At 31.0% G+C, this 60,948-nt stretch overlaps 5 protein-coding genes across 12 annotated transcripts; 3 read left to right on the top strand and 2 right to left on the bottom strand.

Moving 5' to 3' along the window:
- Positions 1-10,858: 10,858 nt before the first annotated feature.
- On the top strand, positions 10,859-13,018 carry LOC137829289 (xyloglucan endotransglucosylase/hydrolase protein 31-like). Its single transcript, XM_068636095.1, has 4 exons — positions 10,859-11,361; positions 11,515-11,615; positions 11,717-11,934; positions 12,399-13,018. The coding sequence occupies exons 1-4, from the start codon at positions 11,133-11,135 to the stop codon at positions 12,757-12,759; spliced, it is 909 nt and encodes a 302-aa protein (XP_068492196.1). The 5' UTR covers positions 10,859-11,132; the 3' UTR covers positions 12,760-13,018.
- A 4,892-nt stretch (positions 13,019-17,910) lies between these two features.
- Positions 17,911-20,667, bottom strand: LOC137820438 (probable glucuronoxylan glucuronosyltransferase IRX7). The gene is made up of 4 exons (XM_068624541.1): positions 19,914-20,667; positions 19,416-19,783; positions 19,079-19,329; positions 17,911-18,797 (listed from the first exon to the last, which is right to left on the bottom strand). The coding sequence occupies exons 1-4, from the start codon at positions 20,191-20,193 to the stop codon at positions 18,317-18,319; spliced, it is 1,380 nt and encodes a 459-aa protein (XP_068480642.1). The 5' UTR covers positions 20,194-20,667; the 3' UTR covers positions 17,911-18,316.
- Positions 20,668-33,416: 12,749 nt separating this feature from the next.
- On the bottom strand, positions 33,417-38,915 carry LOC137818292 (pentatricopeptide repeat-containing protein At3g42630-like). 5 transcript variants are annotated; one of them, XM_068621630.1, is made up of 4 exons: positions 38,768-38,915; positions 38,111-38,238; positions 36,638-36,790; positions 33,417-34,793 (listed from the first exon to the last, which is right to left on the bottom strand). In XM_068621630.1, exons 3-4 carry the CDS (start codon positions 36,713-36,715, stop codon positions 33,636-33,638), a joined length of 1,236 nt encoding a protein of 411 aa, XP_068477731.1. In that variant the 5' UTR covers positions 36,716-36,790; positions 38,111-38,238; positions 38,768-38,915; the 3' UTR covers positions 33,417-33,635. The 5 variants fall into 5 exon arrangements, with proteins under 5 accessions (XP_068477731.1, XP_068477747.1, XP_068477722.1 ...); XM_068621646.1 differs by having other exon boundaries at positions 37,846-38,281; positions 38,768-38,900; XM_068621621.1 differs by having other exon boundaries at positions 38,111-38,281; positions 38,768-38,899.
- A 102-nt stretch (positions 38,916-39,017) lies between these two features.
- On the top strand, positions 39,018-44,678 carry LOC137818280 (uncharacterized). 2 transcript variants are annotated; one of them, XM_068621602.1, is made up of 13 exons: positions 39,018-39,193; positions 39,397-39,574; positions 39,665-39,727; positions 39,840-39,945; positions 40,154-40,258; positions 40,338-40,414; positions 40,534-40,651; positions 40,835-40,907; positions 41,095-41,286; positions 42,675-42,792; positions 43,478-43,702; positions 43,784-43,841; positions 44,160-44,678. In XM_068621602.1, exons 1-12 carry the CDS (start codon positions 39,120-39,122, stop codon positions 43,829-43,831), a joined length of 1,377 nt encoding a protein of 458 aa, XP_068477703.1. In that variant the 5' UTR covers positions 39,018-39,119; the 3' UTR covers positions 43,832-43,841; positions 44,160-44,678. The 2 variants fall into 2 exon arrangements, with proteins under 2 accessions (XP_068477703.1, XP_068477711.1); XM_068621610.1 differs by having other exon boundaries at positions 44,241-44,678.
- Positions 44,679-49,503: 4,825 nt separating this feature from the next.
- LOC137831029 (shugoshin-1) lies at positions 49,504-52,351 on the top strand. Of its 3 annotated transcripts, XM_068638528.1 has the most exons (10): positions 49,509-49,646; positions 49,744-49,915; positions 49,999-50,036; positions 50,129-50,237; positions 50,322-50,345; positions 50,467-50,535; positions 51,349-51,402; positions 51,513-51,603; positions 51,689-51,746; positions 51,946-52,351. In XM_068638528.1, the coding sequence occupies exons 2-10, from the start codon at positions 49,766-49,768 to the stop codon at positions 52,214-52,216; spliced, it is 864 nt and encodes a 287-aa protein (XP_068494629.1). In that variant the 5' UTR covers positions 49,509-49,646; positions 49,744-49,765; the 3' UTR covers positions 52,217-52,351. The 3 variants fall into 3 exon arrangements, with proteins under 3 accessions (XP_068494620.1, XP_068494638.1, XP_068494629.1); XM_068638519.1 differs by having other exon boundaries at positions 49,504-49,915; XM_068638537.1 differs by having other exon boundaries at positions 49,504-49,915; positions 51,689-51,721.
- Positions 52,352-60,948: the final 8,597 nt, after the last annotated feature.

Raw genomic sequence — 60,948 nt, forward strand, 5'->3', positions numbered from 1 at the left:
CCAGGTAACATTTCATTAAGCTTAACTGGTTATTCTGATTCAGATTTTGCAGGTTGCAAAATTGACAGGAAGAGCACAAGTGGAACCTGTCATTTGCTTGGATCAAGCTTGATCTCATGGCAATGCAAAAAACAGGCTTGTGTAGCTCTTTCCACTGCTGAAGCAGAATATATTGCAACAGGGAGTTGCTGTGCTCAAACTATATGGCTAAGACAACAATTGAATGATTTTGGTATCTTACTTAACCATATACCTCTGTTGTGTGATAATACAAGTGCAATCAACTTAACCAAAAATCCTGTCATGCATTCAAGAACCAAACACATTGAAATAAGGCATCATTTTCTAAGAGAACACATATCTAATGGAACATGTGATATTAAGTTCATTGGTACTGATTTACAACTTGCTGATTTGTTCACAAAACCATTAGCCAAAGATAGGTTTAATTTTCTGCTTAATGAATTGGGTATTATAAATGTCAATTGTACCTAGCAGTGAAAAATTAAATCTGTTTATTCGCAATTAAATGTGTTTATTTTCTGCACTGATATGCATTGATGACTAGGAAAGAGAATTTCTGATCTTTGACTGCTTGACTGATTTAGTGGGCATTAACCTCTGTACCTTTGACGGTTTTGGTCATGGTTATCTAACCGATTTGATGGTTTGGGTGCTCAATAAGAATTTGAGTGTATGCATCGTGACCCTAAAGATTTGGTGCATATTTTCAAAGATTCTCTGCACAAATTCAGAAGCATAAAATCTTCATGCATATCCACTCATAACTGCCATATCAATCCATTTATTCTGCTATAAATCTGTGTGAATACTTGCTACCCACATTGGCCATTCTCTTTCTATTCTCACCATTTGAAATCAAGAAAAGAATTCAGATTACCATGGCTTCGTCTTCAAGACAAAAACAGAAAGGCAAGGGAAAGCAAACCACTTCTCAAGGTGTGTTAGAAGGATGGTTCGCTGGAAATGAAGAAGGCATCAATGCCTACATTCATGAAACAAGCAGGAAGCAGATCAACATACCCAAGGTGCTGGAGTTCAACTGGCTGAAATCTGAAAAACTGGTAGAAACAAGGACTGTGTTGAAGCACCAAAAACTGAAAAAGATGCTGGAATTAACGGGTAATGTTTATCCTGACTTGGTTAAGGTGTTTTATACTAACCTCACATTGGATGGGAAGAATATTGTCTCTTATGTGAAAGGGACAAAGATGAAGATCACAAGTGAGGTGTGGAACTCTGTGGCTGGAATAAAATATGCTGGACTGAAAGTAGGGAAAGGAAATACCAGTGGAATTTCAGAATTCAACAAGCTGCAATATTACAAAAGTTGCATGAGGAATCCTACAGAAAGCATAAACAGGTTCCATGCAGGGCATTTGAACCTCACTCCACGTCTAGTTGCCTACATTATAGCTTGGCAACTGATTCCAAGAGGAACAAACCATGCTGTCCTACATGAAGAGGATCTCATTCTCCTATATTGCATCATGAACCAGATTAAGGTAAACTGGGTGTTCATTGTCAATGAACACATGCTCAAGTCAAAAAGGTTGGCTGATTACAGATTTCCCTATGCTATTCTTGTTTCCAAATTAATTGATTACTTTGGTATTGATGTTACAAATGAGAGAAATGACCCTATCAAAGCTGTAAGTGAGATTGATACTTCAACTCTCACCAAAATGGGTTTTCACAAAATTGAAAACAAGTGGGTGGTTCTCAAGGAGAAGGACACTCAAGCAGAACATGAGGATGAGGGTGAAGCTATCCCTATGGATGATGACTCACCTGCTGCCCAATCTGAACATGAGGAAGCTGCTGCAAATGCCATAGTTGCCTATCAAAGTCCAGAATACCATGAAGAACCAATGTCTATGTTTGAGAGGCAAGTGCTGTACCGTCTTGATGTCATGTCTGCAGAACAAAGGGCACACTTTGAGGCTACTCATGCAAGGTTCCAACACCTTGATAATCAGATTGAAGGAGTTCAGGCACAGCTTGCAGAGCTTTACTACAAGGATAAGTAGTTTTCTGTTTTTAATGCTTTCATTATCAGTTTTCAAGTTTCTGTAATGCTGAACAATTTGGTTTTATGTTTCTGAACTATTATGATTGTGGTTTCTGCTTTATATCCCTTTATTCCCTATGCTTATATGTTGTTTGATGAATCCAAAGGGGGAGAAAAATAGCTCACCATGCTAGGTGATGCTAGCTGAAACAGGGAGTTGATTCTGCACCTTTAAACAAATTCTGCATGTTATGCAATATTGCTGTTTTCTGGTTTAAAGTCTGGTGCAGTGCAGGTACTTAAAGCAACAATGCTATGAGGTTAGCTATGGGGATTTGTCTCCATCAAACAGGGGGAGATTGTTGAAGATGGTTGCTGCCCCTTCAAGATTGTGTTTGATGAAGACTTGTATGTAGTGTTTGATGAAGACTTTTATGTCCTTTCCATGTATTTGTGCTTTGCTTTAAGTATGTCTTAGTTAGTGCTTAGAGGTTGTCTAAGAGTTGCTTTTTGCTGAGTAACTCACCTTATAACCACTGACCATGTGATAAGAACAAGCATAAGTTTTCCTAAACTGATTTTCACATGTTTTACAAAAAACACGTTTACTGCAGAAAAATAAATCTGTTCTTTTCTAAATAAACAGATTCATTTTTACACTGATGCCTTGGCTAAAGTCTTGTAAAAATTGGATTTTGTGCATCAGGTATTTTGACTAAGTCTTCTTCTTTTCAAAACGACTGAGTTTCAAATAGTTAAACTTTCTCTGTTTTCGTTTTGAAAAATAAATCTGTTCATCTGTAAATGAATAGATTCTTTTTTGCCTCTGGTGCCATGTCATGCTTAAACGTTTTTCAATTTTATCTCAGCACCAGAATGGTTGACTAAGTCTCCTCACTTAACAGATTCTCTAACTGCTTTTGAAAATAAATCAGTTTATTTTATTTTCAATCTGTTCATTTTATAACAGCTTTAACTGTTTTTTCAAAATTCTGTTATAAGCTGGCTTTCTATAAAATGCAAACTTGTTTTCTGAGTTTAATAACGATTCAAACAGTTTATACATTTGCAAAAACAAGTTTTGACAGCAGAGAGTTAAGTGTTTTCAAGGATTAGCATTTGTTCTTCAAAGATTTCAAAAATCACAAAGTGCTTGTTCTTGGTTTGGTTCCAAAAGCTTGGTGTGAGGTGCAGCTACTGTTCTAGCAATCTTGCCTACTGGTTTAAGGCTGATCTTTGTTACCTCAATCAAGTGTAGTCGTTTCACTTCTTATTACTTGTAATAGTTTGGTTGAATCCTCTTCTTGATAGGTGTTCTTGGAGAGTGGATGTGTGTGTGTGAGTGCTGAAATAGGTTTTTTCAGCAAGAGTACCTAAGTTCTTGTAGGTTTCAAGAACAGTGGGAAGTGTACTTGATTGTACTGTGTTTTAGTGATTTCCACCTGTTGTTGGTGAAGACTGGATGTAGCTCAGGTTGAGTGAACCAGTATAACTGCTTGTGTTCATTCTCTCTCACTCTCTGCAATTTCGTTTCTGCATAATTGATAAAACAGCAAAGAAATAAATCTGTTCAATTGAAAATAAATCGGTTCTTTCTGGGCACTGTGCATACTGTTCTTGATTTCTGAAAAAGCTGTTTTAATCTGATAAGAACATATAAAATCTGCTAAAAGCCACTGGAACAGATTGACTGTGATAGGCTGCTCAAGAAACTGTAAATGCTATTAATTGAACCTTAAACAAATTGCTTAAAGTTGAAGCTTGCTGTTCTGTGATTCATTGTTCTTAATTTCTGGAAAATTGCTTGACATCAAGAAGAACACTCATAGTCTGTTAAAAGCCACTGGAACAGCTTGTTTGCAAAGGTCACTCAATTAATTAGCATGCTATCAATTGAACCTTAATCACTTGCTTGAAATTGAGGCTTGCTGTTTTGTGTTCCACTGTTTTACAAATCTGATAATTGTGTGTGTGCTGCTGGAAATTCTCACTGCATAATCTTGTGATTAATCTTGTTGAATTAAAAGCGTTTCAAACAAAAACAGTGCTGAAATAAATCTGTTCATTTTCACATAAATCGATTTATTTTCTGTAAAACTGTGTTAAACACTGTTTCTGCGAGAAAGTTTTAAAAGGTCAATTCACCCCCCCTCTTGAACTTTGGCACTATTAAACCCAACAATCTCATGGTGCTAGCATTCCGGATACAATCTCTTAGTTTTGGACAAGTTGTGATTGGAATATTCCCATATCTTTACATCATATGCCTCATTTTTTAATCATATCATGGTTAGGGAGGAACATGATATTCCTAATTGGATTCTATACGAGTATGGTCGTTTCTCTCTTAAATCGGCTAGGATTTTTTTCTTGGAACCAGGAGTTCCCTGTAGTTGGGATAAATTCATTTGGTCTTCATCTATTTCTCCTTCATAAACTCTAGTACTCTGGAAAGTTTTTCATGGGCGGCTTCCTACAGATCAACATATTAAGAATAAATGTTTGCATATGTGTACGCTTTGTGAAAAGCATGAGGAATCTATTTAGCATTTATTTTTTTAATGTTATAATGATTTGCATATTTAGAGTTGGGTTCGACAAATTTTTCTTACTTCTCATTTATCTAATAAGGATGATCTTCTTTCTTTTATTAAAAGTGATTGTAGTCCTTTGGTTAGATTGATTAAACTTGTTGTGATAACCTTTTCTATTTGGATGATACGGCGTATGAGGAATTATGCTAGATTTTAAGATAAGATTGAGGTTTTTAGGGTTATTTCGTTAATTAAAGATTTAACTTGTCTAGTGGGAATTTCCTCTAAAGCTTCAATGAAGAATGATATGTTGGATTTCAACGTGATTAAGTTTTTTGGTATTAATACTCGTAGTGCTAAAGTTCTTCGTCCTCTTCTTTTTAGATGTGAGTTTCTTTCACCAGACTGGGTTAAAATTAACACTAATGGGAGAATTTATTAGTGTTTTTTTTTCTGCGTTTCTTGAAGTTCAGACTGCTATGGTTGCTGAGTTTTATGAAGTTACACATGTTATGGAAGAAACTCAAAAGGTAGGGCTTACTAATGCCTGACTTGAATGTGATTTTGTTTTGGTTTGTGTTGCGTTTACTGTTATGACTAATGTTTCGTGGATGTTTCGTAATGGAATACTTGTCTTAATTACTATGCGAAAATAAAGTTTAGGGTTTCTCGTATTTTTCGTGAAGGAAATGCGTGTGCTAATAAGTTGACTAATTTAAGACTTATTCATAGATAATCATTTCATTGGTATAATAGGCTTTATGAATAAGTATAATATACCTATGTATCGTTTTTGTTAACATATGAGTTTTGGTCTAGTCCTCCATATTTGTGTATTTTCTTTCTTTTTTTTCTTTTTTTAATAATACTTTTTTCATGACAAATGTTTGTTGTTACTCGATGTGTCAATCTAGCTGAGATGTCAAGTTGCATAATGATGCATAACATGAAAATTTTGATAAAAAAATTATTTAAAAAATATTGTAAATAATCTTAAGGGGAAGAGAAATTATTAAATTAATAAGCGTTATTTTTTTTAAAGATAAAATTGAAAAAAAGTTATTAACTAATATATTAAACTAAAATTGAAAAAGAATTGTGTACACGGAATATGAATATTTATATATTGATATATACATGTCATAAAATTCATTCTCATATAAGCATATCTCAGTCTTATTCACTCCCAATTGAAAAGTACTTACATTTCTTAAGCATCCTATGAGAATGACAAAACTAGCCAAACCCAGTTTATTTTGGCTGGACCCATTGTTAAACAACCTGTGACATAAAAATATTTTTCAAAAAATAAAATATCTAATTAAAAAAAACTAACTTAATTGTTACACATGTAACTAGGTAACTAGGTGTTTTGTTAGTGATATGTGACTGGAATTTAAATATGTTATTTAGAATAACAAAAACATTTGGTTAATTAAAGTTTGGTTTGATAAAGATATGCGATTGTTATACAAAATTATTTATTATAATAAAAACATACTCAAAGTTTCTAAGCAAATTTTCAAAAAATTGTTACAATACAATTTTATCGAACTTTCCATTTGAGTTTGTTTAGATTGATTGGAAAGTCTAAAAGATAATGTTATTTTATATATTACAAAGAAATTGCAAAAAAAAAAAAAAAAAAAAATAAAGACTTTGTATATATGAGTTGACAAAAGAAAGTTTAATTTACTAAAGTTAAGTCAAAAGTAATGGCTCATCTGAGTAACTGAGCTGAATTCCACTTTATTAGGTGATTGAAAAATGCAAGGAGAATTCAATAAACTTTAAAATTAAGAAATCATATTTTGACAAAGAAATCAAAATTTTCCAATTGCAAGGGGTAAGGTGATAACATAAACTATAAACTATAAGAATTAAAATATTTATAATAGAGTATTGGATCATTTACAATATACCTTCAACCCACCTTAAGTATACTAGCTCATGATGAAAAAAAATGTCATGAATATTTTCTCACTTTGTTAGAATCATGTTTGACTTACACATTAAAATGTTTGTACTTGAAAGGAAAACCATTGTGAAAAATATATAAAAGCTTAGTCAAAATCACCACTCATTATTAATTTAATGCAGAAATACAATAAAGTGTAATGATATAAACACTGAATACCTATTTGATAAGTCAATTGTTAACAAGTACTTTTATTTTTCTATCATTTTATATTTTTTTTCTAGTGCTGTAAGAATTCCATATGTTTTCCACATCAAGTGCACATAAAAACTCATGGTTTTTGTGAATTTTAGGAAAACAAATTAGATATTGAATTATTAAGATAATTTGTTTTGAAAGTTATTTTCTCTGTTATATGTTCTTATATTTTTCAACTATCTTGAAACAATTTTTTCTTCAATATCTATTGACAATTATTGTCTTTAAAATAATCTAATAAGTAACCCAATTTATTTTGTTTTTGAGATTAAGAAGAATTTTCATAAAAATATATGGCTGATAAAAATATAAATTTTAAGAATAAATTAATGAAGGTTCTTATCAATACATTAATTTGGTGATTATTATTTTTAATGTTAAGTATTTAAAATAATTTTTAATATCTTTTATAAAAGAATAGTTTTTATCATAGGATTTATCGTTTTAAAAAATTGTATAAATTTTAATACTAATATATATTTATTAAAATTCGGACCCAACCGATATATCATGGTTGCGTGTGTGATGCAACTAATATACATATATAACTATATTTCATAAATATATAATTAAGAGTTTGATTTCAAAATCTTTTTATTTTTAAAATTATATTTGAAAACCTACTCACACCTGCCCAATAAAGTATATGACAAATTGGTTGCAAGCTAGAAATTTCTTTTTTCTGATATGCATGGATATTTAAAAAATAAGAATAAAAAAAAACTGATTTTTAAATTTTGATCTAAAAATAATAAATAAACCCATAGAATAAATATGCATGAAAATTCTATTTTTGGTTCAATTCCTTAGCAAATTGTGAAGGTAACTCAAAATCAGAATCGCATCAGCGTAATTTAAGCATGTTTCCCATTCTTTCTTTACTTCTGTCTTCAAAACATATGATAACAGACAAAAGAAAGATCTTTGCAGATACAACCTTCTTATCCTGTCACCTCTTCATATCATCTTTTGATCAAACAAGGAAAAATAAACACTAAATTGTTATTATAGTATTATAATTTCAACATACTAAACAACTAATAAACAGGTTTTGCTTTTGTCCACCTTTTTTAGACGTGTAAGTGAGTGCAAAAGAAAGTAACACATCTTTGTTTCATAAATTTCAGTTGCAAGAAAACTGAATTCACATTGGTTAGTACTTAACACTGTATTCCATATTCAACATATATAACAGTAGAATTTCCAATTGCTGCATATCTTGATTGTTGTTACTGATTATCAATCACTGAATTCAAAATAAAGTATTTATAAGAGACAAGACTTCACCAAAGAGTTGTGGTGCTGAAAGCTTTCAGAGTGAGTTCTTTATTCACAATGGGAGGACGTTGATGGATGTAGACATGTTTAATTATTTGGGTCCCTGTGTCTTTGAATTTTAGCAGGTAATAGACAAACATTGTTACTATTTTATTTCTGTTACGGAAGATTAAGACATAAATTAACAGAAAGTACTTCTCTTTTATGATGATTAACTAAACTATATCTAGAAAGTGCATGAATGAGTCCATGCTAAATTCTACTTAATGTCATTAATTTGTACTAGGTAGTTCTTCTTTCAGTTTGGATTTTGACTAACCAGTTCAGTCGAGTGAAAAATGTAAACCCCTTCTAATGTTTAACATCATTTTGACATGAGATCAACACAAAAACCAAAGCATTAATCAATAGATTTTGTCATAAGCATTGGCTCATACCTTTATCCTTGATACATTCACAATTTCATGTTATTTACTACCACATCTATCAGAGTACTTTCTACTAAGAATTCTAAACCAACTATGATCAAGTATATGCCCTACTTTTGATAAGAAAGATTACTTTGTCAAACTCTTCTAATTGAGATTTGAAAAGCATGGCGTGGTCCTTATAATTATTTACAGATATTCTATAAGTATAAATGCTTCCACATGCCTTGTAGAGTAGTCTATTTGGTTTTGTTTATGACAGATAGAACGTGGTAGGAAAATATTTGCAGAGTTTTGCTTGTTTTATGACCATAAGGATTGGTCTCTAAATTCAAAACCAGCACGCCACAGGCTCCCAGCAATGATCCAACACATTTGTTTATCTAATCTTTTTAGCAGAGTCTGCAAAAAAAAAATTCATTGATTATCTACCCTTAAGTACATGCAACCTAATGAAAACAAAAGATAAAATAAAATACAAGTAAAAGTAGTTCATTTCAAAAATATATTCCTATAAGTCATTTGCCTGCAAATTACAATCTGAATTATGTAATAAAATAAGAATTAGTATTTGAGTTAGTTGAACCATAAAATTAGCTTTATCTAAAACTAGATAGAACATCTTCATATTAGAGTGACAAGTCTTTTCATTACTGGTTTACATGCAGGGGAAGGATTGACAATTATTTTGCACCTTAACCATAAATCATGGAAACATTGCAGCGAAATACATGGCAGACGCATTTACTAGTAGATGATAATGTGGACCAGAACTTGCCTAGTTGAATTGTTTCTTTTATCTTCTTCAAAATAAAAAAGAACTATGTCATATGTGCGTCAATAAACTCTTTGCTATAGGTTAATACCCAATCTAAGAACTTGGATTTAAGACTCTAGAGTGTCCTAAAAGCTAAAAGACTTCAGACCCAATTGTGTATATAGTCATCTCATTATGTGCTATTCTTTAGCTTTGTCAACAATTATATTTGTTCCTTCAAATTATGTACTTGAAATTGTACCAACAAATTATGTACCTTAAATTAAGTACGTGCTTCCTATGAAACAACAATTTTCCTCAATTTATGAGCTAACTAAGAATTGGTGGAAAATTTTCAGCCTTGAGAATTTGCCGACAGACTAAGATTAAAAAATGGCATTGTGTGCTAGTTTGTCAACGCACTTCAGCTTTACACTACACTACACTGGTCATCATCAATTATGTATTTACATAACCCCTATATTTTGATGGAAAATGATATTTTGATAACCACTTTGAGGTAGGTTTTCTTTGAAGTAACGACCGCAACCACAACTTTTGCTAAATCTAGTTGTTGAGATTTCCTTGTTTCTTTTTTAGATCAGCAGAAGACCAAGAACAGATGAAAAAAAATGTACAAAATTTAATAAAGCATGGTTGCTACATGCATATTTCTAGGGTCGCTGATATTGCTGAAACTAAAATGAAGTTGTTGAATTAAAATGTGATTATGATATTGAATATGCATCAGCTTGATATTCTCAAGCTCAAAATAGTCAAAACATGCAAAGTGGAAAAACGGTTTTGGTGGTTCTGAGTTCCACTCAAGTTGCTAAATGTTGACCCGTTAATTATAATCCCCCTTTATTGCATGTGAACAATTCAAGTCATGCAAAAATAATCAGTTTCTAAAATCCAAATGCTTTCTTTACCTTGCAGATTGGGCATCTTTAAAGTGTTGTAATATTCAATTACTGCCACTGATTGATAATTAATTGTGGCACTCTGGCATATGACAAATTCAACGTTGACCCGTTTAGATTATAAATCCTCTGTAGCATAACATGACAAGTTCAAGTCATGCAAGAAGAATCAGTTTCCAAATTCTAGATGTTTTACTTTGTTATTATGAGGTATCTTGTGATTAAATTACTATCTCTTGCCGCTAATTGTGGCACTAAGCTGCACAGGGAGCATGTCAAACTATTTCTACAACTTTGATTGTATCAAAATTGTATCTTAATTTTGTATCACACTAAATTACTTATAACATCACTATAATAACTAGTTAACAACTTTGATTGAATACTTTCAAGAAGAAATTGTACGCAACAGTGAGAAAGTACCATAAGAAAGTTATCATTCATTGAGAAGTTGTCCTTTCCCATCACATTTCCCAAAGAGAACACATAATGAGACATTTGTTGCCCATGTTTCTGAATGCAATTTATACCTTGTCCAAATGTTCAATGGTGATGTTTTGTAATTCGGTGTGGTGAACCATACATATGTAAAGCTATCCATGCCCACTATGTGACCTTGTCAAGGGTAACCAAATCAGTGTCATCAAGTAAACTAAAACAGTGTCATTCCTCCTCCCTGTTATTCCATTCAAGTGGTACATTATAATTTGCAAGTTTATACCAAACAGGTATTCACTTGAAAAGGAAGTTCCCTCCCTTGAAGAAATTGCACGGAAAAGCCCATATCTTAACTTCAACATATTCCCTTATGGTTACTACAAATGTGATAAGTTTTTGTCATCATGTGTAACTCCCCAATCAACTAACTTATCACCTTTTTGGAACAGTAGGGCCTTGAACCCCTTTATATACCAAACTCTGTAGCCATAATCTTTCATAAGTATCAACTAACCTAAAACCTTCAGCCCCACCCTGCATTTTAGCAGAGTCATTCTGTTCCTACAATGCCATCATCACTATCCCCTTTCCTCCATATGATTCATGTTCTCTCCCTTCTTGTACTCTCATGTATGATTTATTCTGGTTGTGCTCAGGGACCACCTTCACCTGGCTACTACCCCAGTTCCAAAATTAGTCCTGTTAGCTTTAATCAAGGGTTTAAAAACCTTTGGGGACCTCAGCATCAGAGAATAGACCAAGGCTCATTGACAATATGGCTAGACACTAGCTCAGGTATGGAAATTTGTCTCACTCTCACATCTGACTCCTAATTTCCCTTAAATTCACAACCCAAGGTTTTTGGTCATTTGGTAACACACCATTAGTCCATTCTTCACTGTTACTAACTTAGACCATACTCTTACTAAGACATTTTTTGTAACACAGGGAGTGGATTCAAGTCACTTCACTCTTATAAGTCTGGATACTTTGGTGCTGCAATTAAGCTTCAACCTGGTTACACTGCAGGAGTCATTACATCTCTCTACGTGAGAATTACTCTACAACTTCAGCTAATGTTGAAAAAAATAAAGCTCTTCTTTTCAGTGCAAATTTTAATCTCTTTCTCTTAACTCTTTAAAAATTGCAGCTTTCAAACAACCAAGACCACCCCGGAAACCACGATGAAATTGACATAGAGTTCCTTGGTACGACGCCAGATAAGCCATATGTCTTGCAGACAAATGTATACATCAGAGGAAGTGGAGATGTGAATATTGTAGGAAGAGAGATGAGGTTTCATCTCTGGTTTGACCCAACACAGGATTTTCACAACTATGGCATTCTATGGAAACCCACTGAGTTAATGTAATATTTCATGCATTCTCATGCCACCAATTTTCAACTTCCTTAATTATGAATTTATATGTCCACATCTTCATCAATTTACAATATTAATTTTTATTACTTTTAAAACAACTATTACAAAAATCATTAAATTTATGATGCATGACTATTTATAAGGAGGTAACTGTAAAACCTTAGCCTCATTTCAAAATTTGTCTCAATTATGCTTTTTTGTGTATGTCTAAATTACTGCATAGTCACAATCATACTATGATCCCCTGACTAGTAATATCCTGTTATCTTTTTCTGAAATTCGATACAGCACATTCATTCATAGCTCATTGTTAGATTATGACTATGAATTTTTCTCACATCAGGTGATTGTGATAGACAATCTTGCTTGTGGAATGAATGTGGTTATTGTAATATGTTGCATGCATTGTTGTTAACTAAGTTGTGTTATAATGGAAATAATATTTATGCAGATTTTTTGTGGATGATGTCCCAGTAAGAAGGTATCCAAGGAAAAGTGAGGCCACATACCCTACAAGGCCAATGTATGTGTATGGGTCAATTTGGGATGCATCTGCTTGGGCAACAGAGGGTGGAAAATACAAAGCTGACTATAAGTACCAACCCTTCATTGGTAGGTACAAAAACTTCAAACTTCAAGGTTGCACTAGTGAAAGCTCTGCCTCATGCAGGCCACCTTCTGGCTCTCCATCTGGCTTTGGAAGTTTGAGCCCTCAGCAGTTCAGGGCCATGCAATGGGTCCAAAACAACTACATGGTGTACAACTATTGCCATGATCCTAGGAGAGACCACAATCTGATCCCAGAATGCTAAGCACAAGTTTGTTCATGTTGGTGTGTCTCAATTTCAAGTTACCCTTTATACATATATAGTTGAAAATTTAAATTGTGAAATGGTTTCTGGGGTGGTTTTTGTGATGGTCCCATTGCTAAGTGTAATTGCAAGAGTAGTTGAACGTCCAAGCCACTCCAATGATTGAAATGTTTTGTTGTGTTGTGATGTTTCATTTTGTTGTATTGTTTTGGATCCTATTATGCTATTCAAATAAATTGATACGAATGATTTCCTGATACGTGTATGGGTGTGAAAAGTGACACAGATAAAGGACATGCTCCCTTAGAAAGAACCTTTCTCAAGGACTTTGATGCCTGACACTGGACCACCATATTCTTTTCTTTTTTTTTCATTTTTGTTTCCTTTCCATTGTCATCACACAGATGAAGAGTATGTTGTTTCACGAAATCCTAAAAAATATAATTTTTATACCATTTATAAAAAAAAATCTTATTCTTTTCTTTTTTGTCAAATTTTCTTATTTTATAAATATTTTTGAAAAGGGTTATCAAAAAAAACAAACCCAAATTATAGTATGGTACTGTTGCTGGCCCATGCGCAGGCCTTGATCAGGAATTTGTATAGCATGAATGTGGATAACGAAATGGGCCACACCATAATTCAGTGTCCGAAACACTCCTGAAGTTTGATAGACGCGTTTCGTTACTATGCGACAACCAAATCAATTCGTGCCTTTTGTCAATTAATAATTAAAAGGACAAAAATTGTCATTTATAAGAGAGAGATTCTTTTTTAAATATTACCTTACCTCTTCTATAAATAGGTACCCTAATTTTTCAAAAATAGATTTTAAAAACACGTTCAAGTTATAAATTTCCCTTTTATTAATTCAATTTTATGTAAATAAAACTTTTAGTTGTAATTTGTCCCTTGCTAATTTTTTTGAATCATTTGATATTTTGAACTTCATTTTACTATGATAATCCATAATTTAACAAAGTTGATACGTCTACAATCTCAGTATCTTAAAGAATCATTCAATCATAAACTTTTAGGATTGTCGATTAATCATTTTATTAAAAACAATTAAATGTAAATCAAGTATACGACTATGATTAAAGAGATATTTAGACTTACTTGGCTCTAGATTGATTAGTATAAATAGGTGTATATCTCATGGAATAATTAATGATTTTTTGAAACCTTGCTAAATCGTTGTATCTTTCAACTGACTTTAGCCTTAAGAGTATAATTATAGGTATTCCATCGGAGATCGAGACAAAGATCGAAAGTCGAAGACTAAGGACGAAGGTAGACAAAAAGAGAAGGGAAAAACCAAAGTTGTGGTGATTACATAGATTAATTTGATCCTGTAAACACATTTTGACGTCTACCGTGGAGTTAGAGAAAAAACCTTACGAAGAGGTCACATGATTAATACACAAAACATGACATCAACAATCGTTGAATCATAGAAGATACTCAAGATAATCAAGTTGACCAATAAAGTTAATGGTGAAACTGCGAAAGTAGCTCAAGACATTAAAGAGAAAATACATCAAAGAGATAAAGTCATTGAACGTCGTGAATGTCCAAATAAAATATAAGTTAGAATGTCATAAAACACTTTATATCCAATCTAAAAAAGAAAAAACAAGCAAACAATTGTGATGATTACATAAACTAATTCAACTTTGTAAGAATATCTCATATTATTAATATACAAATAAAAAAAATATGTCGTGAATATTATGTGAATAATTAATTGTTTCTTAAAAAATTTTCGTACATATAATATTGAACGGTAAAATTTTGTCTTTATATTTTTAACATTATTGTATTCTAGGATTCAAACTCAAAATTAAAAAATGTGAGTTTAAACTAAGGCGTTTGTTTTAAAATAAAATGAATTACAAGAATCTAATTATTTAAAAGAGAAAAATTAACACTTATCAGGAGAACGTTTCTTCATAAAGACAAACAAAAACATTATTATTGAAGATATAAAAACTTTTTTGTTAATAATTAACTATATTTGATCTTGATTATAAATCTCCTGTGCATGAGATTCAATTATTGAAAAATAATAAAAAGAGAGGACAAAATAGTTTTGATAGGGCCAAGCAAACTTAATATCACATATATATCGATAACGAAAAGGATTAGACTTTATGAAATTACTAGCTCACTAATAGCAACCATAAATCAAGCTTGTTTTTTGCTTTTAAACCCGACAAGGATAATAATATTTTCAGTGTATGTTAATTACTTTATTTTAAGATTTATGAAGCCATTCATGGTTATGGAAAAGAGAATATGGAAATATGAGATGTAAAATCCCTATTTAACCCCATCTAATCTAATAATGTATTGCCTAATTATCATATAAAAATAATTCATACATAATATATGACTTTTGTTAAGAAATGAATTTTATAGTTGGCTTTTTTTCTTTGATTTTTCTTAAAAAAAAGATAAAGAGGTGCTAAGAAAATTCGTCTCTGAACTGAAATCATCCACGAATTCTAAAAGTATTTGATTTTCATTGGATTTGGTCTAAATTTTTGTTTGAATTCTTGATTTGGAACGGAAAGAAAAGTTGAATTTAATTATCAAAGAGACAAAACTCGATAGGACCAATAATAGGAAAACAAAAAGTAATTAATGAGCATTCTCATTTATTTTTTATTTAAATGAAAAAGAGGTTAATAATTAATGTGAGAAAAGCATATTTTCATGACAGATTTTTCGACGTGCCAATCACTATCAAGTACCTAATACCTAATTTAAACATAATATCACTAATCAAATTTGTGAACGATATTTAACTTATTAATCATAAAAATCGCCTCCCAACAATATCAACCATTTATTATTAGTGTGAATCAAAATTGAAAATTTAGCAATTATTGAAGTGGTATCTTCAGAATTATTTAATTTCGTTTATAAATTTTTTTTTGGTATTATCTTGAATATTATAAAAATGGTAAAATTTCTGTGACAGAGTTTGGTGGCTATATAACAGCCTTTCCTTGTTATTATTTTGTAATATTTCTCTTAATTATGTATGGATGTTTTTAATTACGACACAGCAAACACGCATTTTTTTTTTCATGATCGTGAATCAGGAACAATGCTAAACTTCTGTATGCGCAATATTGGGCCAAAAGTCCAGAAGCAAAAAAAGGAGAAAGTGAACAAGTACAAGGAAATTTCTTTCCGCAACCACAATTTCTTTCTGCAACCCCATAATTTTGTAAATCTTACAATACCCTTTTGAATTATTTTTTTTAATTTTGGATTGTGAAATTTAAAGACTTTTAGGATCGTGTAATATATAATATAAATTTGATATTTTAGATCGTGCAATATAAAATATAAAAATTATATTCTAAATTATGCATTTTTATTTATCATGAAGCTTGACATGATTTTATTTGGTTTCACATATCCTCTTCGTTGACTTTCTTTGATCCTAATGTTATGAGTTACTCTATTATTATATTATTATTAGTTGACTTTCGAATATTGGGAGTGCAAAGCCTATAATAGAAAATATATTGCAAAAGTTGGGAAGAATGGTAAAACATTCGGTGGCAATGGAGAAGGAGAGAAGAAGATAAAAAAGAGGTGGAAAATATGAAAATGGTAATTTCACCATTCCATGAAGGTGCAAGATGAAACCATGGTGTGGTGGAAGAAGAAATCGCCAAAGAACAGATCCAGAATTAAACAATTGTTTGGAAACAAACTTTCCCTACAAAGGCTAAAGGCCATGCCTAAATTTTTTTCCTTTTCAGAAACCAGTGTCTATATTTCAATTTCTGAATTAAACCTCTATTAATGAACATTATTAATATTAAGGGGAAATACAGGTGCTTTGTAACTGTATTCTCCTCTTTCATTAAATTTTCAAGATGATAAAAATTTAATATACACACATAAATAATTTTGGAATAACATGTAAAACAAAAATTAATTGATTAAAAAAATTATTGCTGATAAAAAAAATGGAAAACAAAAATCATTAATTGATTAAACAACCTTTTTTTTTTTTCAGTTTGAGTATTCCTTCTTTAAATTTTGTTCTTCCATTGGTAGTTTTGAAATTGGAGAGTATGATGATGTTCACCTTAAGGTTAGGATTGACTTGATGGTAGATACAAAAAAAATAATGGTTTTACCAAGAATATACTTGTTTGAAATGGAGTGAAGAGAGTGATTAAAAATGAAAGTTATTTGATTTGATTTGTGAGATTTGATGTGAAAACTTGTGATGTGAGAGTATACTCTCTCTTTGTTCATATGTTGCCTTAAAATAAGAAATTAAAAGAAGAGTGAAAAGTAGTAACTATAAAAACTGTTCATTAATATTAATTTAAAAATCAATAAATAATTTTTTTTGAATTAATTCATATAAAATAAGTAAATACTTTATTATACTAATAAAATAAGATATTTAAAATAAAGATAGAATAATAAAATTATGTATATCAAAAGCAGTTATAATAAATAATTTTTTTATATATAAGTATAGATAAGATAGATAATAGTTTATTGAACTGGAATTTTGTGGGTTATAAAAATATTAAAGAAAAATAAATGAGTAATATAGTTAGATAAATAAATAAATAAAAATATTTAAATCATTCAAATATTCTTAAATAACACTTTAATATTTAAAAATTGAAATTATGAATGTACTTAATTAAGAATAGTAAACAATTATAATAAGAAAATTATAAAAGATAAAAAATATTAAAAGGATGTTGGTGAATTAGTAATGTTTGTTTGAGTTTTAAGATTGAAAACTTGGTTTCACTTTTGGTGTGGCATCTGATGGATGGATTCTCTCTGTGGTTGGCTGCGTTGATTTTGACAAGCCTTTAAGGCATTCGTGACCACTCTGACGGCCCCATTAACTTCAAAAGATAAAAATTGAAAATTTAAACCACCACTATAAAAGTTCTGCCATTTCTGACACACCCTCATCTTCCTCCATTATTCTCCCTTCTCATTAATCATTTCACTCACAAACACCAGAATCTAAAACCATTTTCACCTTCATTTTTCCATCTTTTTACTGCAAAACAACCCTTACTTTATTCCTTTTCCAGTTACCAATTTAATCAAATAAAATAAAATAATAAACATAACCAACAACACATCTCAAAAAATGCACTGTGTATTCGTATTATATAACTTTTTAGATTTATTTACACCAAAAATGATTATACAAAATCTACCTCCGAACATGTTTTTTCAGTTCTTCTTCTCCAAACCGCGAATCCTTCCAATCAATTATTGCCATGTCATCATGATAAGCCACGTCACGATTAATAAACCCTGAGAAAGTCGTAAATCCAATCTTCCACTTTGGGCCCAGCATGAGTCAATAAATTCCATCTCTGAATAAATTCCAGCTGTCATCCACTAAGTGTTATTTTAAATATTTACTAATTATTTATTTATTTCTTTATTATAATCTTTCCATGCAGCAGCGTGTTTTGTTTGCGTAATGTGATGAGCACGGGTGAAGAGACAAGTAACCAGCTCGGCACCGAGTTTAGACCTCTTACGTGTCAAAATCCAATTGGCGTGAAACTCTCGAAGCCCTATAGGACCTTTCAAGCTTTTCGCTCAAAGCATGTAGGACCTGCCACGTGGCATCCCCTTCCCCAACCTGGTTGTTAAAAAGTAGTGCCCTTCTTGTCGCTGGGTCCCACAGGTTCTTTTGAATCGTGCTCAGGTTCGTCGCCGCCACGCGCTCCAGTATCTCCGCCAGCCTCCCCACGTCCTTCTCCGCCACCGTGATCGATATCTCCGACCACTTCACGACGGAGGAAAACGGCAACTGGATACCGTCCGCTATAACTACCGGCACGCAACCCAAAGCGACGGACTCTACTAGTCTAGGACTCCACGGGGCCCACCCTAAAGGGCACAGACAAAACACCGAACGTGCAATCTCTGACTGGTAACCGGCAAACCTGTGTCTCTGCAGGTAAAACCTCCGGTCGCCGTTGAACTTTCGCCATATCATTGTCCTCACTTTCCTTCAAGGTTAAAACAATGAATTTATCAACAAAAATACAAATCATAGAAAATAGTTAGTTGACAAAATATGACAAATTTACTTCGAATAATAATTTTTAAATGGTGAAATGGTATTAAATATAAAACAATTGTATTTACAAAAAATTGAAATTTCGATTAAAAATATAATAAAATTTGCGATGAAATTGTATTCATTCAGGTTTTGACTATTTTGTACAGAATTAAATTGTGTAGTTAATTTCTCATTTAAGTAGAGAGAAGAAATGGAGGTAGTTATTACTTGCTGTAAAATCGTCCACTAACGTTCTTGGGATGAAGTTCCATTTTGCCCCGGAAGAAAACCCAAATATCTCGCCGTCCGTTCACCGGAGAGTTATCCATCGTGTCCTGCACACTTTCCGGCGAAATGTACGGCGGAATTACCACATGCTCAACCTTCTGGCATGGGTGGTCGTGCACAACGCCAAACGTCTGCAACACGATCGAGTTTCTCATAATTTCTGGCACGCCATCAGCCACCGCCACATCCTCCTTCGCAAAACCAAACAAAAGAAATCATTCTACGAAGTCAACGAGCGAAACCGTTTGGAGACAAAAAAAAACGAAGATGAACGTACCAGCGTGTGGAAACACGAGCCGAAATCATGCGACGCCACGAATACGTGGTCGGAGCCCCTGCTCCGGTTCCAGAAAGGATACTCCGACGAGACGAGGTTGACCGCGGAGGCGATGAGGGAGCGCGCGTGACCAATCGCGGGGAAGCCGTTGATGGTGCTGAAGTTGCAAGAGACGTAAACCGGTACGAAGAAAAAGTCAGCTTCGTAAGGGTCAAAAGTTCGCACCTCGCTGGTCAACAAAGCCCTGTGAATGGCAACCTCCGACGCAAACAAATGTTTGCTGCACCTCTCGTTTGATAACCAATCCGTGTTGTATTTCGGCGGAAGATCGTACACAAACACCTTCAAGTTCTTCAGCGACCCATGCCCTTATAAAGCAAAATATCAAACAACGATAAATTTCAAATCTTTATCTTAAAAATAATATTTTTCTTCCGTGAAAGATACATACACTTATTTTCTTTCACTGTAACATAAAATGAGATTGAGCGTAGATACCTAGATAGTTTAGAGACTGTGGAGGAGCTGTGTTGTTTGATTCAATAAGAGTTCTGGAGCCATGAGTTGTTTTGAGGGAAGGTGGTTGTTTGGGGGTGTTGTTGTTGCTGATGAGGTAGGAAGTGAAGAAATAGAGGGAAAGAGAGAGCCAGAGAAGCCATTTATAGTATTTGTAAAAACAGTTTTTTTCTTGGTGGTGATGAAGCCGGCCATGTTTGTGAAGGAGCTTCATCTTCACATAGTACCCCCTGCTATTTGGGGCTGTTTTGTGCAGAGCCATTTCATTTAAATTCAGAGGGGGGAAAACCAGTCAGGTGTGGAGGGGATCAAGGTGGTTGAGAGAGAACTATCTTGTTCTGGTGTGAGAAGAAGTGGAAATGAAGAAACAGTGACAGGAGGAGAAACCAAACGGCTGAGTTTTGTTTTGTTTGGTGTTGTTATGTGTTGCTAGCACTTCGTTTTTGCCTAGAGAATAAAAAAAGGCGTTTTGTCAATTTTTTTATTAGGGAAAAAGTGTGGGTGGGATTAAATTATTGCGTTCAAAGGAAGAATAGTTATGGGGTTCTTTATTTTCTTACAGGGACTTGGTGTGTTCCTAATTTCGATTATTCCCTAATTATTGAGGGAGCAAAGAGTGTGTGCAAGAGACAGAGAGAGAGAGAGATTGTTTGTTATGTCACATGGAGAAAGGCTGAAAGGTAGCAATAGATCAGAAATGAGGTTGGCCACGGACTTGTTTATTATGCAGCTTTTTAGACCTCTTTCTCAGTACTTTTTAACTTTATATATTGTCTCATATCAACCATGAAAGATATTAAAATTAAAATTCAAAACTATGAAAAGAGACTAACACAACACACCAGTGAACATGGCAAACCCTAACTAAATATGATTCACAATAAAACAAGTTAACGTTTTATAGAAATTAAAATTAATTACAGGAACAGTTTTGTCGTTTGATAGTTACGATAACATTAACTCACATTTGATGTGCGGTGTTGGATCGAGTTGTTGTGAGTGGTTATAGGTACAACTAATTCTTGTGGCTTTGCAAAGAAGATAAGGTTGTCTTAAACATGTTTTATAATGAAGTAATAACATCTAGATCAACGTGACAATCTCTGTCTCACCATCGTTCTTGTAAGTGCAAACAGCCAACGAGGTAGTGTCCAAGCATTCAACACTGGATCATGTTTGATGCAGATGCAATGCAATATCAGCAAGCCTTTAAAAAGATATTTTGGTAAACCATTAGATAAAACCAAACAACAAAAATAATGTAATAAGAGCAATGATAATAGGAATATGATCGTTTTCCGTTAGTGAATACTTTTTAAATAAGAGTAATTGTTTTCAATAACCCCAATTCTGAACAACAAAAAAAAAACTGTTTTATTAAGCCACTTGCCACTAATATCACTTTCCTGTTGCATCAAATCAAATCACGTAACTAATTTTACGGGCTCATATTTATTCATGATTAAAAGGGACTAGAACAAAATTTTGACGACTTCAACAAAAAAATTGTCGATTATGTTGAGAATTTTTATAACTTGAAAATTCTTTCATGTTATCATTCCATCATAATTCATCATGTATAATATATATATTTTAAATTTTTATGATAATTATTTCAAAAAATTTACCAACATTACATTTTAGTTGATTGCTAATATATTTTTATAGACAGTATACGAATTAAATTCCAACTATATAAATAAATGACATTATAATCGAAATTTAAAAGTATTCAATATCAATAATCACGAACATGTTTTACTAGTGCGTACTCATGCATATACTTAATCATATTTGCGCTCTTCTCTTAACACGTATAATTTTATTCAGTTACACATTCTGAATTCTATAATTTCTTTGTATAAAAAAAGTTACAAACGTTTGGGTAAAAAATTTAATCGCAATCTCGTTCAAAATTTTAGATTTTAAAACTTTTGTTTTCGTGAGTAAAACTAATATACAAAATTTATTTATGTACTTATTGTTGAGTGAAACTATCATGAAGCAATAAAAGTATTTTTGAATAATTGTTATCACGTGACTTAAAATGAGTTTTTTTTTTTTTTTTTTTTTTTTTTTTTTTTTTTTTTTTTTTTGTCTTATGAAGAATATATTGGTTCCCTTAGCCAGAGGTACTGCGTAGACACGTAAGTGATGATATGATAGGTCGGAAAATATACATGGTTGGGACATCATATTTCTATAATTATTAAGTTTCGTACACGGCAAGCTAACATTTTAAATTTCTCTTATAGTAAAAAAAATAAAAGATTCTAAACAAATGTGTTTAAATTAAAATATAATTTTTTATTAATGTTGTAATATGTGTGGTGGTATCTTGGGGTGAAAGGAAGTAGGATTAGTGCATGGTACCTAGAATGAAATCGAAGAGAGACATTCTATGTGATGGAATATGCAGAAGGAATTTTGTGGTTGGAGTTTTGGTGAGATAAGCATTGTAATTAGATTATGATTACTTGTTTCAGCAGCCACTCGTAAACAAACAAACACTGAATAAAAAACTATAAATGCTTCAAACCTACGTTGTTGTCATAATTATTTTCTTAATCAATTCACATCAAAGGTTAGTTATGCCTGCAACTCTCACTTGCTAAATGTTATTTGTATGTATGCAAACACAGGTGCACCTATGTAATTCTAGGGAGAGGTTTTGTGTATAGGTATGAGATAGTGTAATAAAGTTTAAAATATTGTGGTTAGTGTTTTACTATTAAATTTTTGTTGTTGTTTAGGATCTTGGCTTGTATAAGGTGTTGTGTCTTTCTTTTTTATGGTCTTATCCACTTTTGAAGGCAAGTCGTTTTCCCTCCCTGATTAAGGAAACTAGCAACCAACAATATTGCGCATAAAAGCTAAGGGCAACTAAAGTATTTTTATTAGGCAAGGATATGTATAGAAGCACTCAAGGTTTTATTGACTCACACAACAAATGTTAATTTTCTATGTCATGATTATCAAAGATGAATACCAAACACTATTGCTTTCTTTGGGTGGAGAAATGGAAGTCTGACAATTTGAGAAGAAAATGAGAAAAAAATTGAATATATTTGGATTTGAATGAGTGAAAAAAATATGGTAAACTATGTGAGTAATATTATCGTTATAAAGATATTTTGATTTATTTTTAATGGTGTAAATAATAAGATTACAAATTTATTTTTTATAAAAAAATTTAAATATTAAATAATTTTATACACATTTTAGTTAATTAAAATAATGTAAACTTACAATTATAAATAAATAAAAATAATGAAAATTTTTAAAAATAAATATTTAAATATAATTATATAATTATTTATTTTATTAGTTAAATTAGTGTATTTAGATTATTTTAATGTTATTTATGATTATTTAATTTGTATAATATTATGTTATATATATTAAGTATATATTTTTATTTATATAAGAATATTAATATTAATGATGCTTTTTATTATTATTATTATGAAAAAGTTAATATATAAAAAAAAAGATAAAATTATTTTAAAATTTTAATATTGAAATGGATACTCATTAATAAAACAAAATTAATAATTACATTAACAAAATAATTATACTATTATTTCTATTTTTAGAATTTAAATATTCAAATAGATTCTGTCAATAAATCAAAATCTTAATTACTTATCAATTGAATTCTATTATTTCTATTTTTAAATTTTAAATATTTAAATGACTTTTCTATTTTCATTAATAAATCAAAATCTTGATTACTATAATTTATTAAATTCTATTATTTTTATTTTTAGGATTTAAATATTTAAATAGATTCTCTTTTGTCATTAATAAATAAAATCTAGATTCCTACCATTTGAATTCTATTATTTCTACTTTTAGAATTAAAATATTTAAATTAATTTTATATTCTCATTAATAAATCTAAATCTAAATTACTATAATTAAATTTTATTATTTCTATTTTTAGAATTTAAATATTTAAATAAATTTGTTAGTGTCATTAATAAATCAAAATTTGGATTACTATAATATTATTAAATTCTATTATTTCTATTTTTAGAATTTAAATATTTAAATGAATTTTCTATTATCATTAATAAATCAAAATCAAAATGTTTTTTAATATTTCTAAAAATAAATACAAACAGAATATTAAATTAGAACATAAACACACAAAAAACACAAACAAAAACACCTGAAAAACCAAAGGAAAAATTCATAGTAAACAAAAATTAGAAAAAAAAAAGATAAACATAACTAATTATCCAATACTTTTAGGAGCCTAATCGACCATGTTTTCCCTTAAAAAATAAACTTAATGGATTATGTAAAATATCTAAATAGCATAATCAATTAGGTCAGTTTTAACACAACCACATAATCGATTACCCTCCTAAAAATAGAGGCTGATTGATTATGTTGTATACTTAATCGATTAACAACTGTTTTATAGGACATAATTGATTATGTCTTATGTGTCTTTTCAAACATTATCGATTAGACACGGTGAAAAATCTTGAAAATGTCTAACTTGAGCATGAATGAGTGTATTTATTGATATATTTATGATATTAACTTAGTAGTCAATGTATTTAATAGACACTGAGTCAACGAGATTCTTTGAAAAATAAGAAATTTCTCCATGCATGAGTAAATGAGGTTTGTAGTTATGCATGACATTGGTTGTGGTGAATGATTAATTTACGAATGCATATACTGAGATGACACTAATGGTGTGTTTGGAATGGGGAGGAGATTTAAAGTGATTTGAGAATAAAGTGAGGTTGTTTGGATTATGGTATGTTATAGTAGATTTGTGAGAAAAGTTTATTAAAGTTTGTGAGTGATGTGATGGTTGTGAAAGATTTTTTTTTTTAAATATATAAAATGTAAGTTTACAATTTTGATAAATATAATAAATTTTAGAAAAAGGATAAAATAATTTAATATAAAAAATTTAGAAATATATATTAGAATTAAAATAAATTAAAAAATATTAAATATTAATAAAATACGTATCAATAATTAAAATTAAAATTAATCTTTTATTTATTAATTATTTTATTATAATATGAAAATTAATATTAATAATTAATAAAGAAATTATAACTGTTATATTTATATATTAAAATATAATTTGTATATCTAATTAATATATAACTTATTAATTTCTATAAAAATAATAATATATAACCAACTTTGCCCGCGAATCCTTTCAAGAAAGGGCAGAAAGTTTTGGTAAAAAGAAAGAAATTCATCGTTTTTCATGTTTTAATCCCAAATTTTTTTTCTTCGTTTTTTCCAACTTTCTTTCTTCAATTCATTTCTTTGCTTTTCCTTGCCTTGATCCAAACGGATCCTAAGTAAAATCACATATCCTACGTGGTTTTCTTTTCTCTTCTTTGATGTTTCTCCGCAATGGTGCAATGTAAAGAAAAAAAATGTTTCTTTCTCTATCTGCGCCCTCTCATCCTTGTGCATCAAGTGATGCAAACAAAGGGTGCATCCTCACATCTGTATGTGTGAACAGTGCATTCTCTTGGATCCAACACACACGCTACAAGTCCTTCTTTTAGAGCGATTATGTTTCACATCGATCCTATTAGTGTCGAATAAAAAGGTACTCTTATATATTTCGGATTGGTTAAAGATAAAAAATAATTATAATATATAAATGAATGTAAACTTCATTTTATGAACTAAATTTATAAAATTGAGATAAATTTAAAATTTACTTCTTAATATGATATCAATTTTTTTTTAAATTTTAATATCATAATAAATAATTGATGAAAAAAAATAAAGAAAAAAAAAATCTCTAAAACTCTTGAAAGAAAACTAACATGTAAAAGTTAAAATTATATAATATAAGATAAAGATGAGTACGTGTACTCATATATTATAAAATGTTTCATAATAGAATTTCATACAATATTTTAAAAAAAATTATTTTTACAAAATCCATTTATAAAATAAAAATTGTTCTTATTTATACATTTAAATAAGTCTTATATTTAATTAGTCTTATAACTAATCCACGTGATCTTTAATATATTTGTTAATAAATTCATTGGATGTGATATTTTCTCTCTTGTTATTAATTACACCAAAATAAGATATGAAATTATAATTTCTTTAAAAAAATAATTTATTGAAGAAAAGTGGAGGATGAAGTGGGATCTGAGTACATGAAAACTGATTTGAAGCAATGATTGAAAGGGTGTATGGGGTCCAGCTCCATACAAGCACTGGTAGGCTACTTCCATAATACACTACTCATTCTTATATTATATTCTCTTTGCTACTGGGGTGGATGCCAATCACAAATTTAAGGCCTTAAATAGGCTTTTATGTGTTATTGTTACTTAAAAAATAAAAATATTTGTTAATTACGATTTTTGCAGCAAAAAAGTATTGTATTTTTTTTAAAAAGAAAATACAATTTTGGTTAATTTTTTTTTACGAAAATGGGTTATATTCCATGAATACAATTTTAGGGTGAAAAAACTCTTAAATCATATCTATAGAGTATGACTTACCTATTTTTGTAACATAATATTTTTTATCTAAAATAAGAATTTTCAAATAAAAAACCGTTTTAAAGAATAACTTCTTTTAAAAAATAATTATATATTGTTCTATATTTAACTTGTGTTTGAAGAAAAGTCAGAAATAAATACATAAAAAATGACATAACTCTTATAATAATAATTTTTTAAATTGTAATAATTTTTTTTTATAAAAATATGAACACACCTATTTAATAACATAGTTTTTCACTTCCATATAAAATATATAATGATGACTCGCTCATTTTTATATAAAAATTATTTTTCTATTTTACATAATATTAAGTTATTGTAATATAAAATTTAAGGTTAAATATGTTTTTCCATCTATATACTTCCATACAAAATTGATTTTCATCCCTAGTCCAAACTTAAATCTCATGGATACTTGTAGTAAGAAAGTTATTGAAATTATTCTTTGCCAAAAAAAAAAATTACATGAAAAACAAATTTTCAATGTGGACTAAAATGTTAAAATATTATAATCAATTCAGGTTAAAAATTACTTAAGAAAACATTGACTCACAGTTTCCCCACTACAAGTACCCCAAGAGGTTTATGAATTAGGGATAAAAACATATTTCATGTTATAGGATATGGATTAAAAACATATTTAACCCTAAAATTTATAATTAAAAAACATCAATAAAAAAAAACGCAGAGCAAAAAAACATAATAATAAGATTTAGACATATCTTATGATTTTGTAATAAGTTTTTGTTTCACATTTCTTGCATTGTAGATTGTACAACGTCCCAACCTATGTAAATGTTGCTTGGGAAAGTGAGTGTTTGGATTATAGTTATTGGTGAGATTTGAAGGTTTAGGAATAATCACATCTTTAAAGGTGGAGTGCTTGATCATTCTTAAATTTTGTTTTTTGATTCAACTAAAGATATGGTCTTGGATTACAACTAAAGTTGTTTTTGCATGTTTTTATTTTTTTGATTGGTGTCTTGATTTGTTGACTTATTTGTTTTAATTAAGAACCTTTGAATCTACAAGCCTTTGTTTTTGAGTAGGTTGATTTTGTGGTGTTATTCTATTTCTAAGGTGTCTTTGTTGGTTTGGAGTTGACATCTTTTGGTGAGCTTCCAGTGCATATCTTTTAAGAGAAGTTGTTGATCGTTTCTAGTTTGATATGTAAAAAGGTTGAATCACTTCTGAAGAGATTCATATTTATGTATTTTTTCTTGTTGATAAAAAAATAATTTATTTAAAATAAAGTTTCTTCCATAAAAATATTCTATATATTTATATATGATTCTCAAATATATAGTATACAAGTGGATTTAGATTTTACTTAGGTTGTATATTTAAAATTCAATTTAAAATGGGAAGAGACATTTTTTTAATTTTGAACCAAAAAGAAAAAAAAATCCAACAAAAATTAATTTAAACCTTTATTATACAATGTTAACATTTATCAATATTTCAATGAATTTTGATTCGATCAAACCATTAAAAATTAAATATATTTATAAATTACTCTTGATTTGATCTTAGGTAATAGAAAACTTGGTGTATCAGAATAAATCTCTCACTCCAAAATTGAAACTATGACTAAAAGTGTTTTCTTTTAAACAATATTATTTTACCTTACACAGATTTTCCAACTCTAAGTTTGTTAAAATAATATTATTAAGGTTTATCATTTCATTTATGGCGTTGTCCAATTTAGAACCTTATGCCTTGGAAACGGTCTGTCCCCATAGACAATGTCAAATCGATTAGGTAATAAAAAGTTTACACTATCTCTAGCTCAACCTTATATCTTAAGAAACTCTTTATAAATAAATGCAAAACAAAGTTTAAGTTAGTTGCACAAATTAAACATCTTTAACTCAACTTTATATCTTAATATTTCTTGTTCAAGTTCCTGTGCGAGTTTTTATTAATAAGTACAAAAATACATTTATCTTAACTTCACTCCTTGAAAATTTATAGCGTGAGTCAACACCTTAAGCATGAATAGCTTGACTTCACATTTGTAAAACAACTCGTATTAACATCACCAAAGCTAGGTTGTCTCACCTCATGACTCTACATTCCTTTACTAAGAACAATCAGTGTTGTTAATGACTAATTTTTATGGAAGAAAATAAAAAAAAATACTTTTACTAGATTTTCTGTTTCAGTTATTTGTGTGGAGAACTTTAATATAGGAAGTAACTTAGGAAAAAAAGATTTATTGATATAAGATTTGATATTGGTGTTAAAAAACTTGGGTCTAATTTAATAACCCCAAGCATTTATCAATGCAGTTTGGTTGGGTGATATATAAATGAGGAGGACACTGGCATGAGTATCTGTCTTTGAAATTTAAGAGAAGACGTGGTGGGAGTTGACCAAACTGGGTATTTAGCCAGAAAGGAGGAATAGTTATTATTTTATGGCAAATTTTTTACATGGCTTGTCTCTAAAATAAAGAGCATGTGCATAGTGGTGGAAAATGAATGAGTTTCAAATATAGAAAGCTCCTTTGGTCGAAATATACAAAAAAAAAAAGTGTGAAATGAGAGGTTGTAAGAGACCATAATATTGGAGAATATGAAGAGATGTGTGTTAAAAATGAAGGAGTTTTGTAAGTTGAATTAAGAAAAGGGTATGACCCTACAACATTGCGGTGTGAGCTGTTTGAGCACATGCAGTGCATAAATAGGAGTCAGAAGTGAGTAAAAGAGAGGGAGTGGCAGCCCCTTGGTCATAAAATGAGGAATCTTCCAAATTATTGGAGAGAAAAGTTTGAAGAAAATTGGCTTTGGCTTTGCCTTCGGGAACATCTTCCCATCTCTGCATGTGACACCCTACATCGAATAACCACCCTCAGTTCGAATAATGAATTCACAAAGATTGCCAATTGCCAATTGCCAACTACAACTTACTTTTATTTTTCCATACATTTTCGGAAGTGGAGACCATTGGATTTGGTTTCAACTTTTAATGGTGGATGAGTTAGTAAGTTTTTATCATATTCTTTCTCATATTAGTTATCTAAACTTTTTAAACTTTATATTATTTATACATTATAGAATGTCTTTATTTTATATTGGTTTTTTCTTTTCGGATTAGTGTTTAGAATTTTTGGTATGTATGCATTCGATTCAAAACTTATGCTGTTTTGGATAGGTAGGATGGTTTTTGTGTGTCTATAAGGGATCTTAGCTTTGTGGTAGCTTTGAGTAGTTGGATGTTTTTGGTTGGTGTTGCCGTGTAGGTAGTTAGCAGTAAAATCCTGAAATAGTTTATTGTGCCTTAAGATAGGCGTCTATGTTTCAGTATTCTGTATAAAGGTTGAACCATATCTTAAGTGAATCATAATTATTTTATTTTATTTTTTTCGTTAAAAAAAATATATTTATCTTTAGTTGACTTCTCCAACACTTACTTTAAATAATAAAATTTAAAGATTTGGTGTACTGCTAGGTCAAAATGTCAACCAAAAAGTTAGGTCGAAATATCGAGCCGAAAGATTAAATATAAAAAATATAAATAAATAAAATTATAAATGGTTACTGTAGCAAAACTCATAATGATAGAGCTCAAATTAACAGATGTGTGTTTAAAAAATATATTAGGTACAAAAAGAAAAATCCAAATAGGTTTTGGGCCCAATAAGATAACATTATAAATATATAATCAATCTAAGAGGTATATAGAGTGAACTGATAATTATATCAAACTAATTCTGGGTTTGACATCGGAGTGCTTTACAGGTACACCCACTCAACAATGTGAGAAGACCAAGAGGAGAAGCCGAGAGGTCCAATTGATCTAGCTCAACCTAGTAAGCTTGTCAGCCATAGGTTCAACCTGAAGCAGGAGTGAACCGAAAGTCCAACAACATAAAGTAAGAGTGAATCGAAAGCCTAACTTAAAACAAGAGTGAACTGAAACCCCAACCCAAGAAATTAAGAAGATCCAACCGAAAGAAGAATAGTTTCTAATCCTTTGTAAGAAACCGTTTTGATTTATATATTAATTTTAATGTATTACTTGTTTTTTAGAGTAAGAGAAATAACGATAACTGTTTTTTGTCCATTACAATATTAGGAAGCTGTGGACCCTCAGAAATAATATTTTAATGTTTTATTTTTTCAGTTTTAATGAACGATGAATCCTCTCTTCAAAATTTTCACCACTCCAACCAAACACTTGCCACAATTTACTTCCGGAATATGACTTTTTCAGGATTTGTATTTCAGAGTTCATTATTAATCTTTTCGATTTTGTTTTTCGGAATACTTTTTTCATTTTAAAATCATTTCCGAATTATTCTGCTTTCTGTAATGGAAATTTATCTTTCAATGTACTTTTCATAATACAAATTTTGACTTTTTCATAACGTACTTTTCATAATGTAAAAAAAGAAACTACACATAAATATGCTTCCAAATTGAATATTCTGAAATCACGACTTCCAATGTAACTTGCTGGACATCTCCACTAAGATCAACCACTGGTAAAACCAAAATTGTAAGAGTATTTTGGGCATTTAAAATTTTGTAAAGTGCAGGTACCAAAATATATAGTGCAGGAAGCAAAAGTCCAATCAAAATGGCTAGAAATTAAAGTATCTTTTTTTATGGGCCTGGGTATATTTGGAACTTGAGAAAAGAAGGCCCAACCTTTTTAAGATACTGCCAATGTCCAATTATTTTCGGCAGTTTCTTCCTGCACCCTACATTTTTCTTTCTGCACCCCACAATGTTATGCAAAGACCAAACTATCCTTACTATTTTTTAAAAACCCAAAAATGTACTTGAACTGTATTTATCTTTCTGCATTATGAATTATGAAATCCGGAAAAATTTCGGATTGACACTTCCGGTAAAATTTCGGATTCACCAATCCGTAATTCAAAATTTGCATTTCACAATTAAAAACCCATCATTCAAAGAAGGCATTCTGGATCCATCAATCTGTAACAGAAATATGCATTCCAGATTTAGAAATCCATAATTAAAAAAAAAGCATTCTAAATCCACCAATCCGTAACAAAATTAGGCTTCCAGATTCAGCAATCCAGAAATCAATAATTTATGCAAAAATTGTTTCCAAAATACCCTTCATTCGAAAAAAAAAAAATCAGTTCTGGATTGATGAATCCGTAGCACACTCCCAAATTCCTATTTTCAGTAACCACAGTGTCCTTTTTCAAATAAAAGGTTAAGACCAGTTTTAAAATTTAGAAAATTATGGGGGTGCAGGAAGAAAAACATAGGGGTGCTGAAAGAGAAGCCATTATTTTCTTGGACCACTGATGGTGTCCAATTCGGTTACTGGCACATTTTACCCTACCCGAAGGATAAAACAGTCTTAAAGAAATTAAAAGTACTAATTGATGAGATTTTAAATAATTTATAAAAATATATAAAATAATAATAATAATAATAATAATTGTTTTTTATGATTTTTTTTTACTTCTTTTTCCTATCCATTGTTTTTCAATATGTGTGTCTGTTTAAGTATAACTCGAATATGTTAATAAAAAATAGAAAAAAAAGTTTGATGTTTAAGAAATATAATGTGTGTTTTTTTAGAGAAAGAAATATAATGTGTGCTTTTTTTAGAGAAAGAATCACTTTATTCGGCAAGCAGTGTTAACTGTTAATATGCTTGTATAGTTAATTTCATCGTTTGTTAGGTTTGGAACACACGTGATAGCTATGGATAAATTAGGTGAGATACATTGGTATCACTTGTGTCTCTTATAAGTATTGAAATTTCTTTGGGGCTGATGATGTTTCTATGTAACTTTGTAGAAATAAAGCATGTGTTATGTGTTATAATGATTTTGGTTGAAAGTTTTATATTTATTTATAAAAACATCATATGATATAATACTATACATTAGTGACATCTAACTCAACATGTATAAAAATACTTTAATCTTTCTTTGGTGGGTCATGAACACACAATTCAGTCAATTTTTGCTTCACTCGTTATTGAATTCTCTTTTCGGTGCAACATAGTATATCTCCCTTTCAATCACTTCTAAATAATTTGGTCTTAAATGGTTATTTAATGTACATTTTTATGGTAAATTTTACTTCTGTTGAAACTAAACACTCTATAGACTTTTTATTATTATAATGATATGCATATCTTTTATACTAGGATTTCCATACGGACTATACTCTAAACCTAACAAACCTTAATATTAAGAGAGTAATCTTAAATTGAATTGATTTTTGTAAATGTAATATTTACATTTACTTATATTTTGTAAATTATAATATATGTTGGACTGCTTTTATAAAAAATATTTAGTTAAAAATATCAAACTTAAGTAATTTAGATTTTGTGTTTCTTGCATATTAACCTATTTGAATAAAAAACAATACTAGTTTTTATTAGTTATATTATTATAATTTTAATTTATTATAATGTACAAATTTAATATAACAATAATAATAAAAAAATATATATTTTTAAAATTTGAATTATACTAAGCATAGTTTATTTTAGAAATAATATATAAAATTAAACATCTTAAAATTGAATAATATTGTACGAAACACTTAAAAAATAAAATCATTAGCTTAATACTAGTGGTATAATAGGAGAGTAAAAATTATGTCTATCCAATTCTCATTTTAGAGAGTTCCAGTTCCCAGTAAATTCATGTTTCATATATGTTAAATATAGTAAAGGTAAATACAAACCAAAAAATCAGTAAATACACCAATCAAAATCACTTTCACCCTTTGCCTTTTCAATTCAAAAGACGAGAAAAAACAACATTCTGAAAGATGATCTTTAAGCATAAAAAAAGCTTGTCAACAGGGGAAATTTTATACGCATATAATCTGAAAAGAAAAGGAACAAGAAGAAACACGTATGGTAGGAAATTATTACAAATAAGTTCAGTCTCGTTAATGTATGTACTGGCATTACATAAAGATGTATAAGCTTTTAATGCATTTTCAACTCATGAACTGAAAAGATGATTATCCTGCGTAGAAATGGTAGCATGTATATATATACAACAAGTTTAGTGAGTAACAGCGTTCAAAAACTGATAAACAGCAGTTAAGGAAAAGTGCACAGAGCAGCACGTACATTAAAAACTGATAAACATACATTTCTTTATGACAACAAAAAAATTCAGTAAGACCATTCCAGTAATCTACCCTAAATATCCAGCAATTAGTTAGTAGTTCCAAAATATCTGGTTTCTTCTATAATGTTTCTTGAGATACTTTTGTATCAAAGCACGGTAAGTCCATTTCCTATGTGTCTTGAACTCAAAAAATGCTTCAGAACTCATTTGAAAGTCCCCTTTACCCAAGGCCTCATACACAAACGGATCTGTTAACAACATTGGAGAATCATCCAAGTTCATTTTGTTTAGAGCAAAGTTCAAGTTCTTTCCAAGCCCTCTGTCCAAGTATGCATCAACTACACACCCAAAAGTCACTAGATCAGGAATGACATTCTCATGTTCCATATGTTCGATGCTAAGGTGGAGATCCCAGAACAAAGCCATCCTTGAGAAGGCTAAAGCACGAATATTAAAGGTCGTAATATCAGGACGGAATCCAGATTCCACCATCTGGAGAAACTCTTTCTGCAAGCTTTTCATCTTGAAATTGGCAGCATAAGAGAGTAACATAAGGTTCCATAAAAGATTTCCCACATCTTTTCTAACTAGACCAACATCTCTAAGGAACTCACCCAATTCATAGAATTGTCTCTCCCTTGTATATGCGGAGGCCATGGCCCGAATCACTTCCCTCTCTATCAGAAATCTCGATTTCTTAAGGCGGCCATACGCATTCTCCATGTCTTTCAAAGAACCAAAAATGCTATAATACAAAACAAAAGCATTTGCAGTTTTAGAAGAGATATGGACACCTCTTGAAGCCATTTCCTTTGCCATATCTTCCATTAACTCAAGCTGTCCTTCTCTTCCAAAACAAGAGATAGCCAACGAGTAAACATTAGGTAATATACTGAAATTCCTCATATCCACGTAACGTAGAATGTTGACCACTTCATCGAATTTTCCATGTTTTGCATAAGCATCAAATAATCTTGAAATAAATTCAACAGAAGGTACAAAAGAACTATATAGGAGCTGCTCCCATGTAGTCTGTGCTTGAGGAAATAGACCATTCTCTGTGTAATATAGCATCAAAACACACAAAGAAGTCTGTTTTGGCATATAACCATCATCTTTGGTATCATGAAAAACCCCATCAGATTGAGGAAACATTCTTTTCCTACTATTGTTTTGAACCAATGAAGAGCTATCTACACTGCTGTGCATACCACCAAAAGCTCCTTTTTCATTCCTCCACCAGATCATCTGTTCAACGCCCATCCCAAATATATAAAATAATAATAACTGGAAAACAGTAAAAAGTCTCTCATCCAATTATAGATTTATATATAACAGACTTTTATAATAGTTAATTTAAAAGTCATACATAAAGTGATTCCTAATTGGTAGACTTGACACTGTAAAGTATTAACAGCATATAAAAAACCAAAAGATTTTATAAATTCGAGAGTAAACAGTTCATATACAGACTGTTTTTTTAATATCAGAAGCAGATATGTACAATACATATGTTGATTTTTACAATAATTTCCTAATCAAATACCCATTATAATTTTTAATTGGTTGAGGGTGAGGATACTTAAAAATCAAACTCAAAGAGCAGTTGACATAGATGAATTTGGTCCCCATTAAAATAGCAGACAGGAAAAATTAAGATCAAATGCAAGACAAAAACATATGAGCTTGTACTAAATATGGCAACTAAAAGCATGTTTGGATCAAATAACAATTATAACCTTAATAACAAAGAATACTTAACGAAGTGATAAAAAGTGGAAAACCTTGTTGTGTTGTTGAGGAGCTTCACTTGCAGAATGGACATACGAGAAGAGGGGAGTGTTAGAGAATTGATTTCCATTTAAAACGAGGATGTTCGTAGAGTTCAAGGAAGAACAAATCATATGAACAGTGAGTGAGTGAATTGAAGAAGTTTTTCTGCGGATGAGGAACACAAGGCAAGAGGAATACTCATGTATCAAGACTTTTATATGATTTATTTTCCATCCTAAATCCAGACTCTCACTATAGAGATTAAGATTCTACTAGATTCTCAAAAGTTTATTATTACTCATGTGTGAAAACTTAAATTAACTTTTAACACAACCCTTGTGTTAAGATTTAACCTTTAAAGTAAATGAAAAGTTTTAGGCATCACTTCCACTTTGCAAAAAACAGTGATATTTTAGTAAAAGAGAGGTTGAAGACTTTGATCTTTATCGACAAAGATTTTTTTTATAATCATCTTCAAAGATATTAGATCAATGTAAAAATATATATGTTTTCCTTCTTTTTCTAAAATATCTCTTTAATCTTTTGCGAAAATAGTTTTATATAAAGAAGATATTTTAGACATTTCCTAGGCACTATCTTATTTAATTTGTTAAACAAGATTAATGTGTTAAGTATTATTTGTGAATTTAACATCAGTCACATAATTTAATAGACTTTATCAAGTTTAATATATTTTTTAGTCTATTAAAACACAATTTGATTGACTTGCACTCTTGCCTTCTCAGAACTTTCACCAGAAAGTTCCCTAAGAACGAATCCTTCACCATTGCATTCAGACCACATACCAGAACCTCCACAATCTTCACATGCTTTGAATTGAATCTTTAATTTCAAAAGAAGAACTTAATTTAGATAAACAGCGTGGAATTCAGCACACAACTTAATCATCGTTTTTTCCTTCTTTCTCAATCCTAGCCCAATTCTGGCAATACCATCAACGAATTATCTATGCTGTCTAGTAAAATGAAGTGGGTGCATAAACCAACTGGGGAATGCAATTACCAAGTTGTAAGAGACATGAAAGATCAACATTATTAATATTTCCACGAAATTTCTATAGTGAAACAGAATTAGTAATGTCACATAAGCAATGTGAATTCCGCTAGTTCAATATATACATTGCACTAAAACTACAACTGCAACAAGCATTGAAAAGTTGAAGAATAGAGAAGCACTACGAAGACTTTCATGTTATTGTTTGGACAAGCAAGGTCGTTTTTTAGTGTCATGGCATATTGCTGAGTGTGTAAGTATAATTAATTAATTTTCTGATACTAGTAATAACGAGGAGCTCTGACCTGTACTGACTCAGAAGTTTTGGATCTCTTTACAAGAAGAGTAGCTGCTGCACCAACGACAGTTACAGCTACTGCCATTGAAGCTGCAGTCTCAGCCAGTGCACACAGAGGAAACGGTGGATATTCTCCTCCTTTGCAGTTGTAACTTCACACCTGTTAAAGGAATATAAAATGAGACTAGCAAATCAAGCTTTCCCTTTGCATTTTGCATATCAACATTCGGGAAGCCATTAGTTTTTATAGTGGATCTCTTGTTTTGTTAAGAAGTGAACTTAAACCTAACTCCAACTTACAAAACTGGTTGATAAGTGAAGTTTGTAACCACTTATATATTATGAAATGCCATAATCTCTAATCGATATGTGAACTCCAACATGTTTAGTGGCACATGAGATGGAAGATCCATCCATATTTTATGCATTAAGTAAATAAGTAATTGTATTTTATCTTTCATTAATGAATAGGGAGAATTGAATTAAAAGGGAAAAGGATCACGGGTGAAATTACATATTAGAACCAATTTTAACTACAAGTAACGGGTAGTTTTCATTACAAAACACTAATTTCCTGAACAGAATATGTTCAGTCATTTTGGGCAGTGAAACATGACAATGATGCAGAATGCTAGAACTGGAAGCAATAAATGAGTAGAATGGCTTATGGATAATCAGTTGAGTCCTTGAGAGTTTCAGAATAACTCAACCTTCACAAAACTATCTTCTAAGATAAAGTTTCAACTCTACTTAATTATACTTTTAGTTTATGTGAAATCTCTATTGACTAATGAGAAAAATAATCATCTATGTTTTCAACGTTAGAAATTTGTTAAATAATATTATTCATCAAAAAAGAGGGAAGATCCTTAAATTTTTTGTAAAATTAACTATTAACAGTAAGATTTATAAATGAGTATCTTGCAGGTGTCATAAGCAAGCATTTAGAAGTAAATATAGTAGTTCAGTTCCCTATTGAAACTCAGAATTTTGTTCTATCTTTAAATGGTATATTTAAGGTGTATTCCTAACATGTACTGAGTTGTATATTGTTGTTCATCTATCTTAACAACTACTATCAAATTGTGTGTATTAAATTGAATTAAATTTTTTTTTGAAGAACCCTCAAACAGCATTGTTGTTGTATCAACAGTCGAAAGCAATATTGTTGTTGATCTGAGAAGCGGTGAACGTGAACTACACGGCTACACCTACCAGAACTAGTTCCTCCTCCAAAAGGATATCAGTGAATTGGCACGGTGGTTCTACCCAACAGAAACTAAGTAAAAACCACATCGAATACGCTATACTCACTTCACAAACACCATCTTCAATGCATACAAAATAAAACTACTAGCTTTATTAAGTTTCAGTTACCAAATAAATAAAGAAATGAGTAAGTACAAGGAGGATTGATGAAGAGCAATAAATACATAGAATAGATGGTTTTATTTAGGAAAATAAGAAGAAAAGATCTTACTATGAGAGTGAGTGTGAGAGAAGCAGGGAAGTGATACAGAGGTAGCCATTCAGATAAATGTGTTGTTTCTGTCCACCCACTACTACTTTCTCTGCTGCTCACTTATCATCTTCACTCCCACATCCCTTCTAGAAAGCAGGGGCAGTATATATAGGCATTTAAAAGCATCATCTGATAGAAAATTTATAGACAAAATTCAAGGAGCTACAACAACCCCTAAGTGCAAAACGGAAATCAAAAACAAAAATGCACAAAACTTAACTGCAGATACTACAAACATATTTCAAACAAAAAAAAACCGCGACACTAAAAACCCCTAAACCCTAAATGCAAAATCAAATTAAAAAACACAACCAATCCAAACTTCAGTCAACATATACTCAACCAAAACACCAAATCCTAAATAACCCCTAAAATCAATACCCAAACCGAAACCGTAAATAAGTCCTAAAATCAAAACTCAAATTGAAACCCTAAATAACCCCTAAAATCAAAACACAAAACGTAAATCAACAAACAAAAAATGCACGCCACGAAATAAGAAATCAATGGCACCCAATCGCAAAACGGGAGACCAAAATCGCATTTCCACACATCAACCTAAGAAACCAAAACATCAAAACCAAAATACACTCAAATAAATCAAACGAAACCAACCTCGACAATATTTTACGCCCAAAGTCACAATGAAAAATGCACTGGAATTTCAGTCTGCAACTCACCCTTCCAAAGTGCTCCAGAACGCCTTTCAAAGTGCTCCAAATGTAGCAGAACCTCCAATGTAATGGTCATATTCAATTTTAAATTTCTCCCCAATAAAATATGGGTCCCACACTATAATAAAAAATTGTTTTTTACGCCATGTCAGCAGTTGTATTGTGGAGCAACAATATTGGATTGTCTATATATCAGTACTCTAAAACATTTGCTTCGTGACGTTGCAGCTTCTCTCACATAACTGCAACTTTTCAATATACCAATTTCAAATTCCAACTCCGAACTCTCTGTGATGGATATGAACGACCCGTTGGATTTCGAGGTAGAAGACGACCTTCTGAAATCCCCCGCAATTAACACTAAGAGGTACTCCTTTCCCACAAAGTTTTTTACTTTTTGCCCCAACTTTTCAAACTTTCAAATTTTACCATTTTTTTTTCTGGGTTTAGGGTTTTACAGTCCCCCTCTTGAGTTTTTTATGATAATTTATGTTTTGCGTTATCTGGGTTTTCCTTGATTTGTTCAAACTGTGGATGATAACGAGTGCTTTAAATTTGTATTCCAACCAGGAAGAAAATTATTGGGTTGGATGATCTTCTTCAAGATCATTACAGAGAACAGAACAAGCTTCTAGAGAGGAGGAATAAGCAGACAAAGGTTAAGACTAAAAAGAGTAAAACTTCCTATGATGACGAAGATAGCAAGGAAGCTAAGTTGACTAGGCTAGTTGAGAAATGTCACAAGCAGGCAAAATCTTTTTACCTGTTCTTATCTGAGTTTTTGTGTACTTAGCAATTAGCGTTGTCTGTTACTGAATACTTGGGTTTTCTCTTCCAGTTGAAAGCTTTTGGTGAAGAAGAAGACATTCGACCCTGGGGAGTAAAAGTTTTTGGAGATAAGGTTATTATACTGAGACAAATTTCTCAGTCATTCTCTGTACAGGGCTTGCTGCTTTTGTCTCTTCATTGTTTGAATGCTTGAGGTTTTAATCTTTTCATTTTGTGTATTGCAGAAAGCTTTTCCCCCTTTGGAGTTTCCTGATCTTAGATGCTGTAACCTTTTATACTCCTTTCTGAACAACAAGCTAAATTCTGTGGTGGAATTGACTGTGGACAAAGGTTGATGCATTGTCTTGTTTGCTAAGGCAATGATGTTTCTGTTTTTTGTTATTTTATTATGTCAAGAAACCATCTGTTTTTTGTATGGCAAAATACTCACTCAAGCCGTATTTAGATCAAATTACTGCTTATATGCTATCAGAGGAAACCGATATACCTGTTTTTCAGTGGTCATAGGCATTCCAATTAATATTATATGTTTTTTCAGGAGATATGTTTCTTGAAGGGTTACTGGTCAATGGTTGGCTTTCAAAATTAGTTTTTCTGTGTGGTCATGTAGAAAAATCAGTAGCCATCTGGGCCTTTAACACAAGTGAGTGAAAACATACTGTAAATATATATGAACATACCAGCAATCTTCGTCATCCATCTGTTTTACTTTGTTCTTTCAGTGTTATATTCATCAAAAGAAGAACTCCGCAACTCTTCCAGCGACTTTTGGTGTGCAATTCTCTCTTCTGAAAAGGAGGTAAACTTGTTTGTTATGTTTACTTTGGCATTGCTCCAGTAATAAAGTTATACATTTATTTTAATTCCTATATTATCTTTTGATACTATATCTTATAGTTCACAACAATCTTTTACCAGGTCAATCTAGTGCCAGTCAAAATTGACTGGTTTCCTGAATATGCAGATTTAAGAAGAGCTCTTGACATTTATGGGTTTCTCTTTAATTTTTCTTCCAATTCGGAGCCAAATAATTTAGGTTACCTCTCTTATATCTATACCAGTTTATCTCTCCACCGGGGATTACAGATTGCTGTAAAATAATATTAATTAAGTGTCAACACTGTGAGTCTGAACTCTGAAGTGTTTCAGTAGGATTGCTAATATCTGACCACATTGATTGCAATCTTCTAAGAACAATCTATATGTTTGTCTTTTTTAGATTCCGACATTGAAGGACCACCTCAAAACACTAGAGCTTGGATCAGATTTGTCACTGTTTGTTGTCTGATAAGGTAAGCAAGAAGTAATAGTAGTGAGTCTACTTAAATTATTACCTGGATGGTTTTTCTGTTATTTGACTCTTTTGTTAGTCATCATTTGAGTTTATGGCTGCCTTGTTTAAATAGCCTTTCGATGATTCAAGTGACAATATTTGAAAGTATGATGGTGTCAACTCCTGTCTTTTGATTCTCACTGCAGGAGTAAAAAGGCTATCTTCTCTACTGTAGAAGCTGAAGAGATAGTTGAAATTATTATTTGTCTATTCCTGGATCGCCAGTTTCTGGGTTTGTTGGTACTTTTAAAGGACTGCATGGAAGCGATTGTCAATTACTTTACAGACCAGGAATGGTGTTCAAGTTGTGAGAACATAGCTAAATTCATTGCTTGCAGGTTTTTACTTATATATTTTCTCTTGCCTATATTTGTTGATTAGCAGTATATAAACATTTTCTCGTCAGTAATATTATTTTTGATGTCTTAGCAGAACCCTCAATAAAAGGGTTCGAAAGCTAATTAGAATAAGAGGGTTAGAAGTGGACTAAAACGAAATTTTGTTGCAAACAAAATAACTACTTGTACTCACTATTCATCAATAAATGGGAAATGTGTAGTGTTATTTAGAGCCAGTTGCAACTTGTGAGTCATGAGAAGGAAATCAGGTCACTCGAATACCCGGGTTAAGGAGAAAAGGGAAATGTTCTACATTTGTTCTTGATCTCTCTGTTCTGTATATCATTGATATCGTGAGAGATTGATTGATTGCAATAAATATTACACTTTTTCATCTTATTTTCTGGATCTACTATCAACATCTTGGTCAATCACTAACTGCACTCAAATTGCAGCCTAAAAATTTGCATGTGTATCTTGTACTGTCATTTTTTCTGCATGTTTATGGATGGCTCAATGAATGAGTAGAATTAAAATAGTATTTTTTTGTGGGACATAATATTGGTATCCTATTGCCATCTTTGTAAGATCAATTGGCATTAGCTTTTCCAAGGAAATTCTTTTCAGCTGGTGCTAATTACCATACAGAAGATGATGTGATGTCCCGAAAACACTTCATGCTAGTGACTAGCAATGTAATATGTTTTGAGTAGCAAGTGTCCAATGCATAATGTTTTCTATTATTGAAGTAAAATTAAAAAAAAATCAAATTATAAACAAATATGAATTATTAGTTTAAATAAATGAATAAAAAATAAGTACCTAAGAGTAAAAGTAACAGATTTTTAAAAAGTGATTTTTTTTATATAAAAGAAAAATTTGATTGTAATCAAGCTAAAGACTGTTTATTTGGAGAAACGTTTTTCTGTTTTCACTTCTAAATACAAAAGTGTCACCTTGTTTTCAATTTGTTTTCTGTTTCCAAATATTTGTACATGAAACCGTGAAAACAACTTTTTTGTTTTCTGTTTCTATTTAAATATTTGAAAACAAAGTATGTAATTAATAATTTGGAAGTTTAAAAAAATATATAAATAAGTGTTAAATAATGGTGAAGTTGGGTTTCGTTAAGAGAGAGTATAATAGAAATGTTCCCACGTTCAAAAATTAGGGCTAACATATATAATATAAGGATTGTCAATAACCAGTTTTGCGCTCTTTCTCATGTTCTTTGTACTGTTTATCATCGTTGGAATTAATGCCCAAGCGTATGCACTGTAAGTAAACAAGTTGATGTGCATATTGATACTTATTATCTAGATCTTGCCCATTGGCTTTGTAATCTTAATTGCTGGCTTTCTCTAATTCTTGTTGTCTTGGATGTGTAGAGTCTCAAAGGATTTGAATTGCATCCAGACCATTGAATGTATTTCAGAAGCTACCTCTCGTTGCAAACAACTTAGGAGTGCCATTGCTTATCAAACACTGCTTTCTTGTTTTGATGGAGTATGCTACTTGCCTTTCTCTTGTCTAGTTTATGTATGCTTTGTGGATGTAAAAAGTTTAGTGAGGGTCCTGGTCATGTGATAAGGATGGAAAGTTAGCACATGAGCAGCAAGTTATACGTGAAATCTGCTGTTGCTTGCTTGAATCTTAAGCAAAAATCCAGCATCAAAATTTTCAGTGATGAAAATTTAAGCTCTCTTTGTACATGTAATGCTGTCAGAACTTTGTTTTGGTATCAACAAACGTTTAAATCATACTTGATCTGGAATTTCTCCATCACATAAATTTTCAAATTGGCCACTGATATTTCTTTATTCAAAAGCGTTACCTCCACTAAATTTTCAAAACAGACTTTTGATATTTCTATATCCATTAATTCATTTTATTATGTAATTTAGAGTATATAGTTACTTGTTTGAGTGTGTATATCTGTTCATTAATCATCAATAATATAATTCGTTTTTGGTTTATTAGTTGGAGTGCCATTTCTAGTTTGGTATATTATGATCCGAAACACTGGCCAAAATGTGCAAAATGTGCAAAGCTAACTTGACACTTACTAACAAAATGCTATGAGAAAATTGTCAAACAAGTCAGCAATGAACACAACCAAATTTCTTTAGTATGAAATATGGATATATTTGCTTTTAAACTTTTGGAAATTGAAACCGATCTTTGTCCTCAGGTTAAAAGTGGAGAAGAGATCCTCAGATCACTTGCAGAAATTAATTTTAAAGACAAAAGATGTGACTTCTACAATATGTACATTCACTTAGTTTTGACAGAGAATTGGGTTCTATCCAACTCATTAATCGAAGACAATCCAGTAATCTATGAGATGTTCTGTCTTTACCTTCAAAATTGTTCCACCTTAATTTCAGCAACCAACCTACGTTCATATGCATCAAAGGTGAAGGAAACAGCTTTCTTATTTTTAACACTGAATTGGTTGCAGAGTGATTTCATGTACAGAAATAATTTTGTTTTACAGGTTCGGCATAGGGCTTCATATCTTCTGCACTTCTCCATCTACAAATAATTGGTTTCAGGTATCTTTAGCATCCTACCTATCCCCAGAATCAATTTATGTATAATTTTTCCAACCAGAGAAAAGAAAGTTAGATGAGATTAAAATATTTATTGAATGCTGTCAAATCCTCCTATAGATAGGGCTAGAGTCTTGTAAACCTTTGGCAAGGATTTTCTGGGTGGGTTTTGTAGGTTTTGCAGTTGCTCTTCTGCTTATTAAGAACCTTAGTAGTCGGAACCATAGATGTTGAAGATAATACTCATCATATTGCTTATTAAGAACAATGGTTTATTTTGTCATGAACTTCATCTAAATGAATGATTATTATCATACACAGACCAGTGAAAGACTTAGAGGGTGATGTGGTCCAATGGTTATGCAATCGTAAAGTGACTATGTATACCATGTTGCCTCGCAGACTGCTACACATAGAAAACGCCCACATTTTTGTTAAGAGTACGTCTTCATGGACATGTTTATCATCAATCAGATAACTTTTTGATAGCCTGAGATGGCCAAATCTCAAAGGGTGAAGGATTTAGGAATGGCGGTTGCTTTGGCTCCCTTATCATATAACAGATTTTGACTATACATCAGATTCTTCAGACTCCAAGAACGCACTCATCTCCTTAAGATGTTTTAATGTCACTTTAATAGCCAATACGTGGGGTTGTTGCTGCTTCTTACTGGCATGAAACGAGATTTGTTGCTCATCCTAGGTACAAAATTGCTTCACTATATGTAACAATCTTTCTCATGGAAAAATTACATGTAAAGGCATGTGTTTGTGCCCCCTTGTGTTAATGTCCAACAGTATCTTATATTAAAATCCACGAGTACCTTATTTTATGAAGTTTATTTTGTGTCTGTCTCTTATTTTATGTCAGTTTATTTTATCAATGCTCCCAGATAGCAAAAATATGGAACCTGCAAACTGCATACAAGTAATTGCTGTTGACTAATAAGTAATTCAGGATGATCTGCCAGTGGCCAAAACAAATTAATTCCTACTACTAAAAAACAATGAAAATAACATCACTTGATTTAAAATTTGAGGGCATGAAAGAAGAAAGTTTATTTATATAAGTCAAATAGGAAAAATAAAGGATAAAAATAAAGTGAGAAATATATTATTTGGATAGATAGAAATAGAACAAATATTTTTTTTTAAAATTTTCTCCACTTGTTTAGATGGGTGAAAATAAATTAAAAATATGGAAAATATTTTAGTACTAATTAAAAAATTACTCCAATATTTTAACATTATTATTTATTATTCCAAAAATGTTACAAGAAGATTTGTTCTCTCCTTTCAATTCATGCCAATTGGGGTTTGTGGGGGAAGGGGGTTGTTTTCTAGTAAGTCTTCTCTTCCTTTTTTTTTTTCTTTGCTCAATCAATTAAAAGTATAAATTCAATATGTCATTTATAAAAAAAAATCAATATGTTTATGAATATAAATTGTATAAAATAGTATGTGAATGAGTGATATGTAATTAAGCAATATCCTACTGGGAAGAAAACTTCACCTCTTTATCATAAAATACAGAAAAAGGTATTTAACTATCTTCCCTCTTTTAAATTTATATTTTAGACAACTCATTTCGATATTAAGGTGACATTAAAGTTGTTTTTTTCTTTAAATAATGTGAGTTACTATAATTAAAGATGGTAATATGGACTTTTTTTACTAAAAAAAAAATAGGTGTATTCTCCTTTCCCCTCCACACACTATAAGAAAATCATTACATAAAAATTAATTTTAGAGATTAAAATAATTAGTTATTATATTAACTAAATTAAAAGTTATTTTATAAATAAAAAAATTATTGGTATCTAAAGTAGTTTCTATTATTAATAAAAATAAATAAAAAATAGTTTATAAATTGATATCTAACCACTAACTACCAATGTTTTAGCTACTAACTACTTTATATTCTAAATTAGTTTCTATTAGTCTTTTAAAGACTAATTTAGAATATAAAATATTTATAGTTAAAACATTGGTAGCTAATTTAAATACCAATTTAGAAACTATTTTATAATTTTTTTATTAATAATAGAAATAATTTTAAATACCAATAATTTTTTAGTCTCTAAAAATAATATCTAATTTAATTAATATAATGATTAATTATTTTTTCTCTAAATTTAGTTTATATTTAATGATTTTCTTGTAATGATGTGAAATGTCATTTAAAAAAAATTCTCTCCTAACCTCACAACACACCCTTGCCTTTCGTTATTCTTGTGGAGTCGACACACCCCCTTAGTTCTACGGAGCCGCAACACCTCCATTGTTGTCCAAGAGTATTCATGTTAGAGAGCATTTCGCCGTTTGAGAGAGGGCGATGGTTAAAGCAGGTTGAAAGAGTTACATTGTAATGGAAGATAAGTTTATTTTGTCTGTTTTGTACTAGAATCATCGCACCACTTTTGCACCTTATTTTTATGCGTGTTGTGTTGATACCAGATTGTACAATCCAAAATGCATTTTATAATAACATATTGAATTATATAATTCAGAATGAACTTCTGATCCAAACTCACCTTCTAAATTGTACAAATTAGAAGTATTACTGATTGTACAATGCGGTATACGAACAAAATGAATACAAAATTTGTTGGGTATGAAGCCAGGACCTATTGGGTTGGGCTGACTAGACACCATGTTTAGTGAGTTGGCTTAATCATTGGGTCGCCTGTACTTGGTGTGCAACAGAACATAATGAAAACCTAATAGTTGCCCGTGTGGATGTAGGTTGCAGTTGGCGACCGAACCACGTTAAATCTTGTGTTGTTTATTTTTCTGCAGTTGATTCGTGATTGTGTGTGTTGCTTCTGCGTGCGTTTTTTCCCATCAAGTGATATCAGAGCTTGGTTCGTTTACACACTAGACACCAGAGATCCGATCAGCAGAATTAATCGACGAGACATGAAAATTGCGGCGACAGCAATGTCCCAAAGCTAGGGTTTTGCAAGGGTTGCAGTAGCATCCCAAAGTTAGGGTTTCGCAGAGGCGTCAACATCGTCCCAAAGCTAGGGTTTCGTAGGGGCTGCAGTAGTGTCCCAAAGTTAGGATTTCGCAGAGGCGGTAGCAGTGTCCCAAAGTTAGGGTTTCACGGTGGCTTAGGATTCGCGACAACTCAGACTTGCGACTCGCGGCAGGTGCGCGCAGTAGGCAGTGCGACGTGCAGTGGTGTGGGTAGCGACAGGAGTGGTGGCGGCTCGCGACATTGTGCAGGTGGCTTGCTCGTAGTAGGGTCGTGTCCAGGTAGTGCGGCGGAGTGCATCAGTGCAACGACGGATCGCGTTTCGTGACGAACAAGTGTAGGTGCTTGCGGTGAGCGAGACGACACAGAGGTGTAGAGCGATGGCAGTGGCGGAAGACGCAGGGTGACACATCATTTTTCTGCTGGTGCAGCAGTGACGGTGCAGTGCTAGGTACGGGGTGTGTATGTTTTTCGCTGCGGCAAGGAATTATGACAGTTCAGTTATTGAACACATCAATATTTGATCTTAGCCAGACTTACATCAGTGGGCATTAAGTTCGATGATGAAGTTCAAACTTTACTATTGCTATTGTCTTTGCCTGATAGTTGGTCCAGAACAGTTACCGTAGTTACTAGTTCAGCGGGATCCGATGGATTCACTTTTGAGAAGATTCGTGATCTCATTCTTGGTGAGGATGTACGAATAAAGAGTTATGGGGAATTGTCTAGTGAATCGCTATATGCCATCAGAGGTAAGAAAAATATCAGAAATAGTGGGAGCAAAAACAAAAGAAGGAGTTAGTCAATGACTCGGGATTGCTCAAGTGTAACATGTTGGAACTGGAATTGCAAGGAGGTGTGGCATTTCATGAATCAATGCCCAAATGATAAACAAGTCAACATTGCAGAAGACTTCGCGGACGAGGACCTTTTAGTTTGTTGTGCGGATAACAATGTGGATTCCTGGGTCATGGATTCTGGTGCTTCATTTCATACTACCCAGAGCAGTGAAGCATTGCAAAATCTAGTTATTGGAGACTTTGAAAATGTAAGACTAGCATACAACAAAACTCTTGATGTTACGGGCATGGGTGACATAGTGTTGAAGACACTAGTTGGTTTCTGGACTTTGAAGGATGTCAGAGTTGTTCCAAGCTTGACGAAAAGTTTGATTTCTGTTAGGCAGTTGGATGAACAGGGACATGAAATGAAGTTCGGAAATCAGTAGTGGTCATCAAGAGAAATTTTGTCATGGCCTGCGGAAGAAAGAGAGGTTCGTTGTATATGGTCGGATTACCGTCTGAGGGAGTGACCATCCTAGTTCAGAAGATAAACAAAGTCCTGTTCACATAATCTCGTGGGCAGAAGGGGGTTGTCTTTACAAGAGAGAAACCTAGAGCCACAGGTCAGATTCAGGATGAACGAGCATGGAAAGGTTTAGGTAGACCAGTTAGAGGTACTTATGGCAGTGGGAGCACGGGTCGTGCTTCAGCTGAGGTTCCTAGACGACAGTGGGTTAGGAGAACCAGTATTCCAGCGGTTGAAACTTCTCTAGGAAATTTCTTGTTGAATATGGATTTGTTCTCAGGTTGTTCTAGGAGGATCCGGCAGTTCTTACAAGTGGGAGTCGGTAGGAACAGAGAACGGGTCAGTGACTGAGGTGTTGAAACTCAGGGGAGTTTTAACGAAGTCTTCAAAATGATTAAGAAGGCTGGTGGCAACTAGCGGTGGAACAGTGACTTCCGTCGATAGATTACAAAAGTACATGTACACAGTTGAAGCGCAGGTAAACATTGTTCCGTGGCTTAAAGTAGGAGATTGTTAGGTATGAAGTCAGGACCAATTGGGTTGGGCTGACTAGACACCATGTTTAGTGGGTGAGCTTAATCATTGGGTCCCCTTTATAATTTCTATTTAAAGAGATCATTGTACTTGTAATTGGTGTGCAACAAGACATAATGAAAACCTAATAGTTGCCCGTGTGGATGTAAGTTGCAGTTGGCGCTCGAACCACGTTGCTTCCGCGTATGTTTTATGCCATCAAAATTTATCTCAACTCACTAACCTTCTCCATTACAAACCACCACCAACAACCACAATCACTCACAAACAACTACCACGAACCAACACCCGTACCACGAACCAACACCCGTTCAAAATGAAGAACAAGTCACCAGAAAAACTAAAATCTTAAATATTCAGACAAGGATAGGGTTGAACTTTTTAAAATATATGAAGGTGTAGGGAAAAGCATTGTAGTTGCAGGGAGAAACTGCCAAAAAAAATTAAATGTAATCGACATCCATATTTAAAATGTATTGCAATTTTTAATTACAATTGGTCATAGTTCAGATCTACGGGCTAGTATTAAAGAATGCACAAATAAATTATTATACATAAAAATATACAAATTTTAAATTAGTAATCAAAGTCTCAATTCACAGCAATTTAAATTTTTTAAATAACTCCTAAATATGTTCTACAATAAAATTGACAAAAAAAATTTAATATTTTGTTTAGAAATTAAAGGAACACTTTACAAATTTAAAGGATTAAAAAAAACTATATAATTTTAAGATTAAAAATAGTTAAACATTAAAAAAGTATATTTATATATCTAACAAGTAACCAACTTTAAAGCATTAAAGTGTGTCATAATAAAGGATTGATAAATTTTAAATCAAATTTGAAACAGGATAGGACGATAGGATAACCCGCCTGTGAAGTTTTGATGATTTTGAAAGAGAGGTTCGGGAGGCTTTGAATTCGGTTCGGACAACGTAACGGTAGTTTCAGTTAAAGAAGCCGTTAGGCTAGGAAGGAAGTGAAGTGTTGGTTCCTTTTCGCTTTTCGCTTTGTTTTTCTTCCAATACACTCCTTCACTTTCCACACTCCGTTCAAATGAACAACTTGCAATTAATCAAATAGGTGGTGTCGTCGTAGTAGAAGCATGAACGTGCCGGCGGAGAAAATGGCGAAGAAATCCATCGGAAGCTTAATGCGGAAGAAGCTTTCTGACATCACCAACAACGCCAACCCTCACTCCCAACAACTTCATTCCGTTCCCTCTGATGACAATTCCATTCAACAACTCCTCAAGGTGCATTTATTTACTTCATTTTCTTTTTCTTTTTCACATATTATTCTCTCTTTTTTCAATTGTTTGGTTGAATTGTGATGCAGGAAAGAACGGCGTTGATCCAACTCCTCGCGGAAAGAAAGTAAATAAACTATCTAGTTTTGGCAGCAATGAACTATAATGTTGTTAATTTAATTTACTTGTTTTTAATTTGACTTGATTAAAATTGAACAGCAAAATGATTGAAGTGAGTGGCGCGGAGCTGAAGAGACTGAGAGGCGATGTGAAGAAGCTGCAACTCCAAAACTGGAACCTCGCGCAGTCCAATAGTCACATGTTAGCGGTTAGTTTCGTATTTGAACACGTGCTTTGTTAATTGAGGTGGTTAATTGCGGGTGATGGTAACTCTTTGTGGTTAATTTTGCAGGAGCTTAACATGGGAAGGGAAAGGGTGAGTCATGAGTGAGTGAGTGAGTTGGTTCAGTTCTCAAAATATATTTGTTTGTGGAGTGCTACGGAAATTGCATTTTAAGATTCTTTTTCTCTTTTGAATTGGATGGTGGTTGTTTCAGATCAAAACGCTGCAGCATGAAATTTTGTGGAGGGCTGCTTTGATTAAAGGAAAGAACATGAATGTGCAGGTTTGTTATGCTTTGAGCTAGTTTTTCTGTTACTACATATACTAGGTTACGTGCTTACCTTACTTCGTGTGTAGAATGTTCTGTGGTAGAAACTGTGGTTGGAGAAATTGCATGATATACCAGACCATCATGTTATTGAATCTTTCTTATAAACTGAAAATTTTGGTTATTTATCAGAGATTCATTCAGACCCCAAACATGTAATGGTCTACGAATATAATAATTTGTCGTGGTTTTGGAGGGAAAAGTGCAGAAAAGTTTGATGAACAGTTTATACATTGTTGGTTTAAAGTAGAATTGAACTCAAATTCTTTAAGCAATCTCTCATGGTTATGCTTTTAGATTAAAACCATGGTTATTTCGTATCATTGACATGTTATGAGAAAAAATATTTTAAAATGAATGATGAAAATATAGGTAACTATTTTTTTCGTTATGACTTACATTTTTTTAAATGAATTTTAGGTGTTACTTTTGCTGCTTATGTGCATCTTCAAGTATCTATTGTTGAAGTTATCCGTTAGACATGATTTTATATGCCATTTGTCTTCAATACTCGATAACCATTTGCAAGAATTCTCATTTTGTGATGAAGATAAAAAAAATAAAAAATAAAAATAAAAAAAACCTTACAAGCATTTGAACAGGCTTGAGTTAAATTTTGATATTCTGTGTGTGGTCTAAACTCTAAAAATTCAAATGCAATATGTAGGATAAGACCTAAAACAATGCTTTCCCTTTTTTTCCTTTTCCTTTTTCTTTTTCATCTGATATCATCATTGTAAATGAACTGGGACCTTTCCATGTTTGCAGGATAAAGGGGAGATTGACTGCGAAAAGAATCCTACCTTCGTATCAAAGTTACAGGTGCCTGAGAAAAATCCTTTACACTTATTTGTTTGCTAAATTGATGGCGTTGGCGAATATTGAATGTTATTCCTCATTCTTTTATTGTTGTATGTTTCGATGGGCTCAAGGAAGGAGATGAAGAGGCAGGACAGCCATCCACTGAAGACAGCAACGATGAACAACACAAATGTATAAACAGAAGACGCATAAGGAGTAAATGTAAAATCTAAAACTCACCTTCAAGGAATTTTTTCTTACATTTTTTTCTCTCAATAATGTTTAAGCTTGTTTTGGAACTCTGCAGCTACTGGTTCTTCAACTGCTTCGAAGAATACAGGTAAAGACAAGGCTAAAGACAATAGGTTAGTTCACTCTTTAACAACATCTACCAATGTCTCTTAGGTTAATTCAGTTTAAGATGAACAATGCAAGGTTTAAGTTGACTATTCGGATATGCCTAAGCTCATTGAACAAAAGCACCTGAAAAAATTCTTAGCATTACTAAACAATAATTTTATAGAAATTTGTTAATGTGATAAATTCCTCATTTTTGGTACACAGGAGACGTTTGAGGAGACATTCTACTACGTTCAAAACCCATGAACACGAACCTCTAGAAAATTTGTTTGAGTTAGAGGATGCATATCTTGTCACTCAATCTGGATCTAACACGATGAGATCTCCAACTTCAAAAACTGAAAGAGGAGAAAAGTCTGATTTAAGGAATGAAGCTCCAAGGTGTTCTTTTGGAAGACCCTTGCGAAGAGCAGTTCAGAAGGTTCATTCGTACAAGGAGATTCCCGTAAATATCAAGATGCGAAGATTATATTAGACTTACCTAAATAACCTATATAATTATATTTAACTTTCTTTAATTAATTATTTAACACATGTATCCTATGACGATGTTGATTAGTGTATGTTGTATGTTGCATTGTATCCTACGTTCCAAGTTCGTTGGCTATCACTACTTTTTGTTAGTTCATAAATAACAGTCACTTAACACGAACCTTAGGTGAATGTTTCGTTGTCGTCTTATAGTTTGTTATTTACGTCCTCGTTCCTCAAATATACTGATAAAGTACCAGTCACAAGCTTAAACTGGGGCGTGATTTTCTTGCATGATATTTCTAAAGAAAAACCACAAAGAATACCTATTGTATTTAAAATACAAAGGAGATCTGATGTAACATCAAAGTATATTGATTGCAATTTGATTGGCTAAGTAAAAGGAGAGACCATAATCCCTGAAAGTTTATTTTACTGATCATCATGCGCAATTTTTTGCCCTTTTCTCCTTTATCTACAATCATACTATTTAAAGCTTGTTTTAGATAAACAACGTAATTAAATTATACTTAATGTAGAAGCTTTATGTTGTTAGTTAATAACATAAAAAAAAGTGTGTTAGTGTATAATTGGTTTGAATATTCTTATAGATGAATCGTCTGATTAAAGAGCTTCCCTTATTGTTTCAGTACCTGTTTCTTAGAATTACATCATCCTTTTTAGAAGGGTTGCAAGATCATGTGCTGTTGGGATGATATGTGGGCCTTTAGTTATATGTGGTCCAAAATATTTGGTGATCTCTGTCGAAATTCCAATTGCAAATCCAGATCCAAGCCCGTCAAGTTTTTTTTTTATCACAGGGTCGAAGTTAAACACCGAAGAAGGTAAATGAAGCCAAATTTAAAATGAGAAAAAGAAGAGAGAAGATGATAATATTACTAAAGAAAATGAAGCTAGAAATGATGTTGCACTTTAAAGGTCTTAAAGGCATGTGAACTTTTTCTTGACAAGTGATATGTGAGCGAATCGAAATTGTGCAAGCATGTGCTTTGAGACTCAATAGTCAATAGCACAGTTCTTTGGTGGCTTGCTTTGTGTGAGTTTCATTGCATCATCCATGTTCTTCAATAAACCAAGGACTTTACCAAGAAACCGTGTGGGGCATGGCATCCTCTTAGGTGCTTTTCTTCCAATTTTTATGCGTAATAACATTGCTAATCCTTTCCTTTTGGTGTTTGTTCAGACAATGATGTCCCTTCTCTTATATTATTATTATTATCATAATCAACTCACACACCAAAATCATACCCTCTTATTCCCTGTCTCTCCTTATGATGGATTGCTTTATCTATTATACTCAGATTTCACCTGGATTTTCATGTCCCTTTTTCTCCCACTTTGTAAAAATATCTCACAATCACTGCTATTCTTTAATCACTGTATCACAAATAAAGAGATTTGTCTCGTGAACATTCAAGGATTGCATAATGTCCCCACAGATTCCAACCAATAAAACAGATCTCACACTTCCTGCAATTTACAAAATGTAATTATGAATCAGAAATGTATATAAAGTTGTCACAAGGAAACAAATATAACCAATTCCACCTTATTTCATAATATCATTCTCAAATAAATTGCCATTGTAGCTTCAATAATTCATTTTTTATTTATTTATGATACAATATGTGAAAATAAAAAATTGGTTCTCTTAATCATTGACTGGAACTCATCAAGCTTGAAATTGAAATAGTATAAAATTAATTATTATTTTTTAAAATATTTGATTTGAGGAGTGAGAATTTTAAAATATGGTGAATAGATGTCTATATTTATTATTAAACACATGAATTGATTAACTGTTGAATAATGATGCTGGGTTCAAATTTTGTGCTAAAAAATGAGATTGGGCCACGCGGCAGTATCAAACAACTCGAACTAACAACCTAAGTTGTCTGCATCCGACCCAATGCGACAAACCAACGGCCGTCGTTTTTCGTACACTTCGAGACCCAAAACCTTTCTCAGTTCACATTTTTTTAAAAATTAAATTTATTCTTCACCACAATACATCACAAATTTTTCTATCACTTTTTTTTATTATTCCCCCTTAAAAAATACAATAAATTCATATTTATAAATCGTTAGCTTTTTTATATAAGAAAGCAATCGAGTTCACAAAAAAAAAAACTAAACCTGATGTAATTAATACCATTAAATGATAATATAATATTTTAATTCACTTCATAAATTGTTTTATAAGGTTAAATTAAACTTAAAATTCACTTTCTAATTCAACATCAAAGTTATCTAGAATATATTCTAACGATAGTTTGTTGATTTTATGAGATCATCCGTTATCAGATTGTTATTGGACCATCCATAATACACGGTCCACTGTGCACGAGTTTAAGGACTCAGTATAAGAAAAATGTATAAGAAATCCCACATCGACTAAAAATAATAAAGATGTTTTATACTATATAAGTTGGTGCAAACCTCACTTGATAAACCCAATTTTTATAAAATTGAGTTAAGTTTAAAGTTAATTTCCTAATAAATATCATACATACTCGTAATTACGATAAGTTGATAACCCAATAGTGAATTATTTCATATTACAATAATTAAAAATAAGATTTTACTTAAATATGAATTCATATAAAAAAATCAATTTTTTTTGAAAAATTATAAATGAATGTCTTTAACTACATATTTTTAAAAATAATATTAAGTGATAAATGTTCAGTTAGTGAGTATGATATGAAAATCACATCCATCACGTGTGTTAGGTCTTGTTAAAGTCATGATCCTAGAAGAGTTTGCTTGGAAGGAGAGGTTACCATTACCAATGTGATAATTTGGTAATACATTCGATTTCTAGGATGTTCAGAATTTTAATTATCCAACATTTGAATTAATTTAACAGTAAGTTTGGTTAAGTGGGGCCCCCACTTTTGTGTTAATGACTGCTTGGGATTCCAAAGATCAGCAAAACATGATATGATTGGTGATGGAATTGACGACCCACCTAAAGACTCTAAATAAAAAATAAAAGATTAATTTCATTCATTTTGTAATCTTAATTGTTTTTGAGTGATTATGGAGCCCACGCGTTTTAAACAAAGTTGGCATCCATGATTCTCTAGGGTTCCTTCCGACAGGTATTAGCCGTTATGACCCCACAAACGTTGGACTAAGTGTTACATATTTTACTATCTCTTATCCAATAATGTCTTCACACTTAATCAAACCTATATTCTCTCTTTCATGCAATCTTAACCTTCTGTAAACTAGCTCTTGTTTCTTTCTACGAACCCTAGTTAATCACTTTGATTTTATTTCAATAATTCAGTACGTAAAACACCACAACTTTGTTCATCGCATTGCACGTCTGCTACCTCATAACTTGCTTGCATTCAACTGCTGCATTAATTAATTCTCAGATTTTCGTACTTGAAAGTAACATTTGATCTTGATCTTGCAAGATTTTGAAGTGGACACCAAATTCTTATTATTTGTTTCTTGATTTTTTTATTTGACAGTTGTTTAAAGCTATTCATGTTTTAGTTAAAAAATGTCATCATCAAAACACTGATATTAATAATTAATTGTTATATCACAGAAACTGTTACTCTAAAACTAAGTTACATTATTTATCACAACTTTTTATTAATAATAATTAATTTAAAAATAAAAATAATTAATATTATATTAACTTTTAAATACTATTTTATAAATTAAAAAATTATTAATATTATAAAATAATTTCTAAATTGATATTTTTAGTTAGGAATGATTTAGTTACTAATTATTTAAAGTATAAATTAGTCACTAATTTAGAATTTACAGTAGTTAAAACATTAATAATATTATATACCAATTTAAAAATTATCTTATAATTTTTTAATTTATAAAATAAAATCTAACTAAATCAATATAGTGATTAATTATTTTTTATCTTTGAATTAATCGTTATTTAATAAAAAAAAATTAGTAATTTTGGTAATATATAAAACCTTACGGAATAAGTAATAAAAATAGTATCATATTAATCTCTAATAATAAAAAACTATAAAATTATCATTAATTTTATTATATTAATTTTGGTATAATGGATGTTAAATATAGTATTTGAAAACTTATTTTTTCATCACTACAAGAAAATTATAAAATAAAAATTAATTTTTAGAGACCAATAATTAGTTGTAATAGTAACTAAATTAGAAACCATTTTAGAAACTAAAAAAAATTAGTTTCTAAATTAGTTTATATTATTGTTAAATAGTTTTTAAATTGGTATCTAATTAGCAATCAAAGTTTTAACTACCAATAACTTTTTTTAGTTTTTAAAATGGTATCTAATTTAGTTACTATTACAACTAATTATTTTGATCTCTAAAAATTGGTTTTTATTTCATGATTTTCTTGTAATAATAATGAAAATATATTTTTATAAGACGAGGTGATTTGTTTAAAGCATATCCAACGAGAACTAATAATGCTAGAATAGTTACTAATCTTCATATAGAGTTTTAAAAAGCTAGTTTCTTAGTAGTGAAAAATGTGAAAATAATAATAGTGTGTGGCGTGAAGTTTCGTTTGGTGGGTAATGTATACAAGGTTAAGGTCACTTCAATGTGATTAGAGAATCCATTAGTATGTTATCACTTAAATTTGAGACGTGATGAATACCCCACAATCTAGATAATTAGTATATAAAATTGATTTTGAAATGAAGATAATTGGTTTAATATATATGTTCAGGTGTGTGTAAAAGAGTGAAAGTGGAGGAGTCAAAAAAGTGTAGAATATAGCTTTATATAGAATAAGAATATCACTCTCTTTAACCATTCCCTTAAACAAATTCCTTAATTTTTTTCAAACGTACTTATTGTGAAACGAAATCTTGCAAAGAGACAACGCAATTAACTTTGAAATCACTTTTTGATTCTTAGCATAATAACTATTTGGCAATTAAACCCATTAATTAAGTATTCTCTTTCCTTTCCTTTTGTTACCATCAAAGTTTATAAAGTAGTTCTATTATACCATATGTATCCTTAAATCATGCAAGGACAGAAAATATTCCATGGAGATTAATCTATAGGGGCAAATTTTGAGGGGATTAAATATTGTCAAATTTAAACTTTTATTGTTGTAATTATTTTCATTAATCATTGATTTTTAATCATTGTTATCATGTGATATATGTTAATAATTTATGTGTTTAATAAGATGGTTATCCGTTTAATTTTTTTTATTAAATTTAAAGCGTGTACCTTTTGTACTTGATCTCTCTTTTTAATTTTCTTAAAAGTATTAATAAAATATGAAAGTTACTAATAAATTGTACGACTAAACATACTAGTTGTATCTCAAAATTTATTTCAATTCTTTAGAAAAATAATAAGTTGTTCAATATCAACAATCAATATTTTAATAACATAACATTGCATTATATGTGGATATATTTCGCCGCAATCTCAAATATGGATACTTGGTGGATCAAAACTTTTTAATTATAAAATGACTACTTTATCTTTTATAAAAACTAACTTAATTATTAACATCTTAAAGATAAATGTATTCGAAACAGGAATTAAACAAAATATAACCCATTTCATTCCTTTATTTTTCCAAACAGTAGTGTTAAATATTCGTAACATTCATTATAAATTATTTAAACAATAGAATGGCGATTTTATTTCATTACGTTTCAATCCATCTAATTCTATTATATGTTTTTATCCATTCCATTTATTTTGTATTTCTAATTTAAATATAACTTAATTGTAAATTATAGAGTGTTTAAATTAAGTAGAAATAACTTTATTTCTAGTTGATGTGAAATTTCAACAAACATTTTCATGTCAATGCATGCGTGAAACTAGTTTTTTTTTTTTTGGCAGTACAATAATGATATAATCAGATTAACAAATTTTATTAAAATAAACTCTAATATCATATTAGTAGGTGGATTTAAATTTAACTCATTATCACAAAACAAACATGTAAGGTAAGAATTCTCTTACTTATATATTGTAAATTGGTCTTATATCCAATCATCTGATATCTCCAACATAAACATAATATACACGATCAAATGTTTTTTAAGAAAGCTAAAATTAACATATTCATTTATTAAATTCAAGTTTAAAAAGGATAAAATTAATCTTTCCGTATTCAACATAAAGAAAGAGTCATAAATGATAAGTTAAGTTTTGTTAGTATTACAAATGAGTTGCTTTTATGTAATGAATTTTGAAAATTTAAATACTCTTTTTTCTATTTATAACGTCTAGCAAATGACAAGTAAATAATATTTTCTTCATCACCAATGATTAGTGAGAGAAATGTAGAAATAAAGCTTGGATCCTCTTAGAATTGTTACTCACAATTGTCATTAGTAAAAAAAACTCATTAACGACGGTTAAAATGGTCATATAAAGACGATTCTTGAATCGTTGTTATTGCGAGTGTCGTTATAAATCAATTGTTTATAACGAAGGTTCTAAAACCGTCGTTATAAAACCACATTAACGACACGTGTTAAAAGCTGTCATTATTCTGCCAAATAACAATTTTTTTAAAAAAAATAGACTAATAACGATGATTCTCCACTAGAACCGTCATTATAAATGCTTTTTAAAGATGGTTCTAGTGGGGGAACAATCGTTATAAATGTATTTTTTTAAAAAAAGTTTCTATTATATATATATACTTTAATTAGTATAAAATATCAAATTTCTAGAACAATAATGCATGTAATATCATAATTAAAATATGAAAGTATACAAAAAGTTCTATAAATATATGAAATTGTTTTATGTCATTCTAAAGTGTTATACATGGTTACCTTAAGGTGCATCCAAGTGATTTCTTTGCATTTTCACTTGCACTTCTCCTCCCACTCAACATGTTATATTCAGAATAAACACTAAAATAATAAGATTTCATGTCAAAACACACACATAACATTATGTAATGTAATGTATGAGTAATAAATTTGTGAATGTAATATAATCATAATGATTTGATAAATCTCTAATTTATACTAGGAAACATCATGCAAAATTTTAGAATTTTCTGACAAGTGTAAGTATGAGAACTAAAACCTCAAAATACCTAAATAATACTTAAAAATAAAAAAATAATAGTAAACAGTGGATTTTTAGAATTTTGGAGGACCCAATCCCCTTTGGAATTGGCCACGTGATTCGTTACCTCGTTTTGAGCAACTTTTTCATTTTTTACGCGTTTCCATCCGACTTTTTTTATCAAAAGTTATGGTCATTTGAAGGTTTTTTTGCGTTAATTTTTCGCAACTCCAAATTTATCACTTTTCTCCTCAATGTTAGGACTCCTCCATCATATATACACTAAATGAAACCCTAAACTATTAACTAATCCACACATACATTCAAATATTTATTAAAAAAATTAAAATTATAAACCCTACAAATACTAACCTTTTATAGTCCGCGGTGAGAGCATGTGATGGAGGTATTGGTGCGATGTGTGGTCGTGCGGAGGTGAAAGGTTGGCGTGCACGGAGGCGTGACCAAATAAAAATGAAACATTCTATTTTATTTCATTTATTCTTTCTCTAGTTATAAAACCAAAATGTAACATTATCAATATCATGTTCTAGTTTACTTCAAATTAGAGAAACATAAAATATAACCTCATATGTCACGTGTTCTGTTTTAATATGTTTATTAATTGTTATCTCAAGGCTTTTTCAGACATACAATGCCGAGTAAAATGAAATAAATGATGAGATGGAACAAAATACTTTTTACAATAAAATGAAAAAGAGTAGTTAAATTGTTTTCACACTTAATTTTAGAACATCTTAATTAATAAAGACTGGGTTGACAATGTTTTCGTTCTTGTACTATAATTTTTATTTTTTATTATATTTATAATAAACAACTATTGAAATGAGTTTTTATCGAGTTTTCTATATAATCAACAAATTTTTAATATTCTAATATCCAATTAATAATGAATTATCATAAAATATTTTCATATTCTATTAGTTTATATTAAAAATTTCTTTATCACATTAGAAAAATTAACAATAACTTATTTTAATAATTTTTCTTATTACAAGTAACTAGAAAATTTAAAATTTGAACTAAAATCGACAAATTTTGCTTGAAAATACAAATAAAAAAGTATATATAAATAAAGTCAAACCACTTAAGTTAAAAAATCACATGTTATTCGTATAGTTTAAACTCAATATTATTTAAATAAAAGCAATATAACAAAATTTAGTGTGATTCCTTTGTATCTCACTTAATTCCATATTTTGGGTTAATCCAAAGTAATGGGAAAGAAATAGTTAATGAAGGGTATAATTTATATGATGAGTAGGGGACAACACAAAGGCCAAAAGTTCCTAAAATTCTTGAACCCCACAAGTGGACAACACATTAATGCCATCTACTTCTTCCATTTACAGAGAAATATTATATTCTATCAAGGGAAAAACAAAACCACAAATCACTCTCATACCCTAAACACTCCTTCTACCCTCAATCTTCACTAATAAAGATCAAAATCATATATGGTTTTGAAAATGTATATGCATGGTTTCAATAATTCATGTGAAACTAGGAACACTCCCCACACAAAAAAATGCAATTGAATTGGATCAATCAATTTTTATCTGATCAGGTTTATTTGAAAATTTGATCATCCGATTGATATATGATTTTTTTTAAAAAATTTAATATATATAGATTTGTTATAGAGTTGGGTTGT

The sequence above is a fragment of the Phaseolus vulgaris genome, chromosome 11 (genome assembly GCF_000499845.2).
Source record: "Phaseolus vulgaris cultivar G19833 chromosome 11, P. vulgaris v2.0, whole genome shotgun sequence".
Classification (NCBI taxonomy): Eukaryota; Viridiplantae; Streptophyta; class Magnoliopsida; order Fabales; family Fabaceae; genus Phaseolus; species Phaseolus vulgaris.

What these genes read in the sequence shown, in the direction of transcription:
- LOC137829289 (XM_068636095.1), top strand. Translation starts at nt 11,133, where the DNA reads ATGCCATCATCACTATCCCCTTTCCTCCATATGATTCATGTTCTCTCC. An exon ending in ATGGCTAGACACTAGCTCAG is followed by an intron (nt 11,362 to 11,514) that starts GTATGGAAATTT and finishes TTTGTAACACAG; the next exon opens with GGAGTGGATTCAAGTCACTT. An exon ending in GAGTCATTACATCTCTCTAC is followed by an intron (nt 11,616 to 11,716) that starts GTGAGAATTACT and finishes TAAAAATTGCAG; the next exon opens with CTTTCAAACAACCAAGACCA.
- LOC137820438 (XM_068624541.1), bottom strand. Translation starts at nt 20,193, where the DNA reads ATGGCTCTGCACAAAACAGCCCCAAATAGCAGGGGGTACTATGTGAAG. An exon ending in GCTCGTGTTTCCACACGCTG is followed by an intron (nt 19,330 to 19,415) that starts GTACGTTCATCT and finishes GGTTTTGCGAAG; the next exon opens with GAGGATGTGGCGGTGGCTGA. An exon ending in AGTGGACGATTTTACAGCAA is followed by an intron (nt 18,798 to 19,078) that starts GTAATAACTACC and finishes TTAACCTTGAAG; the next exon opens with GAAAGTGAGGACAATGATAT.
- LOC137818292 (XM_068621630.1), bottom strand. Translation starts at nt 36,715, where the DNA reads ATGGCAGTAGCTGTAACTGTCGTTGGTGCAGCAGCTACTCTTCTTGTA. An exon ending in AAACTTCTGAGTCAGTACAG is followed by an intron (nt 34,794 to 36,637) that starts GTCAGAGCTCCT and finishes GGCGTTGAACAG; the next exon opens with ATGATCTGGTGGAGGAATGA.
- LOC137818280 (XM_068621602.1), top strand. Translation starts at nt 39,120, where the DNA reads ATGGATATGAACGACCCGTTGGATTTCGAGGTAGAAGACGACCTTCTG. An exon ending in ACTGTTTGTTGTCTGATAAG is followed by an intron (nt 40,908 to 41,094) that starts GTAAGCAAGAAG and finishes TTCTCACTGCAG; the next exon opens with GAGTAAAAAGGCTATCTTCT. An exon ending in TACGTTCATATGCATCAAAG is followed by an intron (nt 43,703 to 43,783) that starts GTGAAGGAAACA and finishes TTTGTTTTACAG; the next exon opens with GTTCGGCATAGGGCTTCATA.
- LOC137831029 (XM_068638519.1), top strand. Translation starts at nt 49,766, where the DNA reads ATGAACGTGCCGGCGGAGAAAATGGCGAAGAAATCCATCGGAAGCTTA. An exon ending in CCATTCAACAACTCCTCAAG is followed by an intron (nt 49,916 to 49,998) that starts GTGCATTTATTT and finishes ATTGTGATGCAG; the next exon opens with GAAAGAACGGCGTTGATCCA. An exon ending in AAGACGCATAAGGAGTAAAT is followed by an intron (nt 51,604 to 51,688) that starts GTAAAATCTAAA and finishes GGAACTCTGCAG; the next exon opens with CTACTGGTTCTTCAACTGCT.